At 35.6% G+C, this 72,089-nt stretch overlaps 4 protein-coding genes across 4 annotated transcripts; 2 read left to right on the top strand and 2 right to left on the bottom strand.

Moving 5' to 3' along the window:
- The first annotated feature begins 19,835 nt into the window (after nt 1–19,835).
- Nucleotides 19,836–23,165, top strand: LOC139843682 (uncharacterized). Its single transcript, XM_071833809.1, has 5 exons — nt 19,836–19,998; nt 20,852–21,024; nt 21,680–21,802; nt 21,951–22,169; nt 22,651–23,165. Exons 2-5 carry the CDS (start codon nt 20,866–20,868, stop codon nt 23,059–23,061), a joined length of 912 nt encoding a protein of 303 aa, XP_071689910.1. The 5' UTR covers nt 19,836–19,998; nt 20,852–20,865; the 3' UTR covers nt 23,062–23,165.
- Nucleotides 23,166–23,975: 810 nt separating this feature from the next.
- On the bottom strand, nt 23,976–28,253 carry LOC139843441 (uncharacterized). The gene is made up of 5 exons (XM_071833518.1): nt 28,111–28,253; nt 27,494–27,839; nt 25,472–26,604; nt 24,770–24,888; nt 23,976–24,110 (listed from the first exon to the last, which is right to left on the bottom strand). The coding sequence occupies exons 2-4, from the start codon at nt 27,834–27,836 to the stop codon at nt 24,802–24,804; spliced, it is 1,563 nt and encodes a 520-aa protein (XP_071689619.1). The 5' UTR covers nt 27,837–27,839; nt 28,111–28,253; the 3' UTR covers nt 23,976–24,110; nt 24,770–24,801.
- Nucleotides 28,254–31,386: 3,133 nt separating this feature from the next.
- Nucleotides 31,387–34,174, bottom strand: LOC139842881 (large ribosomal subunit protein uL18-like). Its single transcript, XM_071832981.1, has 9 exons — nt 34,117–34,174; nt 33,319–33,388; nt 33,109–33,200; nt 32,866–32,992; nt 32,706–32,785; nt 32,489–32,605; nt 32,223–32,357; nt 31,818–31,987; nt 31,387–31,726 (listed from the first exon to the last, which is right to left on the bottom strand). Exons 1-9 carry the CDS (start codon nt 34,117–34,119, stop codon nt 31,606–31,608), a joined length of 915 nt encoding a protein of 304 aa, XP_071689082.1. The 5' UTR covers nt 34,120–34,174; the 3' UTR covers nt 31,387–31,605.
- A 3,610-nt stretch (nt 34,175–37,784) lies between these two features.
- On the top strand, nt 37,785–38,660 carry LOC139841309 (uncharacterized). The gene is made up of 2 exons (XM_071831533.1): nt 37,785–37,928; nt 38,040–38,660. The coding sequence occupies exons 1-2, from the start codon at nt 37,785–37,787 to the stop codon at nt 38,658–38,660; spliced, it is 765 nt and encodes a 254-aa protein (XP_071687634.1).
- Nucleotides 38,661–72,089: the final 33,429 nt, after the last annotated feature.

The following is a 72,089-nucleotide window of genomic DNA, read 5'->3' as shown; positions in this document are numbered from 1 at the left end:
AACGTGTTGACTTTGACCGACCAAAGTTTGACTTTTTGTCAAACTTAACCAAATGATTATGCAACCTTCCTAACTTATTTCTATACTTGTATCTTGCATGAAACTTGACAATTTGATTCACATGCTACATAATCGAGTCGTAACGAGCCATAAGACTAATTGAACATCTTTGACCTATCGTGTTTACCGTTATTGATACGACCTATGTGTTTAGGTCAAGACTAGCATTATCCTTCGCACACGTTACTTTGTGAAGTACTTTTCATACGTGCACTCAAGGTGAGATCATAGTCCCATCTTTCAAACAACTTTCATGCTTTAAACTATGGGATGAGAAACATATACGTATCATACTTTTACACTTTGAACACAAGTACGAAAACGAACATTCCATGTACGGGTTTGAACGAAAATCCTCAATTCAATTATCATTAGTTACACTTGCAGGGTGTAAACGTGAACTTATATTATGTGATCACATGGGCTTGACGAGCCTCATTCGGACGGTTCGCTACCGTTAGCGGATGAAATATATTTTCGGGTCTAGTGTATGTTCTAACACTACGCAAAGGGTGCAAAACAGTTAAGTTTGATAATTGGGTGCCCGCGAAACAAATAACAACTTTGGAATGCAAATGATTTAGATAATCATCTTATATTAAATCTTGTGGTCCAAATGCAACGTTTACTAAAACACCTATGATTTCACCAACGTTTTCGTTGACAGTTTTCTATATGTTTTCTCAGGTCCTTGAAAGCTACTTGATACATGCTTTCGCACTCTTTTTGATACTTGCTTGGATGTCGAGTATACATGTATAGTTGGAGCGTCTTTTGACTACTTTAAATTGTGTCGCATAGGTTTCATTCGTACGTTAAACTTTGTAATGTAACTAGTCTTTTGAACTACATTTGTAAACTTGAAACATCCTTTTACTTATGAAATTAATGCGACATATTTTGGTCAAACGTCATGTTAAAGACTTATGACTATGTAACGGGACCTAAGTAGTCGGCGCCGTCAAACATGATTTGGTCGGGTCGCTACAAATGTAAACCAGAACGAAGTATTGGTAGTTTTTCAATCACATGGTTCTTGTCAGTGATACTTAAGTATTTATCATTTTCTGTAGTCACTGACTGATAATCATATCCATTTTGGTATATGTCAGAGAAGCTTAACAAATTTCTCTTTGACATGGGAGAAAATAAGGCATTTTTTATCAGAAAATTTGTACCATTTTGTAACATGAATTTTGCCTTTCTCATTCCTTTTATTAAATCCGCAGGACCTGATATAGTATGTACCGTTCCTTCTGTTGCTTTAAAATCAGTGAAATATTTTTTATATTTGAGTATAGTGTGTGTGGTACCACTGTCTGCAATACAAAGATCCCCACCATTTGACCGATTTTGCACTCCAGTAGTGTACATCATGAACTTCAAAATATAAGAAACAAATAATGAGTACATAATTCATCAATATATTACATTCAAAATATGTTATAAACGAAAGTACATAATAAGGAAAGATATAGTAAAGTAGATATGGTATAGATCGTAAATCTATATCCATTTATTTGATATGGACATATAATAGAAAATTTATTCATTAAAGTAGTCACTTGTTGGCTCAGTGATTTTTGTATCAAGGTCATCCACAAGGTTTGCCTATTTTCCTTTTCTCTTTAGGGATTCTTGATATTGATTAACAGAATATTGATTTGTTAAACAGTTCTTAGACCAATGTCCAATTTTACCACATCGATAACAAGAATCTTCAATATTCTTTGAAGAGTTTCCTTCAACATTATGATTTGTGGGATTGTATGGTAGTTGAAATTTATAATTATGTGGATTATTATTTCTTTATCCACGACCACGACCACCACCACGACCATTACCATAAGGGTGATTTCGAACATAGTTATGATTTTTATTATTGTTATGGTAATTTCCATGATGATGGTTTTGGCTAATATGACCACGACTTCGCCCACGTCCTCGTCCAGGTGCATTTCTTTTTTTATTATTATTATTATTAATAGCATTAGCTTCAGGGAATGCTAGCGCACCCGTAGGACAAGATTCTTGATTCTTCATCAGTAATTCTTTATTCACTTCTGCAACTAAAAGATAAGTTTGAAGTTTGGAAAAAGTTTTGTAATTCTGCAATCTTAAATTTTCTTGTATAGTTATGTTTGCAGAATGCATTGTGAAGAAAGTTTTCTCCATCATATCAGCATCACTTATTTCTTGACCACAGAATTGAAGCTTTGAACAGATCTTGAACATGGCTGAGCTGTATTCACTTACCTTTTTAAAATCTTGGAACCTTAGATTTCTTCATTCTTCCCTCGCAGCTGGGAGTAATATTTCCTTTTGATTATCGAATCTACTCTTGATACTTTCCCATAAACATGTGGATCTTTGATAGTGAGATACATATGTTTTAAGGGGATATCAATATGTTTGCGAATAAAAATAATTGATTTTAATTTATCTTGATCAGAACAAGTATTGTTTTCTTTTAAAGTTTCTAGAATACCCAATGATCCAAGATTTATTTCTACATCCATGACCCATGATGTGTAGTTTGTTCCCGATACGTCTAGGGCATCAAACTCAAGCTTTGATAAGTTTTTCATTTTCTATTTTCAGAAAGATGAACAACATAAATTATAATCATAATCAATTTCTAACAACATGAAATTTGAATCATTTTAAATTCATAAGTAGCAAACAACAAAATAATGGCATGATTACAAATAATAAAACCACAAGGGCAGGATAGAATATAGGAGATCATAATCAATTACAAGTACCTCCCCATTAAAGAAAATTTCGTCCCGAAATAATCAATTACAAGTACCTCCCCGTTAAAGAAAATTTCGTCCCGAAATTTTTGAGTAGTACCTGTTTTATAAGCGATAGCAGTGAACAATTGTGGATACTTTTGCTTCATCTGATCTTCACGTTCCCAAGTAAACTCGGGTCCTCGTCTAGCGTTCCAACGAACCCTGACTATCGGTATTTTGCTTTGTTTTAATTGTTTGACCTCACGGTCCATGATTTCAACAGGTTCTTCGATAAAATGGAGTTTATCATTGATTCGTATTTCGTCAAGAGGAATTACGACATCCTCTTCAGCTAAACATTTCTTTAAATTTGACACGCGAAATGTGTCGTGAACACTACGAAGTTCTTGCGATAGCTTTAATCGATAAGCAACTGCTCCAATTCTTTCGGTGATTTCAAAGGGTCCTACGTACCTAGGACTTAGCTTTCCTCATTTACCGAATCATACAACGCCTTTCCAGGGTGACACTTTCAACATAACTTTGTCGCCCACTTGAAATTCTAGCGGTTTCTTCTTACATCAGCATAATTCTTTTGGCGACTCATGGCCATTTTCAATCGTTGTTGTATTTGAATTATCTTTTCGGTGGTTTCGTGAATAATTTCTGGTCCGGTAAGTTGTCTTTCTCCTACTTCACTCCAACAAATATGAGATCTGCACTTTCTACTGTAAAGTGCTTCAAATGGCACTGCGTTGATGCTCGTATGATAGCTGTTATTGTATGAAAATTCTGCCAACGGTAAGTGTCGATCCCAACTGGTTCCAAAGTCAATCACGCATGCCCGTAACATGTCTTCCAATGTTTGTATTGTTCTTTCACTTTGACCATCTGTCTGTGGATGATAAGCGGTGCTCATATCTAATCAAGTTCCCAATGCTTTTTTGTAATGACTGCCAAAAACGTGATGTGAATCGGGTGTCGCGATCATATATGATGGAGATAGGTACACCATGCCTGGAAACTACTTCCTTCAAATATAGGCGTGCTAATTTCTCCATACTGTATGTCTCCTTTATTGGTAGAAAGTGAGCTGATTTAGTTAGACGATTAACTATCACCCAAATAGTATCATGACTACTTGCAGTCCTTGGAAATTTCGTAATGAAATCCATGGTTATTCTTTCCCATTTCCACTGCGGAATTTCTGGTTGTTGCAGTAATCCTGACGGCTTTTGTTGCTCAGCTTTGACCTTTGCACATGTCAAACATTTGCTTACATAAGTAGCAATTTCTGTCTTCATATTAGGCCACCAACAGAACTTCTTGAGATCGTGGTACATTTTCCCGTTTCCTGGGTGAATTGAGTACCTCGTTTTGTGTGCTTCATCCAGTACTAGTTACCTTAGGTTACCATGTTTTGGTACCCATATTCTACCTGCAAAATATAGGGTTCCATCGGCTTTTACTTCAAGCTGTTTTTCTAACCCTTTGCTCATTTCGCCTTTTTCATTTTCTTCTTTTAAAGATTCTAACTGTGCTGCTTGAATTTGCTTTGTGAGATTAGTACGAATTGTAATGTTCAAAGCTCGGACCCTAAGAGGTTTTACTCTTTCTTTCCGACTTAGGGCATCAGCTACAACATTAGCCTTTCCGGGGTGGTAACGGATTTCATAATCGTAATCGTTTAACAACTCTACTCAGCGACGTTGGCTCATATTGAGTTGTTTTTGATCAAAAATATGCTGAAGACTCTTATGGTCGGTGTACACTGTACACTTGGTGCCATATAGATAGTGCCTCTATATTTTGAGTGCAAAAACTACCGCTCCAAGTTCCAAATCGTGCGTCGTATAGTTCTTTTCATGAATTTTTAGTTGTCGTGAGGCATATGCGATAACTTTTGTGCGTTGCATTAATACACATCCTAAACCTTGGCGCGAAGCATTACAATAGATCACGAATCAACATTTCCTTCTGGTAATGACAAAATGGGTGCAGACGTTAACTTCTTCTTTAATAACTGGAATGAGGATTCCTGTTCCGTGGACCAATCATACTTCTTTCCCTTTTGAGTCAATGTAGTTAAAGGTTTGGCGATTTTAGAGAAATCTTGAATGAATCTTCGGTAGTAACCAGCAAGACCTAAGAATTGGCGGATTTGTGTTGGAGTCTTCGGTGTTTCCCATTTACTAATGGCTTCGATCTTGGAAAGGTCAACTTTAATTCCATGTTTACTGACAACATGGCCCAAAAAATGTACTTCTTGTAACCAGAAATCACATTTTGAAAAATTTGCGTACAATTCTTCTTTCTTGAGTATCTCTAGTACCAGTCTTAAGTGTTGCTCATGTTCTTCCTTGTTCTTCGAGTAAATCAATATGTCGTCGATAAAAACAATGACAAATTTGTCTAAATACGGTCTACAGATGTGATTCATTAGATCCATGAATACTGCTGGAGCATTAGTCAATGCAAAAGGCATGACTAGAAACTTATAGTGACCGTAACGGGTTCTAAACGCGGTTTTAGGAACATCTTCTTCCTTCACTCTCAGCTGATGATATCCGGAGCGTAGATCAATCTTAGAATAAACACTTGATCCTTGCAATTGATCAAATAAATCATCAATCCTCGGTAATGGGTACCGATTCTTGATCGTTAATTTATTTAATTCTCGGTAATCTATGCACATTCTCATAGATCCATCCTTCTTCTTGACGAACAGAATAGGAGCACCCCAAAGTGAAAAACTGGGACGAATAAATTCACGGTTAGATAATTCTTGCAACTGGTTTTGTAATTCTTGCATTTCTGAAGGTGCAAGTCTATATGGGGATCGGGCTACAGGTGCAGCTCCTGGTACGAGTTCAATTTGGAATTATACACATCTTTGTGGAGGTAGCCCCGGTAATTCTTCTGGAAATACTCCGGGATATTCTCTTACAACCGGCATGTCATCAATGCTTCTTTCTTCAGTATCGATCTTCTTTACGTGTGCCAGAATAGCATAACAACCTTTTCTTATAAGTTTCTGGGCCTTCATACAGCTGATAAGGTTCAGCTTCGAGTTGCTTTTCTCCCCATAAATCATTAATGACGTTTCATCCTTACGAGGGATGCGGATTGCTTTCTCAGCGCAAACAAATTCCGCTCTTGTTTTGGACATCCAGTCCATGCCAACGATTAGGTCAAAACTTCCTAATTCTACGGGTATTAAATTGATTTTGAAGGTTTCACCAGCGAGATTTATTTCGCAACCATGGCAAATTTTATCGGCTTTTATCAGTTTACCATTAGCTAATTCAATAGTATATTTATCGTCTAGAGGCAATGATGCACATTTTAGTTTAGAACTAAAGTCTTTACACATATAACTTCTATCAGCACCCGTATCAAACATAATAGAAGCTAGTTGATTATTAACGGTAAACGTACCCATGATAAGATCATGATCCTCACGTGCTTCACTGGCACTAACATTAAATGCCCTCCCACATGTGGGTTCTTTGTTCTTCTCCTTATCAGGGCATTGATTTATAAAGTGACCAGGCTTCCCGCATCGAAAACATTTTTTGACATCGGTCGGTTTTGTCTTTACTTCAGAAACGGTGGCATAACAATCTTTCGCCACATGTCCTTTCTTGTTGCACTTATCACAGACCACTTGGCAATAACCTGCATGATGTGTGTAACATCTTTCGCAGAACAGATGGGGTCCCTTATAGTTTGGACTAGCAGTTGCCCCATCTTGTTTACCTTTAAAAGTTTCTCGCTTCTTCAGGTGAGTACTTTTGCCCTTATAGTCTTCCCATTTCCTCTTTCCTTTAGTTGTCTTGACTTCGGTAATTGGTGCCTTAATCGAACTCTCTGTGATCTGGTCCATGAGTTGGTGTGCCATTGTCATGGCTTCCTGCATCTTATTCGGTTTGGACGATGTAACATTTCCTTTGATATTGATTGATAAACCGTCAATATACATTTCTATCTTTCGTTTCTCGTTTGGCACCAATTCGGGACACAACAAGGCTAGTTCCATGAAACGCTTTTCATAGTTATTGAGATTCGCGCCGAAAACCTTCAGATTATGTAACTCAGATTCCATTTTTCTGATCTCATTTCGAGGACAGTACTCCTCGATTAGCATCTTTTTCAGTTCTTCCCAAGAGATATCATATGCCGTATCTACTCCTTCTGCTTTAGCATAATTGTTCCACCAAGTAAGTGCACCATCATGCAACGTGCACGAAGCATACTTTGACTTGTCTCCGTCCGCACAATTACTGATTTTGAAAACGGACTCCATCTTTCCAAACCATCGGGTTAGACCGACTGGTCCCTTGGTCCCACTAAACGTCTGTGGTTTGCATCCTTGAAAAGTTTTGTATGAGCATCCGTTTTGTGAGTTTGTGTTCACGGTTACTGCTTTGGCTGCTGCTTCAGTTGCTGCTTTTGCTGCCTCGGCTATAGGAATTCTTTCATTCACACGTTTCTTGACTAGTTCCTCAAACTCAGCATCCGACATTTGAGACATGTTTCTTCAATAAACATATAAGATAATTTAATCACGTAGAATATTATAAATGTAGCGAGTAATTAATGGTACATCGTGGCATATTAATAATATGAACCAATTATTATAAAAGCCTTTTCTTCTTATTAGCGTTTTATATACCAGTTAAAGTTCATACTTCATAGCTTAATACAACAATTAACTACTACCGTTCAAAAAAATATTCTATTATGAAAAACTAATGCATTATCATTTCACGCTTTATTCTTCAATGAATTATCGTACAACAATACAATACCACTATTTCACATAAGTTTATTTTACATAAAACATATGTAAGATAAAGTAAAGCACACTAATTAATATTATACACTGCGTGAAGTGATGTCGTAGCAGAAATGGTTTTTAAAAGCGGCGAGGCTTCTTGTTATCAGGTACTGGAATATCGCTTATTCGAGCGGTAGGTTTATATTTTTGTTGGGGTTCTGAGGTACTTGATACCTCAATAGAGTTGGTAAGAGAAGGGTGACTAGGGGTAGCAATATTAGGAGCAACAATTACTTTATTAATTTTTGGATTCGGAAATTCTGGGTTGGTGACTACATGTTCCTTTCCTTTGTTAACTTCTTTTTCAGTAATCTCCTTTACTTCCTCCTCCTCCTCCTCACTGATCTCACCTAATGAACTGTCTGAGTCATGTGTAGGAGAATATGTACCGGTAGTCATGAACCGATATCTGCCAGGCGTAATCGGCACAATCTGCCCGTTGGCAGTGTATCTGGCCCAATGTCCATGTTCGTTTTGAAATGGACGATCCTCGTTTATTTCAGGGATCACGGTACCATCGAAATATACTGTGGCTCGGAAAAACCAGGGATGGGTGGAGCTGGGACCTCCTCTGGGTTTACCTGGAGTTGAGATTCCCCGGCTAACACAATTTCTTCTTTAATAGGTATTGGAATGTCCTTTTTAGTTGTGGAGAGAATAGATTCAGTGTCTGATTCCGAGTCGTACAAAATGATAGGATTAGAAGAAGTCATCTATCACATAATTGAAACAACAATTATGTTAGCATATAAATATATCATATATAGTGTTTTTGACATGATGATAAGCAAAAATCGGTAAAAACATATATGGTCATAGTCCAGACTCACTAATGCATCCTAACAATCACCAGTTAAACACATTAATGTAAATTCTGGTTCCCTATAACCTCAAGCTCGGATACCAACTGTAACGACCCTTCAAAATCGCTATTGACGCGGCACGTTAATCATTGATTCCACAGTAAGGTTTTGACCTCTATATGATATGTTTGGATAAAATATTGCATTCATTAAAATAAGTGACTTTCTAAACATGGAAAGTTATAAGCATATGAGCGAGTGCTTAGGTATAAGCAAATCCCCAAAATACATAAGTCTTTATTTTACAGGTTGACATCACAATCAAATTATTTATTACACAACGTAGTTTTGTTTCGAATGCAATAAACTTTATACAAAGCATGAGAGACTCCATGCAGGCAACAAGCACATCACAGCGGAAGCAGTCTAAGGACCTGAGAATAAAACATGCTAAAAAGTCAACACGAATGTTGGTGAGTTATAGGTTTAATTGCTCGAGTCATAAATATATATATAAAGATGGACCACAAGATTTCATCAAAAGTTTATCAATAGATTCTGCACAACAGAGCACCTTGGTAACTAAACTTAACGCTATAATGATAATTACCCTATTCGTTTTAATACACGCAAACCAACGTGTCATAAACTCAAATAACATACGTCCGTCAAAAGGCGAGCGCTCTAGCTCGGACGGGGATGTCAAGCCCTATGGATCCATATACAATTATTCGCGCCCACCAGTCCATATCCTATGTACTGGTAACTACTAGTTACCAAAGTTAAGGGATTTTCGGTTTAACTCAGTGTAGAATTAAGTATGTACTTGTATCCATTGCGTTAAAAATAAATTGCATGTATTCTCAGCCCAAAAATGTAACAACCCAAACCAACCCTCGACCAAACCACGCGAAAATACAAAATAAAAAAAAAATTCCTGTGCAGCATACCCGCGGCGCGCCAGATAGGGGCGCGGCGCGCCAAAGTGGACTGTCCGGGAAGTCTCATAATGCGAAAAAGATTGACTAGTTCCCGACACTTTTAGACGAAACGCTTTTTACCATACATCCAAATATGTAAAACTAACTTGTTTCAAATATAAAATCAATGTTTTACAGGCGGGGCCCACATCGGCCGTTTTACGAGTTTAATACTATTTACGAGTTTCGACCACCAAAAAGTTTAAGTTCCAAACTACACAATGAGCATGGCGTTTGGGATTAAACTACCCAACTATCGATCAAACTCCAAGAGCTACTAAAGCCAAAAGCGTCCCCTAGCATCAAGCGGGATCTCTAGTCCAAAACGATGCCCTTACCCTTGTCCAAAACCGAACCTATAAAATGATAAACAACGAGAGGGTAAGCAAAGCTTAGTGAATGCAATAATTATACGAATACATATATAATTATACCTACTTGCAAACACTTACACAAACCGCAAACACGCTAGCGAACATAATTAGCTTATCGTCACAATAACAAGCTATAAATCTCCAATACCACAAGCTAGCATAACAACCGCATATAAATATAACTCGAATAATATAATATGCTTACAACACAAATAACCATGGTCGACCAATAGTACAAGGGAACGGCGCTCGCGAAAACGCCATCGGTGTTCATAACATCCGTTAGGGCACTTAACACCTCGCACCACTAACCCCTAGGGTGGCACCTTAACACCTCGGCACTTCACCCCGAGTGGCATCTTAACACCTCGATGCTTCACTCATTATTTTACGGAGTGGTGTCTTAACACCTCGACACTACACTCCTAGGTGGCATCTTAACACCTCGATGCTACACCCGAGTGGCATCTTAACACCTCGATGCTACACTCTTCACGTGAAACGTGGTGTCTTAACACCTCGACACTACACCTTTCACGCTACAACAAATAGATACATTATATACATACGCATATAATTATTCCACTCACCTCAAAGTCTTGTGAAAAGATACCCGAGCTTGCAAAACCTCAAAGTAACGTACCTATCACATTATACATATTATCAAACGCAAACTCAAGTCGGTCAACCAATTCTTTCACCATTCCTAAGTCATTTTGACCCAAAGTGCAATCCCGACCCATTTTGCACCATTAACCCTAATAATGGGTCAACTTCACCAAAAACCCTAACTCTAGTCAAATATGGTCTTATTACATTTTTACATCACCAATTTAACTCATTTTCACACATGCAAGACCACTTAGGTCATTAAAGACCCATTTGACCCATTTCAAGGTCAACACACCCATTTGGGTCATCCATGCCCAATTAACACCCATTTACATATCATTGAAGTGTTCTAGTACTTTAACTAACTAATTAGGTTCATAAACATAAATTAACACTTTGAAAACCCTAATTAGTTACCTTTAAGTCTACATGACCCAAATTCACCCAAAACCCCCAAATTACTAGCAAGTGGGTTTTGTGTGCATCACTAACCCAAACCCTAACCCTTAAACACATTAAACTAAGGTAATCAAGTTTAGGGCTTACCACAACAATCAAAACGTAGCTAAGGAGGAGATGAACAACTTTAACTCCCGAGTTCTAACCCGAAATGAGCTTCTTCTTCCCCGATTTAAGCTTTCTCACACTTAACCACCCCCTCTCTCTCTAGAATGAATGGATGATGTTTGGTGGTTGAGAAATGGAGTAATGAGCTCACCAAACTGATCCTAAGGCATTAAATTCGGACTCCAAGGTGATTTTACCAAAATGCCCTCAAAATATCTAATTAAAAAGAAAAGGGGAATCTGTCGCAGACAGATGGCGCGGCGCGCCACCTAGCCGCGCGGCGCGCGACCCTCCCAGTTCAGCATCTTTTGTCTTTTTAATTATGTGCAACAAAAACCCCAAACTTGAGTAACTCATATACACCTATGTACACTACGAATATTCGGGTCTTACAACTCTCCCCCACTTATTCGGATTGCGTCCTCGCAATCCAATCCGCATGACACGAGGGAAGATAAACCAACACGAACTCTTCGGGTTCCCAAGTGAACTCGGAACCTTTACTTCGTCGCCATTGAACCTTGAAAGTTCTCACCTCTTTATTTCTCAACATTTTCACCTTCTCGTCAAGGATACCAATCGGTTCGTCGACATATTCTAACTTGTTGTTTAGCTCGATCTCGTCTAAAGGCATCCATGAGGAATCATCCGCAAGACACTTACGGAGGTGGGAAACATGAAATGTATTATGGATCCCCGCAAGCTCTTCGGGTAATTCCAATCGATATGCAACTTCACCAACACGAGCTAAAACCTTGAATGGCCCAATAAACCGAGGAGCTAACTTTCCCCGTTTTCGAAATCGGATAATACCCTTCCATGGCGAAACCTTAAGCATCACCATATCGCCTTCTTGGAACTTAATCGATCGCCTACGTCTATCGGCATACGACTTTTGCCTATCTTGAGCCTTCTTCAAATGTTCCCGAATCAAATCGATCTTGCTATTGGTCTCTAAAACCAAATCGGTACTCCCGATCTCTCTTTGACCCACTTCTCCCCAACAAACGGGAGTTCGACACCTACGCCCATAAAGCATTTCGTAAGGTGGCATCCCGATACTAGTATGATAACTATTATTGTACGAGAATTCCACCAAAGGCAAATGCTCATCCCAACTACCACCGAAGTCAATGATGCACGCTCGTAGCATATCTTCCAAAGTTTGATTCGTACGTTCGGTTTGACCGTCCGTTTGAGGATGATACGCCATGCTCAACTTCAATTGCGTACCCATATCTTCATGAAACTTTTCCCAAAACCGAGATGTAAAACGGGTATCTCGATCCGAAATAATAGATATAGGAACCCCATGTCGCGAGACCACTTCCTTGATAAACAACTTAGCCAAGGTCTCCGATGATATCGCTTCTTTAATGGGAAGAAACAAAGCGCTTTTTGTCAATCGGTCAACTATAACCCAAATCGAATCGAATTGGGTTCTCGCCGTTTTAGGTAACTTTGTAATGAAATCCATGGTAATGTGCTCCCATTTCCATTTCGGGATTTCTAATGGTTGCAACTTACCATACGGCTTTTGGTGTTCGGCTTTTACTTGTAAACATGTGACACATTGCTCAACATACTTCACAACATCACGTTTCATGCTCGGCCACCAATAATCTTTCTTCAAGTCAAGATACATTTTCGTCAATGGAGTATTTTGACTTATGTGCTTCATCAAGTAGCACTCGTCGGTAATCACCCATCTTAGGCACCCACACCCTTCCTTGAAAGGACAACATCCCAAGCGGACCCATAGTAATAAACTCCGTTTGGCCCACGATTCGCTCCGTATGCTTGTTGTGAACATAAGCCTCTATTTGAATCTCACCAAGCTTTTCAAGAAAATTGTTGGTAATAATCAAACGTAACGACCCCACTTTTATCGCCGGATGTTGACTCTTTCGACTCAACGCATCCGCGACCACATTCGCCTTACCCGGATGATAAAGTATTTCACAATCGTAGTCTTTCACCACATCCATCCACCTACGTTGGCGATAATTCAAATCTCGTTGATTAAAGAGATGTTTCAAACTCTTATGATCCGAATAAATCGTACACTTGACACCATACAAGTAATGGCGCCAAATTTTAAACGCATGCACTACCGCCGCCAACTCAAGATCATGAGTCGGATACCTCGTTTCATGTTCCTTTAATTGTCGAGAGGCATAAGCGATAACCTTACCTCTTTGCATTAGAACACACCCGAGACCATTTAAGGAAGCATCACAATAAACCACCATGTCTTCAACACCTTCCGGTAACACTAACACCGGAGCTTGACACAACTTCTCTTTTAACAATTGAAAAGCAATTTCTTGCTCGTTCTTCCAACCAAACCTCGCATTCTTCCTTGTCAATTTCGTCAATGGAGAAGCAATCTTAGAAAAGTCTTGGATAAACCGACGATAATAACCGGCCAATCTGAGAAAACTTCGGATTTCCGTAGGCGTAGTCGGTCGTCCCCAACTCTTCACCGTTTCGATCTTCCCCGGATCTACTTGAATACCGTTTTCGTTCACGATATGACCAAGGAATTGAACTTCCCTTAGCCAAAATTCACATTTGGAGAACTTTGCATACAACTTCTCCTTTCGTAGCGTCTTCAATACTTCACGCAAATGACGTTCATGCTCGTTCATACTTTTCGAGTAGACTAGTATGTCGTCAATGAACACTATTACCGACTTGTCCAACATAGGTTGGCACACTCGGTTCATAAGATCCATGAATGCCGCCGGTGCATTCGTAAGACCAAAGGGCATAACTACAAACTCATAATGCCCGTAACGCGTTCGAAAAGCCGTCTTCTCTATGTCTTCCTCACGGACCCGCATTTGGTGATAGCCGGACCGTAGGTCGATCTTAGAGAAATACGTTGCACCTTGAAGTTGATCAAATAAATCGTCAATACTAGGTAATGGATAACGATTCTTGATCGTCACTTTATTCAACTCACGGTAATCAATGCACATACGCATACTACCATCTTTCTTCTTCACAAATAACACCGGAGCGCCCCATGGCGAAGCACTCGGTCGAATAAAACCCTTCTCGAACAACTCTTGGGTTTGATTTAACAACTCTTGCATTTCCGTTGGTGCTAAACGATAAGGAGTTTTAGCAATGGGAGTAGCTCCCGGAACCAACTCAATACGAAACTCAACTCGTCTTTCTGCCGGAACACCCGGTAATTCGTCCGGAAAAACGTCTTCGAATTCACTAACAACCGGAATTTCACGAATAGGTGGTGGCTCATTGCGAGTATCAACAACATGAGCAAGGAAAGCCATGCCACCGGTAACAACAAAACGACGTGCCCGTGCAAAAGTGCATATCGGCACCGGTCTCCTTCGCTTATCACCATGAATAATTAACTCTCCCCCACTTGGGGCCTTCACACGAATAAACTTATCATGGCATGCAATATCGGCTCTATAACGATCGAGCCAATCCATACCAACGACAATATCAAAGTCGCCCAAGGTCATTGGAATAAGATCAATTTTAAAGGTTTCGGAACCAAAAACAACATCACAATTTTCACACACATCAACCACTAGCACCGTCTTGCCGTCCGCTATTTCGACTTCTATCGGACGACTTAACTTAGCTAACGGTCTATTAAGTTTAGGCACAAATTTAGGAGACACAAACGACAAATTTGCAACGCTATCGAAAAGAATCCTTGCCGGATTAGAATTAACCATGTAAGTACCTGAGACAACTTCGTGCGATTGTTTGGCTTCATCATTGGTCATCAAATAGTTGCGACCCCTAGCCGTACCCGCCGCCTTCTCTAACCGCTTCACATTATCATTTCGCAAATCGGGACACTCCGGCTTCTTATGCCCCTCTTTGCCGCAATTAAAACAAGTGACTTTGTTTCCGGAACGTGGTTTCGGACACTCACGAGCCATATGACCCGATTGCCCACAATTGTAGTACGTATAAGAAAACTCACCGGTAGTGCCCTTCTTTGCACTATTGACACTTTCGGCCCCCCTCTTGCTCTTGCTCTTCTTGCTTGAGGCGTTAGAGTAACTAAAACCCTCAAATTTTCTTTTGGAAAACATGAAATCACTCTTTCTTGGAACCTCCGGCTCAAAACCCCGAGCCAACTCGAACAATTCCTCAAAAGACTTAGCCATACCCCGACTAATCTTCCCCTTGTACTCATCATTCAAAGTACGGTAGAAATCCTTCATGAGCTTATGATCATCACCAACATATTCCGGGCAAAAACGAGTCTTTGCCAAGAATGTAGACTTAAGAGTAACTAAGTCCATTGAGCCTTGTTGCAAATGGTGCAACTCGTCCCGGATTCTATCGAGGTCGGAAGAAGTTCGGTATTCCTTGAAAAACTCCTTCTTAAACTCTTCCCACGTCAAGCCCATACATTGTTCCTCACCATACAAGTTGATTTTATCATCCCACCATAACTTAGCCTCTTCTCGTAGCATGCTAGAGCCATACCTCGCCTTCTTCTCGGGAGGACATTCCGAGGTACGGAAAGCTCCCTCGATGTCGGAGATCCAACATGTACTTTTTAAAGGATCTCGTACCCCATTAAACATCGGGGGTTGAGCATCCTTGAAATTCTTGTAGTGGAAGTCCCGCCTTCCTTCACCTCCTTCACCACGAGGATAAATGTTTCTAGCATCAAGGGCCTCTTCGATAGTGGCCTTCATTCGTTCATTTATCAAATCGGTCACTTGCCCATCGACCGAATCTTGGAAGACCTTTCGGACGTCCGTAAGAAAATCCGCTTTTAACTTTTTAAAGACGGCCTCAACCTTGGCCGAAAACTCGGCGTCCTCACTTGTACTTCCGTTATCATGATCGGGTCCGTTTCTCGTCTTCATTCTATAAAACGAAGTAGGTTAAGCGGCGAAACAAAAAGACATAACACGTATGTATATACATATACACCACACTACCCCATCTTGCTCAACAATCATCGTACATTGCTCGTTCGACACGATTTGCGCCCGTAACAATGGTAGCTAATCATTGTTACGCGAGCACGTCGCATTAACTTGCTAGTACAACGTCCATATCGCTCGATGCTCGCTAAACATACATAACCAATAGCACATGATTAGTTTACATAAACCTATGCACAAACCAATCCCGATCCGACCCAAAGTCCTACAAGTCCCGCATAAACGCGCACACAAAAAGTCTAAGTCTAGGCGCCTATCTCAAGTCACCTAAATCCCTTAGACCATGCTCTGATACCACTTGTAACAACCCAAACCAACCCTCGACCAAACCACGCGAAAATACAAAATAAAAAAAAAATCCTGTGCAGCATACCCGCGCGGCGCGCCAGATAGGGGCGCGGCGCGCCAAAGTGGACTGTCCGGGAAGTCTCATAATGCGAAAAAGATTGACTAGTTCCCGACACTTTTAGACGAAACGCTTTTTACCATACATCCAAATATGTAAAACTAACTTGTTTCAAATATAAAATCAATGTTTTACAGGCGGGGCCCACATCGGCCGTTTTACGAGTTTAATACTATTTACGAGTTTCGACCACCAAAAAGTTTAAGTTCCAAACTACACAATGAGCATGGCGTTTGGGATTAAACTACCCAACTATCGGTCAAACTCCAAGAGCTACTAAAGCCAAAAGCGTCCCCTAGCATCAAGCGGGATCTCTAGTCCAAAACGACGCCCTTACCCTTGTCCAAAACCGAACCTATAAAATGATAAACAACGAGAGGGTAAGCAAAGCTTAGTGAATGCAATAATTATACGAATACATATATAATTATACCTACTTGCAAACACTTACACAAACCGCAAACACGCTAGCGAACATAATTAGCTTATCGTCACAATAACAAGCTATAAATCTCCAATACCACAAGCTAGCATAACAACCGCATATAAATATAACTCGAATAATATAATATGCTTACAACACAAATAACCATGGTCGACCAATAGTACAAGGGAACGGCGCTCGCGAAAACGCCATCGGTGTTCATAACATCCGTTAGGGCACTTAACACCTCGCACCACTAACCCCTAGGGTGGCACCTTAACACCTCGGCACTTCACCCCGAGTGGCATCTTAACACCTCGATGCTTCACTCATTATTTTACGGAGTGGTGTCTTAACACCTCGACACTACACTCCTAGGTGGCATCTTAACACCTCGATGCTACACCCGAGTGGCATCTTAACACCTCGATGCTACACTCTTCACGTGAAACGTGGTGTCTTAACACCTCGACACTACACCTTTCACGCTACAACAAATAGATACATTATATACATACGCATATAATTATTCCACTCACCTCAAAGTCTTGTGAAAAGATACCCGAGCTTGCAAAACCTCAAAGTAACGTACCTATCACATTATACATATTATCAAACGCAAACTCAAGTCGGTCAACCAATTCTTTCACCATTCCTAAGTCATTTTGACCCAAAGTGCAATCCCGACCCATTTTGCACCATTAACCCTAATAATGGGTCAACTTCACCAAAAACCCTAACTCTAGTCAAATATGGTCTTATTACATTTTTACATCACCAATTTAACTCATTTTCACACATGCAAGACCACTTAGGTCATTAAAGACCCATTTGACCCATTTCAAGGTCAACACACCCATTTGGGTCATCCATGCCCAATTAACACCCATTTACATATCATTGAAGTGTTCTAGTACTTTAACTAACTAATTAGGTTCATAAACATAAATTAACACTTTGAAAACCCTAATTAGTTACCTTTGAGTCTACATGACCCAAATTCACCCAAAACCCCCAAATTACTAGCAAGTGGGTTTTGTGTGCATCACTAACCCAAACCCTAACCCTTAAACACATTAAACTAAGGTAATCAAGTTTAGGGCTTACCACAACAATCAAAACGTAGCTAAGGAGGAGATGAACAACTTTAACTCCCGAGTTCTAACCCGAAATGAGCTTCTTCTTCCCCGATTTAAGCTTTCTCACACTTAACCACCCCCTCTCTCTCTAGAATGAATGGATGATGTTTGGTGGTTGAGAAATGGAGTAATGAGCTCACCAAACTGATCCTAAGGCATTAAATTCGGACCCCAAGGTGATTTTACCAAAATGCCCTCAAAATATCTAATTAAAAAGAAAAGGGGAATCTGTCGCAGACAGATGGCGCGGCGAGCCACCTAGCCGCGCGGCGCGCGACCCTCCCAGTTCAGCATCTTTTGTCTTTTTAATTATGTGCAACAAAAACCCCAAACTTGAGTAACTCATATACACCTATGTACACTACGAATATTCGGGTCTTACAAAAAATATTTAAAGTATTTAAAAATGGATCTATAAACTCACTGTTCAATATTGAGATTCAATATTGTAGGCAAATTGCGTAGACGTAATGATGGTAGATGACTGTATGGTTGACCTTGGATTCAAGAACAATACCCCGAACAATACCCAATATTTCCTTAGTTTAAAACGGTTTGAAACTCGAATTAAAAACACCCTCGTATATACCTTATTATTATTACACTTAAATTTAAAGTTATAATTATAATTATAATTATAATTATAAATATAGAACACAGAAAAAGAAAAGAAAGTATGTGTATATAAATTCGTCGAGCAAACTGCCTTTTATAGGCATATTTTCTGAATTTGGTCCCCATGCGATCGCATGGGTTTTCAGTGCTTTTGCCATGCGATCGCATGGCTAGGCTGGACAACTCATTTTGTTTTGTTTGCTAGTTCGTCGACATAATATTTACTGTAGCAAATAGTGTTTTTGGTCCCCATGCGATCGCATGGGCTTTTGGTGTATCTGCCATGCGATCGCATGGCTAGTCTGTCGACATATTATTCACTGTAGCAAATAGTTTTTACTGTAGCAAATAGTGTTACTGTAGCAAATAGTGTTTTACTGTAGCAAAGTCGTTTTCACTGTAGCAAATAGTGTTTTACTGTAGGAAAGTCGTTTTCACTGTAGCAAATAGTGTTTTACTTGTACATCTTTGATTTATTTGCGTTTCTTCTTATAAATTTAAAAAAAAACTTACATTATAAAAATAAAGTTTTAAGATTCAGCATAATAGGTTCACTTATCGTGTCGGAAACATTTAATCCTGTAATTAATTTATTAATATGAAATTTTTTGGGTCTTTACAAGTATAAATACGAAGATTAAGAGAATAAACATATTATGCATAAATAATAAATTTAAGAATAAACATTAGTATGCATGAAATAAATAATGATTAATTGCATATAAATGTTAGATAACATGAATATAAATGTTAGTGAAGTTAATAAGAGTTAGATTACAGAAATATAATTCAGGCGGTATAACCGACCATATATAACATAAATATAAATGTTAGTTAAGTTAATAAAAGTTAGATTACAGAAATATAATTCAGGCGGTATAACCGACCATATATAACTTAAATAATATAAATATAAATGTTAGTTATGATGATAATAATATTTACCTTACTAATAAATAATAGAAGATATCGTTAAAGAATTTTTTTTTACCTTGATTATACGGAGCACTTCGTGCTGATAACGTGTTATAATTCAGTAGGCTTATAACTATCTTTAGTGACGTGTTATAATTCAGTAGGCTTATAACTACCTTTAGTGATGTGGTTTTTGACTGTGTACTATTGATAATTATTAGCAGATATAAAGAGAGAGAGTATATATAAAATATATATATCATTCAAGCAAGTTACATGATTACATTTGATGAGGTATTTATAATACATGATATGTATTATTTGACTTATTAGTAGCACTGATATTCATATTTACTTTATCACAAGTATAATTATTTTAGGATTTTCACTAATTTGGACCGGTCTATCTTTGTTACCCGTTTAGTGTTTTAAAGTTTGATCATCGGAGTTTTGTTGGTGCAAACTTTTTACGACAACACCGACTTCCACCGCTGGTCAATACAAATTCCGGCCGCTACTTCTTCAACGAATCTCACATCTTCACCGGCTTATCAGACGAACATAACAACGGTACACCTTCGATTGATCTATTAACCCCCTTACAAACCCTAGCTTTTTATTCGACTCATCAAACCCTAATTTCCTTTCTTAAATATTCCTAATTATATCATTTGTTTATTCATAAATTATCAAACTTTTTCTTCCACGAAATTAGAACCATGTAGATTCTATGATGACTACACGATACACACAACAAAACATCTTTAGGTAAATAAGTAGTACTATAACCACTGTTGCAAAAGACCCTGATGACTAGCACGTCCCGTCTCGAAGAAAACCGTCTAATATGACAGTCAACGGTCGAAATTCGGGTCAAAGTTGAAAAAAGTCAGGTCAAAGTCTGTCAAAATTCAGAAAATCCAGAAAGTCGGTAAAATCGATCAAATTTGTTGTATTTTAGTTTGAATTTTCTGTATTAAATTAACGGTGATAGCGATTATGGTTACAAATTAATCAATTAAAGTTTTTGACTTTAAAATATGTACACATGTATACATTTATATACTTATATATTTGAAAGTCAAACTCTGGTCAACGTCCATCTGGACCCGTCTTGAACGTCTCGACATTTTTAGAACCCAACCGTCTCCACCCCGTCTCACGTCTTTTGCAACCTTGACTATAACTATAATTTATTGGGGTTGACTATGATTATCATATAATTAAAAAAATATAATAAATAATCAATTAGTATTTAACCTGAGCTTTGAGTAAATAAGGTGTGTTAATACTCAATAACATATAAAGTGTTTAGTATTTATTGTGTTGGTGGTGTGATATCATATATGTAGGTTTGTGTGAGATTAGATTATGGTGTTGTATTGACAATGTGGGTTTAATTGTAGTTATTTTTTCGATACAGGATTACGAAAGGAGATGAAATACGGATTAAACCTAAGAGGACCTTCCTCTCAACAAAAGAAGCAACCTGCTAAACTTCCGCGTCCTTCTGCGCTTGGATTTGGTGATGACGATGATGATGATATCGAGATGGAAATTTCTCGACAGGCCAGCAAGAACAAGGCTCTTAAGGATGTAAGTCGTTAATCGAAACTGATTATGGTTCTTTTGTATAGGCGAAAAGTTCTATATGTTAAATTATAAATGGGTTGATCTGAGTTGTGTTATATCTCTATTGGGTCAATTTGAAATATAAAAAGAAACAGGTTGAACGGGTTAAAGATTGTCTAAAGCATATAATTAATACATACATCTTACTAATTTTGTTATATTTGAGAATAGATTAGTTTTGTAAGAATATATTTGTGTAATCGTATCTAACACCGGCAGTGGAAAATCTAGGATCAAAACTCAAAAGGGTTCAGAAGTGGACTAAATTATATTTAGTGGCCCTTTACCTTAAAAAACCATAATTTAAATGAACATGTGGGTCCTATAGTTAAATATAGTGTTGTCCTATACAATTTGAAGGGTAATTGTGAATAAACTTCTGAAGTAGTGGTGTCATGGTACACCCTAGGCTCACATGTAGGTTCGCCATTGAACACTGGTTTGTTATAAAAGGTGGTTTTATCATTGGACAAAGGGAGTTCTAATGTTGACCCAAGTCACCCAACCCACCATCTACCAAAACCTACATGCTTTGACTCATGACCCACTGTTTCCATTACACCACCTTTACTTTTTCGGTTATCTTAACTTACTGTTTGAGTTTTCTTGTGGTGTCTAGGTAGAGGAGCAACATAAGAAAGCCTTAGAGGAGGATCCATCGGTGTTTGATTACGATGGAGTATATGACGAGATGAAGGAGAAAGCAGTACGTCCTGCTGCACAGGATAAGCAAGAAAGAAAGGTATCATTTAATTACATTTTTGAGTGTTTTGGACAACAAAAACAAGAAAGCAGTTCATCCTGCTGCACAGGATAAACATGATTTATTTTACATTAGATATATAAAGCCTTTATCTTTTGTTGCTAATCATACGTATTTCCTGTTACAGCCAAGGTATATTCAAGCATTGATGGATAAAGCAAAAGTGCGTGAGCGGGAACATGAGATCATATATGAGAGAAAGCTTGCGAAAGAGAGAAGTAAAGAAGACCACCTTTTTGCTGACAAAGACAAGTTTGTTACCGGTGCCTACAAAAGAAAACTTGCAGAGCAAGCAAAATGGTTGGAGGAAGAACGTTTGCGTCAACTTCGGGAGGAAAAAGAAGATGTAAGTGCTACTTGTGTTAATTTTTATCAACTTTATGCTTGGATAAATTATAAATAGTTCGATTTGGGTTAGAATTGAAACTCTGATTGGGTTGTAAAGTGTCCAAAGTATGTTTATGTTGCTTACAACCCTTAAAATTGTTACTGTATATTTTAAAAGGGTAAACTTTTTTTACCAATTTATATCGCACTAAATATATATATATATCAACAGAATTCAGACACAAGTGTTTACTGTTAAATGAATCCCGTCCCGTTTTAGGCTTGTACCAAAACATATTGCTTTTTGTGCAAAAAGTTGAATAGAGACGAAAAGCTAGTGTTCAACATAATCTGCATTCGGTTTTGTAAATAAGTTTGTATCGTTTGTGTTTTGTAAGCTATTATCGTGACTTTAAGAATCCAGATTTAAACCCGTTTATGTCGTGTTTATTATGTGACGGGAAATGTACATCTCCTGATTCAAGTTTTGTGTTCAACAGATCACTAGAAAGGGTGGTGATATGACTGAATTCTACTTCAGTTTGTCAAAAAATGTCGCCTTTGGAGCAAGAGATGGTCAGTCAGTTAAGCCCAGCAAGCACAAAGAAGAGTCAACAGGTCAGAGGTCAGAAGAAAGTGAACTACCAAAATTGGATTCAGCGAGTGCTAAAGAAGAAAACAAAGGTGAAACTTCTGCGGCGTCCAAAGAAAGGTCTGAAGTTGTTGAAGAAGAACCTGTTCCTGATTCTCGTAAACAAGAAGGGTCCAATGATTCCTTGAAACAAGAATCGGGAACCAACGGCATTGCAGCAGCTCAACCACCTACGGATCATCATAAAAAAACCCAGGATGCTTTGGCTGCTGCAAAAGAGAGATTTCTTGCACGAAAGAAGACAAAAGTAAATGGTTAAATGATTTTGATGTTTTAATGCAATAGAATTGAAAATGTGATCTCATCTTTTTCAGATTGTTCATCTCTATATATGCTTGAATGGGGTTCATTCATGTTTGTACCTGTTTTTGGCTCTCTTTGACTATTTAGTTTTGTACCTTCTGTTGATGTCAAATTTCAATTTAAACAAACGCACTAGCAAGTCCCAAGTACTAATGTACTACTGAAGCACTTTTCGTGATTCAGGAGAAATGGGTGACGCTTGAAGTCGTTATTCCAAAGTCGTGACAGAACTTGAACTGCTTATATCTATAGTTATCATGGGAAACATAAAAATAACTTGAACATGCATCTGTCATAGGAGTTTATATCTATAGTTTCCGATGCGAAACATCACATGTGCAGTATTGATTTACAATAAGTGAACAGGTCAAATCCACAAGATTTTATTGATTAAAACATCGATCAGTTGTGACACGTCTTAAAAGCAATCAAACTGTACCGAATAAAAATGCCCCAAATCAACTTTGTCATTTGCACATTATCGATCAACAGTCAAAGATGCACATGAGGAGATGTTACTAAAGAACATAAATCAAACAAAATAGAAATAATGACACTAATACAATATTACAGATTCGACAGTAGACATTAATAACAGGTTGATCTGTTCATAATCATTGATAAGTGTACTTGGCATACATACGTCCATACCAACTGTGTGCTAAATCAAACATTCCAAATTGTGTGCTCAATGAAGCATGTGCCTTTGAGCAACGTTTGCAGGAGAAAAAAAACCTTGGTGTGCTAACTGAAACATGTAATTCCTCCATTTCAGGACAATCTTTTGTAAATGTATGGCATCAAATTATATATATCTCTAGTTATGCTCGATGAAGTGATCTTCCCACATAACGTCTAGGCATAGATAGTGTTTATTTCACAAGGTGTATCATCAAACATTCAACGTGTACGCATGATACCCCATGAAAGTAGCAGCTGCAGATTTACTGAACACAGATGCTCCAGCACATTTGTAGCGAGGATCGAGGTTAATAATACAAGATCCTACACAAACGAAACAAATGGCAATTAATACCCAATAATGACAGTCCAGTTGTAACTGCTGATGAAGTTCATATGCAGATTGAGCAGAACGATTTGTATTTATTTTAATGGCAGTTGGGAAAAGTTGTCACAAAAATTGTGTTAACTAGAGGTGACAGAATGGGTGGCAGATTGAGTAAATGATCATGGTCAGTAATTCTACTATTGATCGAGTCAGGTTAAGCCACCCCACAACCACTTATTGTTTATTCCCTTTTTAACTTCCACAAAGAATTAATGTAGATATAATTAAAGAACTAAATTGTGCAATGATTAACTAATCTAAACTAATTTCTAAATATAAGAGAATTTAATTATGGGGTTTATGGATTCTCTTCAGGTGTTCATATGTCGCGAAACAGAAACAGGTCTCAATCTACCTCTAACAAGATTGAGTGGCACAGCCAGAATTAAAATAGAAATTGGTTTCATAATAAGGGACAAGTTTTAGCCTTAGACTCGTATGTAAACAAAGACTAGCAATGTTGTGCACTTAGTGGGTTAAAATGCATGCAGTACACTGTGCACCCATAACAACATAATATTGTATAGAAGAAACATCTTTTTGGGAATCTATAATGAATTATCATATATCTTAGTTTCAACAAAATGTAGTGTACCTTGAACAAGAGAACATGAATCCATCCCATGTTCATCGAGCTATATCTTCCCGTGTAGAAAGGACCCACTTCATCCAAGTATAAAAACAATGCCTTGATAGATGTTCAGGTAAATCAACCTGCAAAATTCAATATGACAAGAAATAATATATAAGGGAAGCAAATATAAGGATGTAACAAACAAACAAACAAACAAGCACGATTAATATCTCTGTAACTCAAAGATATGCACTTGATTTCTGTGTCCATTAACTTCATAATATGACAGTTATTTTTCCTCTGAGAGTCTGAGTACAAACTATTGCTAAACTGCTTTTATAAATATGAGAGACATTCAACTATCAAAAATTGGACATCACAAAAAAATTCTTCACAAGTTTAAAAATAATAACTTAAATCTTATAAAAGATTACTTGCTTATTGGAAACAAAAGCAAATTAAAGATCACATCAAAGCCTGTTTCTAATGTATACAATCTCCAATATCGTTTATAAATAACATTTAGATTGCTAGTGTAATAAAAGGTTTTTTTGTTATCAAGAAATTACTGTGGGTCAACCCCGTGCTTGTTGACCTATACTAAAAGTGACTCGTTTCAAGCCAGCCCCATTTAGACTCCTTGCCCTACCCGTTTTGCCACCTTCAATCATACACACTCATTTGAAAGAATATAATTTGACACATTTGTATCAGTGAACTTACGCTGCTCCATGAAGTAGAATATCCATCAGTAGATAGCAACCAATAACTAGCTTTGGACTGAATATCTGTCCTGTTATATGAGAAATCCATATCCAGAAGATCATCATCGTAGCTGTAATCACGAGAAGATCTTCTTCTTCTTTTCTTTTTATGTTTACCTTTCTTCTTGGGTTTTGATCTTGAAGAAAGGCTTCCATCGGTATCTGAATCACTATCATTTCGTAAACCATTTTGGTGTAACAAATCATGTTTACCCGATTGGCGAAAGTTTACCCCATTTTTTTCAAACAAGGTCTCCCAAGCCTCAGGAGGCCGATATCCGTCTGATAAAAAGTAATGAAGAGCCCATGACTGCAACCCTAATAACTTTATCAAATTCATGTTTTTGTTCTTGGAACATTCTTTAATTAACGGGACTAAACCATTAGGATTTTCAGGTAAAGTGCAGATCTTTTGTACAATATCCTTGATTCGAGACTTTTCCTCCTTGTGTTCGTCTTCTAGCAAAAGTTGCACCAGCTGGCGCCCTCGATTTATAACCGCATTTAATAGAAGTAGCTCGTCAATTGAATCTGAACCATTATGTCTTAAAAGTATGACCTCCATATAATGAGATGCGTCGCGAAGATCTTTAAGTGCAGTGTTCGGGTCCAGAAACTTTTTTAACATATCCAAAAAATGAAGCAGTTCCCTCTCGTTAAGAGTAATTAGAAGGTGACAACATAAGGATGAGAATGGTTGATCAGTCAGAAACTCGTTAACGACTTCCCAAATCTCCTCCATATCTTCTTTGTACATTAATCTTACAAACATATTAATGAAGAATTTCGTATCCAGAAACAAAATGTCACCATCTCTTAACGAATCAGCAAACTCATGAGACGACCAAAATTCAGGCACGTTTTCAAGAAAATTCTCGAGTGTTTGTTCGACATCAAGATCAAGAAAGTAACGAGGTTTTGTTGCAACCATAGCAGGGGACTGCCCATGTTTTCCTTTCCATTCAAGTTCCTCCCAACAAATGTCACGATTCACAAAAGCAAATTGGGATAGTGCCTTGGCCCCCATTTTATGATCCGTATCACTAGTGCCAGAAAAATTTGAAAACCAATGCAAAATACGTCTCGAATTTCCTGTATGATTATCAATTAGAAAAAGCTAAACCAGAAGTTAAATGAAATTCATGTCAGCAACCAATATGAATTTCCAACACGTAATGTCTAGTCTCAACACCAAATTATTAGTAATAATATTTTATTTAGTACCACACCTGAGATTATGGTTGTAAACAAGATTAGGGCTACAAACAAGTCTAGCTTTGGTTGAGTTATTCGAGTTTATTTTTATTTTATTTTTATTTTATTTTTTTTGAAAGGCAAGGCCCCAAAGTGAGGTTGGTGGGGATTGAACCTTGGTCCCATTTGGAGATTCCCAAGCATCCAACCACTTAACCACCCCTTTGGCGTTAATACAAATTTAACAAGTTAAAGCACAAATACAAACAAGCACCGAATTGGTAAGAGCCAAGTTGGACTTTAAGGAAATCAACTCAATTACTGCAAGCTTTTCAAGCCATATTAAAAAAGTTGGACTTTAAGGAAATCAACTCAATTACTGCAAGCTTTTCACTACTGCAAAAAATCCAAGCTTTCACGAAGTTATGCAAGCTCAAAGTCAACTCAGCCTTTTCAAGCCGAACTACATCAAGCTCTTCAAGAGCCATTCATGACTTGAATCGAGCTTTTGCTTAAATGAACATGGCTTCTCATTAGAATTATTTAGCTATTCAGGCTCTAATGTCAAGCTCAAAGCTTGCATCATGAAGGCAACTCAAGCTACCAAATCAAATTCATGACACTAACAAGGTTCACTTGTCCAAACTCAATGTAAGCCCAACTACATAATTCTACTACATGGATCAATATGTATCTCATTAATTAGTGGGCCATAAGCATAATGAATGATGGTTATTCTAATATTACAATTACAAGACAAATTAAAGAGAAAATTCAGCCATATTACCTCTAAAGAAATCCTCAAGCATGTAGCTTTTCTTAGCTAGAATAGACCCCGCTTTTTTCGGCTGTTTTTCGAAAACCATCTGCAAAAGTTGACCTGCTAGACTCTTCTTCTGTGAACTAGTTCTAAGCAAGTTCATAAATAACTCGCGTTTGTGCCGCTGAGATAAAGTATTTATCATCGAAACATCTTTACAAAGCCAAAGCCGTGCCTCTGATCTACTTTGAGTTACAATTAACAAACGCAGTACAGAATCTAGGTCATTCAACAGAGATATTCTCTGTTTAACAGAATCGGAATCTTCATTCGAACTCCAATCAGGTTCGGATAGATACAAGTAAACCATTTCCTATAGCACATGAATGAATCAATAAACAGTGTACTCAAAACGCATTGAATTAGTACTATTTCATTTAGACAAACAGCGAGCTAAAATAAATACATTAATTGAGATAAAAATTACTGCAACAAATAACATAAGTTTGAAACAAATTTAATTACTACAATATTATACATACATCATCTATGGAATCAGCTTGTTGGTTGAAGTACAACTGCGATAAAAAGAGATATACATACAATTAACATACACAAACACGAATTCAATTTTGACTGTGTACCTGATATCGAAGACTGTGTTTCGTCACCGGAGACGATGACAATGAACGATGGTTCAGTTTTGAATTTTGAGCCCTAATTCTGATTTCGGTTTTTGGTAGTTTTGAATTTTGAGCCCTAATTCTGCATTTTAGTTCGAGATGGTGTAATTTTGTAAAATGGCAGGTCTTTGGTCAAACCATTCAAAGTGATAAAACGTTATTAGTATTAGTATTCTATTAAACCAAAAATAAAATTTAAAAAAATCTTATTCAGAATAAAATACAACACGCAACATGCAACGTGCGTCGTGAGTGTTTGAAATATTGGTCTAGACTAGACTAGGCGAACGCAAGCAGTCCGTGCCTTTGTGTGTTGCAACTCGAGTATCGGAAAGATAAATTTGTAACTTTGTTACAAAATGGTATATCATAGTAGGCACCTTCATAAGGGGACAAAACGATTAATATATTCTTGAGAAAGTTAACGTGTATAATGGTATTGATAGTGTTGATGCATTAAAAGTGTAAGTCCCTAATCAACCGGTACGGATGAGAACACATCAATACGAATCAGAAAGACATTATGAAAACACATCTGTACGGATTAGAAGCCCATATGAGTATATAAGTGAATTAGTGAAACCATATTTTCGGTTTTAGGCTAATCACTTAATCACCTCATAAAGTTTCTAGTTGTTTTCTCTAATTTCAGGTTGTCTCAAAACTTGGTCAAATATCATCTGTAGCCATATATCTAATCCGGCTTGTCTAAATCAATACGCGTAAGTTAAAGATTCGCTAAAAAACTTTGATCCAAAGATCCGATTCGCTCCAAGAGATAGTAAGAAATCGAGTGGTAATTATCAGATAGCTCCCAACGGTACCGCCCTGGGGCCGCCCAGCCGACCGCCCTCCTGAGCGCCGATGGCAGCGAGCCGCCCAGGGGTCCGCCCTCCCATGCGTGCTCCATATCGTGCTTTTGAATCACATTTGTGGACGAAGATTTAGCCGTTAGAAAAAAAAAAAAAAAAAACTCCAACGGTCATTAACGGCTATTTTTTATTTCTTTTCTTTTTCACTCTATATATACACAATCAATTTCATTTTTAATACACACATTCACAATCTTTTTCACTCTATCAACATACAATATCGGCAAGAAAATATATTGAACGAGCATTTGGAGTACTACAAGGTTGATGGACCATTGTTCAACATCCCACAAGACCGTATTTTATTTTTTTTGGAAGGCAAACCCCCCAAAGTGTAGCAGGTGGGGATTGAACCCGGGTCCCTTTGGAACTTTCCAAGCATCTTACCACCAAACCACCCCTTGGGGTTTTCCGACAAGACCGTATTACATCCGCAAAATTAGAAGGATTATGTTAACATGTATCATAATAAATAATATGATAACCGAGGACAACGGCCGTGCATTTCGTAGGCTCAAGGAGAATTATCGTCCGATTCGACGTGCACGAGGAACATTCCAAGAAAGAGTTGAGGCACATATGCGGATGAACGCGGTATTAAGAGATGTGGGCATTCATCGACTACTACGAGATATGCTTGTAAAACACGTGTATAGTCTTCCACCTAATTATCGAATTCGACATGATCCGACAATTAATCTAAGCAATCAAGCCGAGGCAGGACCTTCACACATTCCCAATGACGAAGAAGAAGTCTAAGTTCAAGACGAAGGCGAAGAGCAGTTTTTTTAATTTTAATGTAATTTTATTTTTCAATTTTTAATGTAATTTTTTTATTTTTAATAAAAGTTTAGTTTTATTTAAATAAATATTGTTTAGAAAAAAAAATAATTAGAAAATATGGAATAAATGTGTAACTGTTGAGAGTGTTTAGTCATGGGAGAAAGTGCTGATGTGGCGCTGAGGTGGCCTCTAGTCCTGGAGGACTAAGACACAACCATTGGGACTTTTATCATAACCAAACTTATACACATATAAAGCCAACATACACCCAAACAACAAACGTATTCATGCCAATTTTAAACGAAAAAAACTACCAATCACTTTGATTTTGACCAATATAAAAAAAAAAAAAAAAATTCACCCAAAAAAAATAGACCATCTGTTTATCCATCCAATTGTTAAAGATAACAAAGATGATGTTAAGGAGGATGAGGAGAAGGTGGATGAGGTTGATACATAAGTTACATACGATAAGGACATTTTATAGAATTTGTGACAACTATTAGGTGAAAACGTTCGAAGAATTGTAGGGGCTGCTGAATTATGAATTATAATGTTCTTATTTGTTAGGGATAATATAACAACGGATGAAATGGCAAGATTTACACCTTACACTCAAAAATGTGAACCAATTCACTTCGCGTAGATTGACTGAACGCATAAAACCTTCAATTGGCAGGCGATAGTGTTTTTCACAGGATTTATCGTTACTCAAATCAGCATTCTCACTTCTGATATCTCCAGGTCTCGTAACCAAAAGCCTTCCCCGACTGAGAGAATGTTCCATTACTGGCACTTGAAAAAGTTGCTTTTAAGCGCGACTTCTTGCAAACCCGACAAGGTGGTGAATACAAGGCAAGTCTTTTAAGACGCAAACTTCAATTTTTATTTCAAGGAGGATCACGACAACGCCTTCTATAACCAACTCATAAAGATGAGTCTCTTTTTATGAGAAAGTTCCTTTTTGAAACATCCAAAATTAGCCGACCTTTTTCAAGAATCATCCAATAAGGCCTTGGTGTGTGATGGGATTACTTGGTTCGAACTAAATGTGTAGCATGATTAATACTTAAGAGACAAATCTATGAAAATAAGATAATATTACATGGGGAGGTCCATTTTCATGACGCTTCATATTTTTTTAACTCAATTATTGGCCGGAAGTCCATTTGAAAGTCTCTATCCATCGAACATCGAACATTGAGGGGAATAACTTTCTCTACTTTAGGTATTTCTGGTGACTTCTCTTTATTTGTAGGATATGAAAAGGATTGTCTCCATATTAACTCTTCCATACCCCACTTTTATGAGATTGAGCTTCTTGTTGCATTTCATGGGGAGTTATTGTTGTTTGTACTATAATGATTTCCATCAATGTTAGCAAGGAGCTGATGTTGTCATCGTTCCAACTGGTGTACCAAGGAGGCTACGTATGACCCGTTATGGTCTTTTCAACATCAATGCTGATATCACCAAGTATTATCCTCACGTAACATAATGCAGATGAAATTGGTCAAACTATAGCAACACAAAAACACTTAAACGTAAAAGATCTTGATCAATGAAAACAGAAGTGCGAGAATAATAACAGTACAGGACAATTCCGTAGCATAAATAGGTGGTGAAGAGTAACTACCATCATTTCAAAAGAACAAAATCAAGTTCAAACATTACATTTAACATAACATTCCTCAATATGTTGAAGACAATTCTGGTATCAGATTCTTCTAAACAAAATAAAACAAACTTTCAAGACTTGTGAACCCAAAAACATGACAAAAATGAAAACATGCATCGTTGCTCACTCGTCATCTTCGTCTGAATCATCATCATCGTTCGCTCCTGCGGCAGCGTTCAATGCATTTAACCTCTCAATAAGCTTTTGCTTCCTTTCGTCGTAGGTAAGCTTCTTGAGGTTGTATCTAATCGATCACACAACACAAGATAACAATATTATATACATCAACTTCTAAAGGTTAAAATTTGTATTCACAAACAGAACACTAATATTACCTCTTATGTTCCTTGGGTTCCTTCTTCTCTGGCTTCTTAGGGTTAGGATCAGCACGAATAGCAGCATGGACCTTTTTGTAAAGCTCTTCGAGACTATCTGGTTCAACCCCAGCCTTGATGTAGTCCGAGAATTGAGACTGGTACTTCTCTGGTTCATCTTCCATTAACATCTGTATCATTAGAAATATGATTCAATAACTTTCATTCCATACACCAGATTATATATTTATGTTCTAATACAGTAAAACATGAACAAACTGTCATAGAAATGAATCTTGTACAACATGTATTTCATATCACATAAATGACAAAATTAATAAATAAATAAAAACTTGACAAAAAATAAAAACTTTTTTATAAAAATTGAGATAAATAAAAATAAAAACTTGTGTAAAAAGTGCTCACGTTCATGTATGCTGCAACATGGCCACCGTAGATGTACTTGCGGTGAACTTCAGCATCAAGGCTCTTACCATCCTTGTTATAACCAGCAAACCTCTTCTCGCTGTGCGGGATGTCGAGCCCACCATCTAAAGCACCCTGTATCATCAACGTATAAACAGATAACGGTTATTCTTAAGCAAGCCAACCAAAAAAAAAAAACAATATGAACAAAAAAGGGCTTAAATACACCCTCAACCATATTGATGTATTGAAAACCGTAAAACAACCTTAAGTGCACCAAAAACACGGTTTCCAGTGGTAGTTCTGAGTAGACCGACATCAAGAAGAGCACGAAATGGCCTACGGCTTTCTGCTGGCTCAACAGAAAAATCTTCTCCAGTTGCCTGTATATAAAAATCAGTTTGATTAAAAAACAATCACATATCACAAAAAATAAAAAAAATGGATAAAATGTAGACAATATGATCAGTAATTTAACCATACCTCAACATTACCCTGGTACTCCTCATCCATTTCAAGCTTCTTAAGCACTCGGCGAGCCAATAAAAGCCCAGTACAATAAGCTGCAGAGAAAAGGAAAAACGTTACACACAAATAAATTGTAAAACAAATCATTATAAAAAATACTATTTGAAAACCAAACCTGCAGCATAGTTTGTGAGCCCAACTTTGAGACCATACTGAGGAAGCTCATGAGCATAAGCTGAAGCAAGAACCATGTCCCCAGCAATGGTTGCTGATATGACTTGTGCAACTATATCCTTGTTGGTCTAATTAGCATCATTAAGTTAAGGTATTCAAAGTTGTATTATCACATACAAAGTTTTAAAACAAGTAGAGCACTTATCACTTATCATATGAAAAAATGAACGCAAAAAAAGGATACAAATCGCACAACATATCGGTACTTGGGCGTGTTGTACTTGTTTTTATCCTGATTAATCAAACGGACTCTGGCACGGTAATCAGTCTTGCCCTCTGCATAAGAGATCCAAACAAAGATTAAAAAAATCCAAATAACACATTAAACAAGAAAGAACCTATTTCAGATTTGCAACAACTGACAAACGGTATCTAACTAAGATACACCACGCACCTCTCCTTCGCTTGAACTTGACTTGAAACCTCTTGAAGTAAGATCTTGACTTCTGGGCTTTGACAAACACCTACAAAAACAAAACATATTAAAATAAAAATATATATAAAAATATTAATATATAGTAGAACAAAAAGCAAATACAAAACCAAGCAATTACACAATAAACACAATTAGTAAACTCATTTTAGGTGAAAATTCAAACGGATATCAAACAAAGCAATCAATAATCATTCAAAAATAATAATAATAATAATGAGGCCAATAAAACAGAGTATATAACATTAAACAAGTAAGCTTCCAAATGAAAGACATAACTGATTTTATACAAAAGCAATACATCATTATAATCATAATTTCATTAATTAAAGTGATAGTGTTATCAAAATAAACTAAAAATACATAAAAGACAGCAAATGCATACAAATTAAAACAGATTCTACTGCATACCTAACCAGCTCAAACTCATTCAAAACAATTCATCCAATAGATCCAAATAAAAAATAATAATATTTGCATCATATTTACTTTAAACACAAACTGTATTAAACTTATGGATTACAGATTTCATATACAGATAACAACAATAGCTGAAAGCACAGAGTGCAACACTAAAGAATGAAGATTAAAATTAACATTTTTATGAAAGAGCAATAATTAGCTTCAATATCAATTTATACAAACATAGAATTCATATTATACACACAAACGCAATCACCGTAACGCACAAACAATAGAACTAACAATCATTTTTCAGCAATACAATATTACGATTAGAAGGTAACATAATGACGGTACCATCGCTAATCGGCGGCTCTGTGCTGCGGTGTGAGGTGTAGTAGAGGTTATGAGCCGAACAATGAAAGAAGTGTAGTTAAATACCTAAAACCTAGTTTTTTTTTTATTTGGGCTTTAACGGGCTTTAATATGGGCCAGTATTTGTTGAGATTACACGATATATCATTTTCACGATACACTCAGGAAGGCACGTTAGTAGTTCGTTGTCAAATGACAATTAATACTAATCCCTTCCTACTGTAATGAATAAAATAGATAGATTGTTATGCTTTTTTCAGAACTTTTTTGTATCGATAATTTTTATAGTATTATCTTTTTATATGTATTAAAAGAAGATTAAAAGATTTAATGTCTATAATGAGACTCAATTTTATGTCTCGATCAGGGTCCTCAAAATCATTGAGACGGCCTGATGTCAGGTAAATGACACCTACAACACCCTTATAAGGCGTCGTTTTGACGAAATATGAGGCTTGGATATTTGTATAACGGGCAAAATAGAAAAGCAACACCAATTAGATTTTGACACCTCATATATATTATTATTTTATTATTTTAATACTTCATTTTCTTTTCACTTAACTCCTAGTGATATATTCTCATATCACTCAAAATTTTCCAATAACACCTCCCTCAACATTAATAACCCAAAAATAAACATTGTCACGTCATATATCGCTCAAATTATACATATTTTACATCGCGATATTGGGTTTTTAATGTTGTTTATATGAAGAAATGTGAAGACTTTGGTGATTAATTGAGTTATAATGATAAATATAGTTCCTGAGGTCTTCGGGTTAATGTTTTGGTTGTTTCTTGCTAAGTATTGGTGATATTTGAGCTTAAAGTACGTTTGGATGCAAGAAAATGAAGTTTTGCTGAGTCTGAAGTGGATCGCGGTCGTGATAGGTAGTGTCCCAGTCGTGATAAGTTGGCAGGGATTGACATAATTCAAAAAGGAGTGAATCGCGGTCGCGATATAGGCATCGCGGTCGCGATGCTGTTTAGGGATCCTGGTCGCGATAAGGTCATCGTTGTCGCGATATGGGCTCGAACTGGTGACTTTTTGTTTTGTTATAAATACTCGAGGTTTTTAACCCTAAAGGGGTGTGCAGTTTTTCAGCTACGAATTAAGGAGTTCTTTGAAGACCTAAACCCTACCATTGAAGATTTACTCATTCTTTACTTCTATTCAGTTAATCATAACGTTCGGTACTCATTTTCATTATCAGTTTGTCTTTGTAATCATGAATACTATTAGTTTTTATTGTTTAATTGTTCTTTGTTACTCTAATATGCTAGGCTAAATCAGTTTAGTGTTTGCTTGAATGTGATACTACGAATATTGGATTGTTCTATCTTATGGATTTAATGTTTTGATGATTGAAATTGATTGAGTTTGATTAAAGATCCACTCTTATGCATGTTCTATGTTCTTAATTCAATTACATAGGTTGTTAATCATTTAATGTGAGTTAGATTTGAGATGCAATCTATGCTTCAACACTTAGGTGATCTAGACGATAAAGAAGTGATTTCAAGTGATTGTATCATTGATTTAATTGGTAATTGAAAGGCTTGTGAATTGCATTATAGTGAAATTGTTGCAAGTGATTGTGATAATTAGGACTTTATGTGAGTTTAGTCCAAATCAAATCTCATTAGTTTCTATCAAATATAGTTTAATCTCTTCAAGTGAGTTTATGTGAGTTTACCAACTTTGATTGATTAGAACTTTGTGAAAAGTCATACAACTATATTTAGAACATAATAATCGGTAATAATTGCAAGAACAATCCATATTAATAGTGAATCATTCAAGTAGACATTGTTTTATCTTTATTGTTAATTCATTTCGTTATACTTCACGTTGATTGCGTGAATTGAAATACAAACCAAATCTTTAAATTGAATTCTAGGATAATTATTAGTGTTAAGATCTTGATTAAACTGCTCTCTGTGGAACGAACTGGTCAATTACTTATAGATTACTGCATGACCGGGTTATAGTTGCCTGTAATTGTGTGATAATTATTAAGTTTTTAGCTAGTTATTTAAGGTAGATTTCACACATCAACTTTTTGGCGCCGCTGCTGGGGAGCGGTTCTACATTCAGATTTTAAGTTTGCTTTTAATTATTCGATCCTTTTGTGAGAAGCAGTTTTTGCAAAAGTTACTTTTCTGTCAATTTTTATTTGGTTTTACCCGCGGTTTTGTTGTGGTGTGATCGCGGGTTAGGTACAAATAACTCTGGAACCGTCTAGAATTTACCATACACGCAGCAAAGCTAAAGAAGAACAGGAAATCGCCGAAGGTTTCGCTGAGTTACCTTATTATATTCCGGACTTTGAATATATTAAGAAAGAAGAAGTTAACATGGCTGAAGGAGGGGCAGGTCAATCCATGGAAGCTTTAATGAAAGCCACGAGGGCTGGTAATGGACATGCCATTAGACAACCGGCAGTCAACACAGATTTTGAGGTTAAGGGGCAGATTCTTAACATGATAACTCATCAATGCCAGTTCAGGGGTACACCAAAAGAGGATGCATTCGAGCACCTTCGAAATTTTAAGAGTATCTGTAATTTGTTCAAGATCGCAAATGTTGAAGATACTATTATTTATTTAAGGGTTTTCCCTTGGTCATTAAAAGATGATGCAAAGGACTGGTTGGAATCATTGCCCGAAGGTGATATTGATAATTGGACTACAATGGAGGATAAATTTCTGTTGCGTTTCTTCCCGGCTTCTAAGGCTGCTAAATTGCAGAGTGACATCAACCACTTTGTACAGAAACCAAATGAGACACTTTATGATGCATGGACTCAGTTCGGTAAAATGCTACGCAATTATCCTCAACACGGGTTGAACAATTTTAACAAGATCCAGATTTTCTACAAGGGTGTAAATGTGCCAACCAGGAAAGAGATTGATATTGCTGCAGGGGGTTCATTAATGAAAAAGACTCCAAACGAAGCTTATGAAGTCATCTTCGAAACTGCTATGCATTCTTATGATTGGCATCAAGATATGGACGTTTCCCGCTCTTCTCATGTTGCTAGTACCGAAACTAGTGACGAGCTTGCTTCAGTTAAAGCTCAACTTGCGACCTTTAAAAGACAGATGGAGTCAATGACTAAAGAAATGCACGCGATAAAGGTGGGTTGTGAGTTATGTCAAGGACCGCATCTTACGAAGGATTGCGATCAAATGTCAATAGAGGAACATGCTAATTATATGGGTTATGTTAAAAAGGGTGATTTTGCGCTTAATGAATTTCCGGGTGGTAAACAGTTTTTCAACAAGCGGGTAACATGAATGGTAATAATTATCAGAATGGTAATCAGGTTTATCAGGGTAATCAGAAGGTATATCTGTACAGGCCGCCTGGGTTTAATAATAGAAATCAGCAAGCACCACCGAGAAGTTTTCAGCAACCGATGCAACCAGTTCAGCAACCAGAAAATAAGATGCCTCCGTTGGAAGAATTATTGAGGGGTTTTATTATGAAAACTGACGAGAGTATTACTGCTTTGAGACAAGATGGTGAATCTACAAAACAGTAAGTCAGAAGTCAGCAGGCTTCGATTCGGAACTTGGAACATGATGTGGGACGTATTGCTCAGTTCTTATCGGAGAGACCACCGGGTACTCTCCCATCTAACATGCAGTCTAATCCGAACAACAAGGGACCGGTTAGAAATGAGCAAGTGAATGCCATAACCACCCGAAGTGGTTTGGTTATTAATGAGGAGACACCGAAGTCTCCTCTTGTCGTTTCTCCTGTTGTTTCTCCTACTATTTTACAGGTACCTAATGATGAAGAGTCTGAGAAGGATGAATCTAAGGATGACAAGTCAAAGGCTCAAGAGTAAAAGCAAGATGATCCACCGGAGATCATTGCTAAGCCGCCATTGAAGGTGTACAAAGCACCGATTCCATATCATAAAGCTCTAAAGAAAGATAAGCTGGCAAATCAATACAAGAAGTTCTTAGACATGATCAATCAAATCAGCATCAACATGCCATTGGCAAAAGTGATAAAAGGAATGCCCAACTACGGGAAGTTTCTAAAGGACCTGATCTCTTCGAAAGGTAAGTACCAAGAGGTGTCGGCCACGTTCCTCAATGAGGCATGTTCACCTATTTTGCAAAAGCAAAAGATGCCTCCTAAATTGGGAGACCCGGGTAGCTTTATCATCCCCTGTTTTTTGGGAGATTCGGTAGTGTACGATGCACTAGCCGATTTAGGGGAAAATGTTAATTTAATGCCGTATTCATTATACTTGAAACTTGGCCTAGGCGACTTGAAGCCGACTAGGATGGGTATCCATTTGGCCAACCACTCTTTCGACACTCCCATAGGGATAGCCGAAGACTTGATAGTAAGAGTTAGCCACCCTTGTCCAAACAAGGAACCATTAATCTTTCCGACCAATTTTGTATTGCTTGAAATGAAAGAGGACACTAAAATGCCAATCATTCTAGGTCGTCCGTTCCTAAACACCGCTGATGCTATTATCCATGTTCAACAGAACTAACTTAGCATAGGTGTAGGCAATGAGAGAGTAATTTGTCATGTAGACAAGGCCATGAAACAACCCAAGTCCACTGATGATGATACTTGTTTTCAACTTGATGTAATAGATTTGTGTGTTGAGCATGACTTGCAGGAATTATTGGAGGTTGATACCACAGGTTTTGTTCCTACGGATGAAAATAATGACTTTGATTTAGATGCTGAATTTGAATACTTGATGAAAGCAGATACAAATGACGAATCAAGTGATAAAGAAGATCACACAGAGGAGGAACCGGTTGAGGAAATCAATGAGGAGGATAAGTTCCGAATCAAAACCTCCTTGGAAGAACCACCCGAACTTGAACTTAAGAAACTCCCTGAGCATTTAGAGTATGCTTATCTTCAAGGTACGTCACAATTACCAGTAATTATTTCTTCTACCCTTACCAGTGATCAAAAGGGTAGATTAATTAATCTTCTAAAGGCTCATAAAAAGGCAATAGCTTGGAAAACGACCAACATACCGGGAATCAACCCCTCCTTTTGCACTCATAAAATCCTCTTAGAGGATGAGTACAAACCCGTTGTTCAAAGGCAAAGGAGGTTAAACCGAAATATGAAGGATGTGGTGAAAAAGGAGGTAGTCAAGTTACTTGACGCCAGGTTAATTTATCCGATCTCTGACAGCCCGTGGGTGAGCCCTGTTCAAGTTGTGCCGAAAAAAGGGGGTACAACCGTTGTGCTTAACGAAAAGAACAAACTTGTTCCTACGCGAACAGTTACTGGTTAGAGAGCTTGTATAGACTATCATCGCTTAAACGACACCACTAGGAAGGATCAGTTTCCGCTACCATTTATCGATCAAATGCTTGAACGATTAGCGGGAAAGGAGTTCTACTGCTTCCTAGATGGATTCTCCGAATATTTCCAAATTCCCATAGACCCCCAAGATCAGTACAAGACAACTTTCACTTGTCCGTTTAGTACTTTTGCTTATCACCTCATGCCTTTTGGGTTATGCAATGCACCTGGAACTTTTCAAAGGTGCATGATGGCAATTTTTCACTATATGATCGAGGAGTGTATGGAAGTTTTCATGGACGACTTTTCCGTCTTTGGGAACTCCTTTTATTCATGCCTTTCCAATCTTGAACGTATGCTAATTCTATGTGAGAAGGCCAATTTAGTCTTAAATTGGGAAAAATGCCACTTCATGGTAAAGGAAGGCATCGTTATAGGCTATAAAATATCTCGTGCAGGGATTGAGGTAGACCAAACTAGAGGTCATATCTAAATAACCTGAACCATCAAATGTCAAGGCCATTCGTAGTTTCCTTGGTCATGCGGGTTTCTATAGGCGTTTCATAAAATACTTTTCAAAAATCGCTCGCCCCATGACCAAACTTCTTGAGAAGGACACTCCTTTTGATTTTAATGATGATTGTAAGAAAGCCTTCTCCATTCTGAAAACCAAGCTCACACAAGCTCCTATAATTGTATCGCCTGATTTCAGTTTACCTTTTGAGCTTATGTGCGATGCAAGTGATTATGCGTTGGGAGCCGTCTTAGGACAACACCACGATAATCATTTTTGCCCAATTTACTATGCGAGTAGGACACTAATAGGAGCTCAGATTAATTATACCACCAATGAGAAACAGCTCTTCATGGTTGTCTTTGCATTTGATAAATTTCGTCCCTATTTGGTGTTGTCCAAGACTATTGTCTATACCGACCACTCGGCCCTTAAGTATCTTTTTGCTAAGCAAGATGCCAAGCAACGTCTCATTCGTTGGGTTCTTCTTCTACAAGAATTCGATTTTGAAATTCGTGATAAAAGGGGGCCGAGAATCTTGCCGCTAACCATTTGTCTCGGCTTGAGAATCCTAATTTAGAAAAGGTCAATGAGTCAGATATAAAGGACACGTTTCCTGATGAATTCTTAATGCGGGTCGATAGTGACTCGGAAGTTCCTTGGTTTGCTGATTACCTAAATTATCTAGCCTCGGGTGTTCTTCAGAAAGGATTTTCTTATCAGCAAAAGAAGAAATTCTTCACGGATTTGAAATATTACTTTGGGATCACCCTTATCTCTTTCGAGTTTGTGCGGATCAAGTGATTCGTCGGTGTGTATACGGTAAAGAAGCTCAGAAAATTCTTGAGCACTGTCATCAAGGTCCCACCGGTGGTTACTATGGACCAAACCATACCGCGAGGAAAGTTTTTGATTCGGGTTTTTATTGGCCCTCGATCTTTAAAGATGCTCATGCATTTATCCGCACCTATGATGCATGTCAACGGACGGTAACTATCATAAAACGTGATGAGATGCCTCAAAGTGGCATCCAAGTCTGTGAAGTTTTTGATGTGTGGGGAATTGATTTTATGGGTCCCTTCGCGAGTTCCCACAACTGCAAATATATCTTAGTAGCCGTTGATTATGTGTCTAAGTGGGTGGAGGCCAAAGCTCTACCCACTAATGATGCACAGGTCGTGGTAAACTTCTTAAAAGGTCTCTTCGCGCATTTTGGAATCCCAAAGGTGCTTGATGTGTCAAAACGTAACCTTTAAAATGAAGACAATATGCTTAATAATTAACACATAATATAGGCAACTAAAACCCGATCATGCAGTAACTAGCAAGTAAATTGACCAGTTCGATCCACAGGGAGAAGTTTGTTTTTAAGATTTTACCACGATTAATTATTCTAAAAGGGGGGTTTTGTGTTTGAAGTTGTATTTTCGTTTAACGAAACAGTAAATAAATATAGTAATTAACAAGAATGAGAATGCGATGTTTACTTCTATGCTTGATAAATGACAGGGATTGTTCTTCTATAATTAAAACCATTATGTAATAGTTACAATAGAGCAGTTTATATCAATTTCACAATTTCTATAAACTTAAGAGCTATGTTTAATCAACAAGATTCTTTCGTGGTTGAATTCACATAAAACCTAGTTTACTAAAATCACTCTAAGTAAACTACATGATTGTATATCCTAAATATCGTTCAATTAACATCCTATACTCACATATAGGTGGCTAGATCACTATGTGTTGAAGTATAAGCTATGGTCTTTGATAAATTCACATAAACCAAGTCATAACTTACATAATTGAACTAGGATACAAGGATGATTACAACTATGGATCTTTTGAAAGAACATGGTGATTTAGATTGATTAACTAACTAGATTCAACCCGGTTAAACTCATGTGAAACCTAAATTACAACAATCACTTGAGGTAATTTCATAACTATGTTGCTTTGGAATTTATTCAATTACCGAATTAAACACATAACAAAATCACTTAAGTTATGCATCTAATCATCTAGATTACTAGGTGTATTGAAGTATAGATTGTTTTCCTAGTTAACTCACATTAATAGGTTTGCAATCCATATAATTGAAGTAATGAACTAAGCAAGCATAACAATGGTTCTTATGGTTGAACTAGATAATTTAATCAATCAAACATATATATAACTAGCATAACATCAAAGTATAGAACAATCCCAAGCCATAAATCTTACATTGAAGCAAACACACAAGGCTTTTAGCCAAACATAATCATAGTAGAACTAATGGAACAGTAAATACAATTCGAATTCATGTTTAAAAGATATAGAACAAAAGTACCAATAGTGATGAATGATCATAGCTTAATCTTGATGTTGAAAGAGTGGAGATTGACTTGCAGCCTTCCTTGAACCTTGAAAATTGTATTAGAAGTGAGGGAGAACGTAGTAGTGAAGGTATATGAAGTATGTAACCAAAGGCTCTCTTAAATAGGCTAAAAAGTTAGGTAAAATGGCCAGAAATTGACCAGATGCGCCGCATCTCTTTGGGATGCGCCGCATCTCTTTATGTTCAGTAGATTCCAGCTCGATTCTGCACTCAGGACTGTCGGCAGGGGAGCAGATGCACCGCATCTGGGACAGATGCGCCGCATCTGGCTTGGATGCTCCGCATCCATCTCAGATGCGCCGCATCTGAGGCTGTTTTGGTCCAGAATTCTTTATGCTCCGCATCTGAAACTGTCGGGAGTTATTTGGTACAGAGATGCGCCGTATCTAAGAGAGATACGCCACATTTGGACCTGTTACAGTGGTTTCGGGCTGTTTTACGCGTTCAATCTTAGTTTTGACTCTGTTTTCGCTGTTGGTCTTCATTTATTCATTCACAATGGACTTTTACAAATATACACGAATTACAATACATACGTACAACAATTACATACAAATTGAACAACTTTGGATCGAAATAACGGCAATAAACATGTGTAATTTTGGCGTTATCAAAATTCCCACACTTAAACCTTGCTTGTCCTCAAGCAAGACTTACAAGAAATCGAAATTTACAATAGTGAACACACTTATTTAATTGAGAACACAAAAATGGGAATCACACTCACTCGATATAGTACACAAGATACACAAGTTATTTAGTAACACAATAACTCACGCTATATGGAACACACACTCGGGTCACAATATATATACTTACACTTTTTATTTCACACACGAATCAAACTCACGCATTTTGAGTATACACAACCCTTAGGAGTACACACGCTTTTATTTATTTCACAATGTAATACACACACTTTTAGTAAATACACGAAATGAAATCACACCAAAGTCGAAAGGTGGGTTTTAAAGTCCACGTTTCTTAAAAATTTGGATCCTTAGGGAAATTGGGACCTTTGCGAAAAACCTTTTATATTTTGAAAATTAGACATGTTAGTTTTTTTTTTTACACTAACAAGTTTTTCGGTTTTAACCTCAAAGTCCGGTTGAGGGTAACTGAAAACCGAAGCCTCAGTCGGCGCTTAGCAAGCTACTCGCCCCCATGATTGAAGTATCATGGAACTTGAAACCGGATGTCCTAAAATGGTTTTACACAATATAGTTCATAAAATAGCATAAGTTTTTGGAAGAAACTATATCATGTCCAAATATCATCGGTGAACCATGAGTTTGCACACCTCAATTTGTTATGGCATATGTATGTTGGCCGCAGTCAACATAGATGCGGTTGATCTTTCTGGAGATCATCCATCTGGGGATTAGATTCATTAGTCTTAAAAGCTAATTTGCAATGTGCCCCCCCATTGTACGAGATAGATCCATCTCATGGTTAGGATAAGTCTGACCACCAAAAACCTTGTTTAATGCTGAGGTGAGGTGGATTTCCAGCCGATGATAGAGATGACTTTTCAAGATTTTTCGTCAACCTACAGCTGTTCTGGACTACATCTTCTAACATAAGTTAGCAAGTGTGTCATATTGGAAGACTTGACTTCCTTTACAATCCTTACATAGATGAGCATTGGATTAGATTGTTAGAACAACAAATTACTTGATGATTCTTTTTTATTCAGAATGTGGTATAGCATGATGATTATATCTTTTATATGACTACTAGTTTTATGATTTTTAATAAAATAAACTCAATCATTTGGTTGTTTCTTAATTTGTTTTGTGATAATAATTTCGGTGTATACACCTAGTTTTAAAATCTACAAATTTTAAACAAAATTTGAATTTATGAAGATAAAAGTTTAAAAATTTTCACCATTTTAAGCCTTTTTAACCAAAATCAAAAACCCGAAAGAATTTATAACTTCCTCCCCACATTTGAGTTCATGTATCGCCCTCGTTACATGAAATCAGAAAAATTTAAATTCAAGAGGGTTAAAGAGTGTAAGAGAGTTTATTACTTTCAAGGTCTAAAACCGAAGTTCACGGGATGATGGCGCTGAACTGAATGCCAGCATAAGAACATCATCCGCTTCTTGCAACTACAAAACAATCATCAATCAAGTATGTGCTGAACTTACTGCCAGTCTTTGTAAAAATGCAGCATATAGCACAATTCTCACCTGTATCAATTCAAACAAAGCAAACATACGATTCACACAAATAAATGGGGGTGTACTCCATGTACTAAAAACCCCACTTATAATTATCTAAATTATTCAAATTACAATCATCCAAAATACTATCAAGTTATTACACACCAAACATAAAGATAAATTGTTTTTGAAACAAACCAACATCAATCAAACCGTTCACACACTTTACCAATAATCATGTCAACTTCAGAAGAATCCCCAAAAAGAGTTACTTGGGCTAGCTCGGCCTTCATTTTGGTTTCCCGCGTCGTCGGCCTGAAATATTGAGGGGTTGTACCCCTGATAAGTTGCTTGAGCAGGGACAGCGGTGTCTTCAGTAGGCGGGTTAGGAGGAGGAGGATAAGGCGCAGGATATGGATCACCCATTCGAACCCATAGTTCGTATGCAGGCCAAGGAGAGGGGGTATAGTTAGCGGGATCTGCAGCATATGACACAGTCTGTTCATGTATCCAGTTAAGCTGATTTTGCTGCCCCGCTTGAGTGTACCACATTCGATCATTCCCTACATCAATGTAATGTTGCATCTCCCTATTACCTGTATCGTAGTGATCAATTACCTTTTGGGTGTTTCGATCATTATGGAGTCGTAAATCCGAAAACTGTCGCGCCATGTAAGCCTCCCAATCATTTCCCGGACCCGAACTACTTCCAACATTCGGCTGTGGATCTGGCTGCAGTTGTGGTTGTTCTGGTTGCCTGTTCACGGGATCCACATACCTAGTTAGAAGGCTGTTCGACCCCCTCATCAAAATGTTTGCCCTTGTATAGCTTACTCTATCAAAGGCAATCATATGTTTCTCCTCTAACCCACTTGTATTGATACGAAAATGTTGGGCAATCCTGGTTACAAAATGGCCGCCCATGATTGGTGTAATCTTTTTCCTTTCTTCGAGAAGGAAAGTGAGAATCATTCGTGGAATGTAAACATGGGAGTGATCCATTATCGCGTGAATGTACCAGATATCCAAGTTGGTAACTTTTTCGCTACTGTCTTTTCGACAGTTTATGGTACTTGAAATGAATCTTTGGACGCATCGATGCTCATAGGTACGTAGCTTGCTACAAGTCTGCTTGCTTGCACTATATGCGCTATTGCTCATATCCACCCATGCTTCCGAATGATTAAAAGAAGAAACATAGTATATACATTGATTAAAGTAATTTTGCATTAATTGATGTGGCAACCCTTCATAGATATCCAACGCCTTTACAAATTATAGCAGTGTTAATGTTCGGTCTTGTCCTCCAAGACGAAATCTCATAAAGGTACCGGATGTTGGTGACGTGTAATCAACCCTAAGTGAACCAACGAATTCTTTGACTAAAAGTGGGTACACTCTTTCTTGCATTCTGAACAGGTTTTCCCATGCATATATTCGATGGCCTTGATACGTTACTCGGAAAAGTTTGCAAAAATTTTGATATTCACCGGCTTCTTCTAATGGTATCCAATCGATATATTTCCCCGGATATACGTCTTTGTGTAGAAGTGCCTTCATTCGTTCATAATATTCCGGATGCCTCAAAACTGCATTGATCCATGGATCCGGAATGGTTAATCCACGGACATTTAACTGCCGGTTGTCAATATCCATTTCTTCCTCTTCAACAACATTTTCTTCTTCACTTGTTTCCTCATCTACAATTGCCGGGGCTTTTTGCTTCTTTGATTTTAGGTTTGATGATGATGCTCTAGTCTACAAAAACACAACAAAACCAAACAAACAAAACAACAAACCTAGTTGATTAGCGTTAAAGAAATTCAAAACATCTTTCATATTGCACAAGCCAAAACCATGTAGAACACGTTATATCGTACGCATTACACAAACTCTCATGTCTATTATGGATGTACTTATCTCATTTTCAACAAACATGTACTAGTATGACTCATATTTTTTATCACTTCATAAGTTTAATCATATCTAGCATAATTAGTTTCACCAAAACAAGTGTATGAAACCATTAGCATTCATCAATAAGCATGTCAAACAATATGCAATCAATGGTTATCATACATTTAGACACTAAATTCGACTCAAGTTAACAATTTCATCAAAAAGCCTAAGCATACAATCCTTAACTTTCACAAGTAAAACTTTTCAATTCGAACAAACACTAAGTTAAGGCATATATGAGTTTAGCATAATCAATGCATTGCTTTAATTCCACTTAGAACACTTACTAGTCAACAAAAGTCAAAATCTCCATTTTAAGAACCCTAAAATTCAATAATTTGTGCAATCGTGTAATTCAACTAAGGTTCATGCAGATTTGCTATTGTATACTAGTAATTGAACTCTAAAACATCCCAATTTAAACAAGTAATGGTCATTTTTTCGAAATCCCCAAATTCATGAAGAATCCTAATTTCTTAAGTAAATTTTTGAGCAATTAGGCATGAAATTCGAGCATGAATAAGGATTAGTGACAACAATACAAGCATATAATGACCAAAACATGAAGATTTAAACATCCCCACACTTAGAACAAGCTAAATCCGAATTTGAGAATGAAGAACACAAGAACCATGAAGAAATGAAGATTAATCTTACCTTTCTTATGTTGATATACGGATTAGATGCTCAAAGATGGGTTTAATCGGTTGATTTAGTGTTTGGAGATGGAATCCTTGAGAGAAAATGAGATGAAAGTCGGAGTTGTAGGTGAAAAAATGAATAAAAATGATAAACTCCCGTATTTGTGCAAAAAAAATGGGCAGTCTCCAACATTCAGATACAAATGCGGCGCATCTGTAGTAGATGTGGCGCATCTGGCTCAGATGCGGCGCATCTGAGGCAGATGTGGCGCATCTGGTGGCCCCAAAGCGGCGCATGACCTAATCTCAGCGCATCTGAAACTGTCGGCTTTTTTCTTGTCCTTAGATGCGGCGCATCCACTACAGATGCGGCGCATCTGGCCCTGTTGCACCAGCTTTTGATGTTTTTTCGCGTTTTAAACATTGCGGAAGGTCCCTAAACAACTTGGTTCGTACTAAAATTCGAAAAATCACTCAAAACACTAAAAAACAATCAATCCTAAGAAACGAGACGCATGAATGAGACTATGTACATGTTGTGAGGTTTATTAGTGAGTCGTTCACGTGACTCCTTCCCAAGCTAATTAGCGTTGGGGGAGAAAGTGATGTCATCTTGAACCGTGGTATTAACTCCATCAAAATAGAGTTTTAATCGATGACTATTCACTTTAAAAGTATTTCTGTTTCCAAACAACTCAACATATCCCGATGGATATGCTTGTTTCACCAAATAAGGTCCCGTCCATCGGGACTTCAACTTTCCGGGAGAAAATTTAAACCGTGAGTTAAAAACCAAAACCTTATCACTGGTTTTAAATTCTTTCACTTCTTTCAATCGGGCATCATGCCACCTTTTCGTTTTCTCCTTATACGAGCTCGAATTCTCGTACGCCTCTAATCTCAACTCTTCCAATTCATGCATTTGTATGAATCGGTTTTCACCAGCCTTTTCCATGTCTAAATTACAAAGTTTCAATGCCCAGTATGCTCTATGTTCCACTTCAACCGGAAGATGACACGCTTTACCATATACAAGTCTAAATGGTGTGGTACCGATTGGTGTTTTAAAATCAGTCCTAAAGGCCCACAACGCATCATCTAACTTGCGTTGCCAAATCTTAGGGTTGTTATCAACCGTCTTCTCAAGTATGCGTTTTAAGGCACGATTCGTGTTCTCCACTTGACCACTAGTTTGCGGGTGGTATGGAGTAGAGAAACGATGAGTTACGCCATACTTTTCAACACTATTTCAAGAAGGTTGTTGGCAAAATGTGTTCCTCGATCGGATATGAGTGCCTTCGGGATTCCAAAGCGCGAGAAGAGATTTTTCAAGAAGTTTACCACCACCCTAGCATCATTCGTAGGTAAAGCTTTCGCTTCAGCCCACTTAGATACATAGTCAACTGCTACTAGGATGTACTTGCACTTATGGGAACTTGGAAATGGTCCCATGAAATCCATTCCCCAAATATCAAAGATTTCACAAACTTGGATGCCGGTTTGAGGTATCTCATCCTTTTTCGTGATGTTACCCGTTCGTTGGCATGCATTACAAGTCCGAACGAAATTATCGGCATCTTTAAAGATCGTGGGCCAATAAAAGCCCGAGTCAAGGATTTTTCTTGCGGTGTGGTTTGGTCCGAAATGACCGCCGGTGGGCCCTTAATGACATTGCTCAAGAATTTGTTGAGCCTCTTTTCCGTACACACAACGGCGAATCATTTGATCCGCACCAACACGAAATAGGTCGGGATGTTCCCAGAAATAGGACTTCAAATCCGCAAAGAATTTCTTCTTTTGTTGATAAGAAAGTCCTTTTTGAAGAATGCCTTGTGACAACCCGGAAATTTCCAACCAAATTTAAACTTTAATCTTTATATGTTTCCGACACGATAAGCAATATTTGTTAAGTTAAATTTTAAGAATTTTAAACTATGTTCATACATTCATTCAACCTCGACCAAGTTCCAACGATTCACGAACCATTAAACGAATATGATTATATATGTATATGTATATGTGTATAAATATTATAACTTGAAACATAAACAAAATATTAGATTAAATACTTTATATGATTGTATCTGTTTCAAAATGTTTATCAATGGAATTAGAAGATAAGATCAAATGATTGAATTATCAGATATATTGAATTATGATTACACGTCTCTGTTGAAAGGCCCACGTTGATTTGAGAAATCTTTCCATTTTAACAATATTCGGAAAATGGTAAAGTGATTTATAAATAAGAACAAATTGTCAATCATTGAGAATTAGACAAAGGATAGTGGAAGATTGAATCTCATAAAGACTCGATTGATCTATTTAGTTTCAAACGTACAAAAACGTTTTCAGTTTAAAAAGAACTTTATTATTAAAACGTATATAACTTTTATAAATATCTAGAACCACTTTTGACAACTCATTACTTAACTAGTATGATAAAGATAACGATATTTATATTTTATTTTATTAAATATATATAACGATTTAAATTAATATTATATATATTTATACGCGTATTATACGTACATAGTTTTATACTTTTACTATACTTAAACTTTACCTTTACTTTATTTTTACTTTACTTTAACTTTAATAATTCACTTTAATAATTCATACTTTAATAATTCACTTTAATAATTCATACTTTAATAATTCACTTTAATAATTCATACTTTAATAATTCACTTTAATAATTTAAAAATTTATTATAAATAGAATTCAATAGGTTTCATTATTTCATAGAAACTTGAAAATATTTTTCTCTAAACTCTCTCAATCGATTTATATATATATATTTACTCCGTATTATTTCAAGATATTATTAGTATACATAAAATATTACTACGGAGTGCTGTCCGAGTGATTTCGAAATTGTTTTTCGAGTAGGATAGGATTAAGGAAATTATGGGTTATAGCTATGGAGGTGATTGAGTATGGTTCATGGGTATGCTTGTGAGGTCAATATAGTGTTTATCATTTCTGTTGCGTCTACGTACCTTTCCTGCAATATTGAATCTCAATATTGATACGTGAGTACTCATAATTTAACTTTTACATACTAATAGCGTATCCCTGACTAGTGCTCGAGTATTTAGGATTATGCATGCTTGTACTTTTGATATTGCCCTTAGACAGGTTAGGTTGAATCTTGAATTAGTTACACTTGCGATTGAGATAAGGTATAAGATATGCATGTCCTTGGAAAGCTAGCGAAAAATTAAGAACTTTTCCTTTAGATATCGAATGGTTTCGATGAACGGATTAGAAGTTATAATCAATTGAATTTTCTATATTTTTATTAAAAATGATTATTATTATTATCGTCGTTTTTATCGTCGTTCTAGTTTTATCTTATTATTATCATTATTATTATCTTTATCAATAAAAGGGATTTATCATTAATTTTTTTTTATTATTACTATCGTTATTATCGTTAAAGTTATAATTAGTATTATTATTATTCTCCAATTATTATTATTATTATTATTATTATTACTATTATTACTATCATTATTAATATATATATATATCATTATTTAAAAATGGTTATTGTTATTGTTATTATTATTATTACTATATTATCATTAAGATAATTATTAGTATTATCGTTAATAATGTTATAGTAACTATCATTATTAATATTAGTGTAATTAAAACAAAATATTTGTAACACCTAATTATTTTGATTACTATTATTATCATTATTATGAACACGATATAAAAGACGATTAAAAGCTATTAAACGAAACGATTAGGAAATAACGAGTAAGAGTATCATGATGAAATTAAAATATTATAAGATATTGATTTAGATAAAATTATCGTTCTTATTATTTTTATCATTACTATTATTATTAAAAGTATCGTTAGTATTAAAACTATCATTTTAACAAAAATTATCATTTTAATAGAAATGTCATTGTTACTATAAAATATCATTACTATTATTATTTTAAATAGAATTATTATTTTAAAGATAATATTAAAAATTATCGTAAATATTAAAGTTATCATAATTAGAATTATCGTTTTATCATAATGTCATCTTAGTAATTATAAATATTGATATTTTTATAATAATAATTATTATTACAAAATAATACAACTTTTACTTACTATCATTATAAATATTATTTTATCAAATAAATATGTGATACAAACATATTTTACTACGTGTAATAACTTACTTTAATAATACCTATCATATTATCTTTATGATATTAAATTAACCCTATAAATTTTATTACTTAATATATATAAAAGTATATTTTATTATATAAATTTAATATAAAATTTTATTTATTAATAAATAAATTATATTATTTACTCTAATAAATCTTTTAAAAATATTTAAAAATATAAAACGACGATATTTAAACTATATATTAATCATGTATAGATTTTTGGAAATTATTTAGAGTCAAATTTACTTTTGTTGACTTTTGCATATTAGTCTCGAGTATTAGGATTGTGGTACACTATGACTTGACCTAATTTGTTAGACAAATATTGACCAACACATAAATATATATAATTAATTTAGGTTCGTGAATCCAAGGCCAACCTTGCGCTTGTTCAATGACGTTATATGTATTTTTACTACGAAATACAGTATGGTGAGTTTCATTTGCCTTTTTACCCTTTATATTTTTGGGACTGAGAATACATGCGCTTTTATAAATGTTTGACGAAATAGACACAAGTAATTGAAACTACATTCTATGGTTGAATTATCGAAATCGAATATGCCCCTTTTTATTAAAGTCTGGTAATCTAAGAATTAGGGAACAGACACCCTAATTGACGCGAATCCTAAAGATAGATCTATTGGGCCTAACAAACCCCATCCAAAGTACCGGATGCTTTAGTACTTCGAAATTTATATCATGTCCGAAGGAGGATCCCGGAATGATAGGGGATATTCTTATATGTATCTAGTTAATGTCGGTTACCAGATGTTCACCATATGAATGATTATTTTTGTCTCTATGCATGGGACGTATATTTATGAGAACTGGAAATGAAATTCTTGTGGTCTATTAAAATGATGGAAATAAATGATTATGATAAACTAATGAACTCACCAACCTTTTGGTTGACACTTTAAAGTATGTTTATTCTCAGGTGTTAAAGAAATCTTCCGCTGTGCATTTGCTCATTTTAAAGATATTACTTGGAGTCTTTCATAGCATATTTCGAAGAACGTTGCATTCGAGTCATTGAGTTCATCAAAGATTATTATTAAATCAATTTATAGTTGGATAGTGGATATTATGAAATGGTATGCATGCCTGTCACTTTTCGATGTAAAGAAAGTTTGTCTTTTAAAAACGAATGCAATGTTTGTAAAATGTATCATATAGAGGTCAAATACCTCGCAATGTAATCAACTATTGTGAATCGTTTATAATGTATATGAACGGGTCCTTTCATGCCTGACGCAAGATAGTTTGCAAAATGGGCAAACCATGGGATTTCAGATTCCTTGTCAACCCTCATTAGAGATTCATCAGGAAATGTGTCCTTGATGATTGTATCATCGAGTTTTTCTAATTCGGGGTTTTCAAGTCGGGATAAATGGTCGGCGGCTAGATTCTCGGCTCCTTTCTTATCACGTATCTCAATGTCAAACTCTTGAAGTAAAAGAACCCAACGTATGAGACGATGTTTTGCATCTAGTTTCGAGAATAAGTATCTAAGGGCCGAATGGTCCGTGTAAACAATGGTTTTGGACAACACCAAATATGACCAAAATTTATCAAACGCATAAACAACCGCCAAGAGCTCCTTTTCTGTGGTGGTATAATTAATTTGAGCTCCCGTTAGCGTTTTGCTCGCATAATAAATTGGATGAAAATGATTATCGGGTCGTTGTTCCAAGACAGCACCTAAGGCATAGTCACTCGCGTCACACATTAAATCAAAAGGCATACTCCAATCTGGAGATACGATAATGGGAGCTTGTGTGAGTTTTGACTTTAGAATGGAGAATGCATTCTCGTAATTGGAATCGAAGTCAAATGGAGCATCCTTTTCAAGAAGTTTGGTCATTGGGCAGGCGATTTTAGAAAAATCTTTGATAAATCATCTGTAGAATCCCGCGTGACCAAGAAAGCTTCTAATGGCCTTGACATTTGTTGGTATAGGTAGCTTAGAGATAACTTCAATTTTAGCTTTATCTACCTCTATTCCCGCACGAGATATCTTGTGACCAAGTACAATGCCCTCCTTCACCATGAAGTGACATTTTTTCCAATTTAGGACCAAGTTTGCTTTCTCACATCGGATAAGCATACGTTCAAGGTTAAAAAGACACGATTCAAAGGAATCTCCAAATGCAGAAAAGTCATCCATGAAGACTTCCATACAATCCTCTACCATATCATCAAAAATTGCCATCATGCACCTTTGAAAGGTTCCGGGTGCATTGCATAAACCAAATGGCATGCGGCGATAGGCAAAGGTACCGAAAGGACAAATGAATGTGGTCTTTTCTTGGTCATTGGGATCAATTGGAATTTGGAAGTAACTGGAGAAACCATATAGAAAGCAATAGTATTCTTTCCCCGCTAATCGTTCAATTATTTGATCAATAAAAGGTAACGGTAAATGATCCTTTCTAGTGGCATCATTGAGACGTCTGTAATCAATACATACTCTCCAGCCGGTAACCGTTCTAGTTGGAACAAGTTCGTCCTTTTCATTTACAATAACGGTTGTACCCCCTTTTTGGGCACTACTTGTACTGGACTAACCCAAGGACTATCGGAGATGGGGTAGATTAACTCGGCGTCAAGAAGCTTGACTACCTCCTTTTTAACAACCTCTTTCATGTTGGGATTTAGCCTACGTTGTCTTTGTACTACTGGTTTAAAGTCATTCTCAAGGAGAATTTTATGTGTACAATAAGACGGGTTTATCCCTGGAATTTCGGTCGTTTTTCAGGCTATAGGCTTTTTATGGGTTTTCAAAACAGAGATTAACCTATCCTTCTCGTTACCGGAAAGATGTGAAGCAATAATTACCGGTAATTGAGATGTACCTTCGAGATAAGCATACTCCAAGTGTTTGGGTAGCTCCTTAAGCTCTAGCACGGGTAGTTCTTCCAAGGAATTCTTTATTTGGAATCTATCTTTATTTCCGATATCTTCAAATGATTCCTCTTCCTTGGGAATTTCTTCTTCCATGGTCTCATCATCCGTGAACACTTTCATCAATTCATCAAAAGCTTCATCAATACTGAAATACTCATTTTCACTTACCGGGGCAAACCCTGATGTATCAATTTCAAGTAGCTCCTGCAATTCATCCTCAACACAAAGATTTATAACATCAATTTGAAAACAAGAGTCATCGATGGAAGTGGGTCTTTTCATGGCTTTGTCAATATGACAAATTATTCTCTCGTTTCCCACACCTAGACTTAATTGTTCTTTTTAGACATTAATGATAGCATCTGCGGTGTTAAGGAAAGGACGTCCTAAAATGATAGGAACTTTTGTGTCCTCTTGCATTTCTAGAATAACAAAGTCGACGGGAAAGATAAGTGAGCCAACTTTTACAAGAATATCATCGGCTATACCTATGGGAGTATCAAATGATTGATTTGCTAATCGAATACCCATCCGGGTTGGTTTCAAGTCTCCTAAGTCAAGTTTCAAATATAACGAATAAGGCATTAGGTTAACACTTGCACCTAGGTCGGCTAGTGCATCGTACACTACCGAATCACCCATCATACATGGGATGATAAAACTACCCGGATCTCCCAATTTTAGAGGTACATTTTGCTTTTTCAAGATGGTCGAACACTCCTCATGGAGGAATGTGGCAGAAACATCGTGGTATTTACCCTTCGAGGATATGAGATCTTTCAAAAACTTTCCGTAATGGGGCATACCCTTAAGAACCTCCGCGAGTGGCATGTTAATGCTGATTTGCTTGATCATATCCGCAAATTTCTGATATTGGCTCGCGAGTCTGTCTTTCTTCAATTCTTTTGGGTATGGAATAGGTGCCTTGTACACCTTCATTGGTGGTTCTTCACTTTTCTTCGATATGACCTCTGGTGGATCATCTTTCTCTTGTTCTTTTTCAACATGTTTGTGATGACCCGGGAATTTCAGACCAAATTTAAACTTAATCTTATATGATTTCGACACGATAATCAAAGTCTATTAAACTGAGTCTCAAAAATTTTGAACTATTATATGGAATCATTTAACCCTTGACTATTTCCTACGATTCATGAACAATTATGTGTAAATAAATATGTGATTATATATATACTTACATATATAAATATAAGTGTACATATTAAATTGAATTAATAAAATACAAAATAATCATTTGGGATTAAAAAAAAAATAAAAAAAAAATAAAAAATGTAAAGTAGTATACAGAATAAATAAGTTATTAATTAAGTAAATATATATATATATATATATATATATATATATATATATATATATTATATAACTATTAAATAATACATGATTAATAAATTGTAACATTAATATTTAAGTACAAATTAAAATATAAATGTAACATTAATATTATTATATTTATCTCCATTATTAATAACTAGTATAATATTATTATTATTATTAACATTAGTATAATGTTGATACATCTAATTCATTATATCATTATAATTTGTAGTAAAATTATAGATTTAAGTTAGTATGATTATTCATCAATCTCTTTATTAATATTATTAATATCATTAGAATTATTATAGATATAATTATATGAAAATAACACAATTTATTATTAATATCATTAATATCATTTTTATGAGTTATAGTAACATTAATGTTATTATTAATACAATTATTATTATTATTACTCTCATTATTATCATTAAAATTATTATGATATATATATATGGATATAAAAATTGAAAACATGTGACATTGTTATTACTTGTATTATTATTAAGTTTTATCATTAAGAATCAATATTATTATTATTATCATTTTATTATTATTATAAAAATAATAAAATTTATTAATATTATCATTAACAATATCATTATAAACATTAATGTAACTATTGGTATCATCATTCTAAATATTATTATTATGATAATTATTAATAACAGTATTATTAGGTTATAATTAATAATAATATTTCAGTATTATTATTATTGATTAATAATAAAATTATAAGTATTAATATATTTATTTATTATTAAAATTAATATATCAACGAAACTTATCAATAGAATCGGTTCCAATCACTGTCAATCTGTTTTAAATTATTGTTTCTGTCTCTGATCTTGAATTATTCAACTAATAAATCCAAAATTTTGTTAACCATCACAATTAAACTTTATTTTTTTTATTTTATCTATCTCTGAACGAATATATTCATGTCGACCGAATCTTAACTATAAAACAAATACAAATGAATCCAAATGTTATAGTGATCGTTAACTATCACTTTTTATATATAAACATTACTGCATTTGTGAAGGAAAAACATAAGAACATAAGTTACAGCTCGACTGCCCTGTCTTGCTCGTTTTTTTTCAAAAAAACTCGAATTCAAATCATTGTCAAAATCTAAAATTGCAGAGTTGATTGTAATCCTTTATTCAACCTATCTACAAAGTCTTAGTTATTAATTTACAAAATCAAGCTCGAATTTTGAAGTTAATGTTAATTTTTTTAAAAGTCAAACGATTGGTTTTTCATAAAATTCGAATTCGTTTTGAACTTTCTGGATCAATTGATGATTCAGAAAGTTTCTAAGAATGATTTGGGACGTAGTTCATGTAGAAATCTTAATCTAAAAATGTCTAGATATTTGAATCAATGTTTGAGTTCATCGTGGTATTCTTATTAAAACGTTCTTTCTCTTTCTATTTGATAAATAAATTCAAATACACCCTATTTGGTTATGTTCGATTCTTATCTTAATTAAAACTGATTAATAACTAGTATTAGTTATTAACTGTTCTGGTTAATTTTAATGGTGAAGAAGAAGTAGAATAGGAGCAGAAACGAAAACGGGGTAAATAAAATTAGGTTAGAGTTTTGATCAGAAAAATATAAGCAGCGTGATGGTTTGGTTTGTTAGCGGGTGAGCGAGAGGTCTCGGGTTCGAGCCAGACTTGGGCAATTTTTTTAGAACGGCTTCTTAAAGGGTATACTTTGCTATTTTTCACTTTTATTATTATTATTATTATTATTATTATTATTATTATTATTATTATTATTATTATTATTATTATTATTATTATTATTATTATTATTATTAATGTTATTATTATTATAATTATTATTGTTACCATTATTGATTATTGATATTATTATTATGCTTATGAATAAAATTATAATTAGGATATAAAAGATAATAGAAAGATAACAAAATAAGATAATTACGAAATTATTAGTTTTATGATTTAAAGAAAAATGATATAAATAAAGATGAAATCGTTAGTAATGACAATAAATAATATTATGAATGCGTAGGAAATCTAAATAAATTTATGGATTGTATAATTATGTATAACACATCTTTTATTATTAAAACTTTATTATAATTAATATCAAATTTATTATTTTTAACATTACCATAAATATATTAATATTATTACTATTATTAATATTATAATTATTATCATTTTTACCGCTATTAATATTATTTTGGTATTATTATAACTACTATTATTAATATACAAATGATATATATATGTATATATTAAAAATATATCTAATACATATAACTTAATGAAAATTAATATTTTTATACAACAAAATGAATAAATGACACACACACACACACACACACACACACACACACACACACACACACACACACATATATATATATATATATATATATATATATATATATATATATATATATATATATATACATTCAATATAAGAATAATATAACTAATAAAGTTATATATATATAAACTTGTTCGATTACGATTATATGTTTTAATATATATACAAATGATATAGGTTCGTGAATCCGAGGTCAACCCTGCATTGTTCAGTTGTTCAATATAGTCATATGTATTTTTACTACAAAATACATTAGGTGAGTTTCATTAATCCCTTTTTAAATGCTTTCGCAATATATATTTTGGGACTGAGAATACATGCGCTGCTTTTATAACTGTTTTACGAAATAGACACAAGTACTTAAAACTACATTCTATGGCTGGATTATTAAACCGAATATGCCCCTTTTTATTAAGTCTGGTAATCTAAGAATTAGGGAACAGACACCCTAATTGACGCGAACTCTAAAGATAGATCTATCGGGCCCAACAAGCCCCATCCAAAGTACCGGATGCATTAGTACTTCGAAATATATATCATGTCCGAAGGAGGATCCCAGAATGATGGGGATATTCTTATATGCATATTGTGAATGTCGGTTACCAGGTGTTCAATCCATATGAATGATATTTTTGTCTCTATGCATATGACATATGTTTATGAGAAATGGAAATATGAAATCTTGTGGTCTATTAAAGTTATGAAATAATTATTTATGATAAACTAATGAACTCACCAACCTTTTGGTTGATACTTGAAAGCATGTTTATTCTCAGGTACGAAAGAAATCTTCCGCTGTGCATTTGCTCATTTTAGAGATATTACTTGGAGTCATTCATGTCATATTTCAAAAGATGTTGCATTCGAGTTATCAAGTTCACCAGAATTATTATTAAGTCAATTATAGTTAGATATATTATGAAATGGTATTCATGCCGTCAACTTTCGATGTAACGAAAGATTGTATTTTCAAAAATGAATGCAATGTTTGTAAAATGTATCATATAGAGGTCAATTACCTCGCGATGTAATCAACTGTTGTGAATCGTTTATAATCGATATGGACTTTGTTCGGATGGATTAGGACGGGTCTTCACAGTTGGTATCAGAGCGGAGGTCTTAGCGAACCAGGTCTGCATTAGTGTGTCTAACTGATAAGTCGATAGGATGCATTAGTGAGTCTGGACTTCGACCGTGTCAGCATGTCAAAAGTTTTGTTTATCATTTGTGTCAAAAATCATCTGCTTATCATCCTAAGGAAATTACCTGCTCATTATTTGTAGTGACCCGAATTTTTCCATGTTTATATATATTAATTGAGATTGATATTTACATGATTAAATGTTTCCAACATGTTAAGCAATCAAACTTGTTAAGAATTGATTAATTGAAATATGTTTCATATAGACAATTGACCACCCAAGTTGACCGGTGATTCACGAACGTTAAAACTTGTAAAAACTATATGATGACATATATATGGATATATATATAGTTAACATGATACTATGATAAGTAAACATATCATTAAGTATATTAACAATGAACTACATATGTAAAAACAAGACTACTAACTTAATGATTTTTAAACGAGACATATATGTAACGATTATCGTTGTAAAGACATTTAATGTATATATATCATATTAAGAGATATTCATACATGATAATATAATAATTTAAAATCTCATTTGATATTATAAACATTGGGTTAACAACATTTAACAAGATCGTTAACCTAAAGGTTTCAAAACAACACTTACATGTAACGACTAACGATGACTTAACGACTCAGTTAAAATGTATATACATGTAGTGTTTTAATATGTATTTATACACTTTTGAAAGACTTCAATACACTTATCAAAATACTTCTACTTAACAAAAATGCTTACAATTACATCCTCGTTCAGTTTCATCAACAATTCTACTCGTATGCACCTGTATTCGTACTCGTACAATACACAGCTTTTAGATGTATGTACTATTGGTATATACACTCCAATGATCAGCTCTTAGCAGCCCATGTGAGTCACCTAACACATGTGGGAACCATCATTTGGCAACTAGCATGAAATATCTCATAAAATTACAAAAATATGAGTAATCATTCATGACTTATTTACATGAAAACAAAATTACATATCCTTTATATCTAATCCATACACCAATGACCAAAAACACCTACAAACACTTTCATTCTTCAATTTTCTTCATCTAATTGATCTCTCTCAAGTTCTATCTTCAAGTTCTAAGTGTTCTTCATATATTCTACAAGTTCTAGTTACATAAAATCAAGAATACTTTCTAGTTTGCTAGCTCACTTCCAATCTTGTAAGGTGATCATCCAACCTCAAGAAATCTTTGTTTCTTACAGTAGGTTATCATTCTAATACAAGGTAATAATCATATTCAAACTTTGGTTCAATTTCTATAACTATAACAATCTTATTTCAAGTGATGATCTTACTTGAACTTGTTTTCGTGTCATGATTCTGCTTCAAGAACTTCGAGCCATCCAAGGATCCGTTGAAGCTAGATCCATTTTTCTCTTTTCCAGTAGGTTTATCCAAGGAACTTAAGGTAGTAATGATGTTCATAACATCATTCGATTCATACATATAAAGCTATCTTATTCGAAGGTTTAAACTTGTAATCACTAGAACATAGTTTAGTTAATTCTAAACTTGTTCGCAAACAAAAGTTAATCCTTATAACTTGACTTTTAAAATCAACTAAACACATGTTCTATATCTATATGATATGCTAACTTAATGATTTAAAACCTGGAAACACGAAAAACACCGTAAAACCGAATTTACGCCGTCGTAGTAACACCGCGGGCTGTTTTGGGTTAGTTAATTAAAAACTATGATAAACTTGATTTAAAAGTTGTTATTCTGAGAAAATGATTTTTATTATGAACATGAAACTATATACAAAAATTATGGTTAAACTCAAAGTGGAAGTATGTTTTCTAAAATGGTCATCTAGACGTCGTTCTTTCGAATGAAATGACTACCTTTACAAAAACGACTTGTAACTTATTTTTTCGACTATAAACCTATACTTTTTCTGTTTAGATTCATAAAATAGAGTTCAATATGAAACCATAGCAATTTGATTCACTCAAAACGGATTTAAAATGAAGAAGTTATGGGTAAAACAAGATTGGATAATTTTTCTCATTTTAGCTACGTGAAAATTGGTAACAAATCTATTCCAACCATAACTTAATCAACTTGTATTGTATATTATGTAATCTTGAGATACCATAGACACGTATATAATGTTTCGACCTATCATGTCGACACATCTATATATATTTCGGAACAACCATAGACACTCTATATGTGAATGTTGGAGTTAGCTATACAGGGTTGAGGTTGATTCCAAAATATATATAGTTTGAGTTGTGATCAATACTGAGATACGTATACACTGGGTCGTGGATTGATTCAAGATAATATTTATCGATTTATTTCTGTACATCTACATGTGGACAACTAGTTGTAGGTTACTAACGAGGACAGCTGACTTAATAAACTTAAAACATCAAAATATATTAAAAGTGTTGTAAATATATTTTGAACATACTTTGATATATATGTATATATTGTTATAGGTTCGTGAATCAACAGCAGGTTCCCGACGAAGTAAAAATCTGTGAAAGTGAGTTATAGTCCCACTTTTAAAATCTAATATTTTTGGGATGAGAATACATGCAGGTTTTATAAATGATTTACAAAATAGACACAAGTACGTGAAACTACATTCTATGGTTGAATTATCGAAATCGAATATGCCCCTTTTTATTAAGTCTGGTAATCTAAGAATTAGGGAACAGACACCCTAATTGACGCGAATCCTAAAGATAGATCTATTGGGCCTAACAAACCCCATCCAAAGTACCGGATGCTTTAGTACTTCGAAATTTATATCATATCCGAAGGGTGTCCCGGAATGATGGGGATATTCTTATATATGCATCTTGTTAATGTCGGTTACCAGGTGTTCACCATATGAATGATTTTTATCTCTATGTACGGGATGTGTATTGAAATATGAAATCTTGTGATCTATTATTATGATTTGATATATATAGGTTAAACCTATAACTCACCAACATTTTTGTTGACGTTTTAAGCATGTTTATTCTCAGGTGATTATTAAGAGCTTCCGCTATCGCATAATTAAATAAGGACGAGATTTGGAGTCCATGCTTGTATGATATTGTGTAAAAACTGCATTCAAGAAACTTATTTTGTTGTAACATATTTGTATTGTAAACCATTATGTAATGGTCGTGTGTAAACAGGATATTTTAGATTATCATTATTTGATAATCTACGTAAAGCTTTTTAAACCTTTATTGATGAAATAAAGGTTATGGTTTGTTTTAAAAATGAATGCAGTCTTTAAAAAACGTCTCATATAGAGGTCAAAACCTTGCAACGAAATCAATTAATATGGAACGTTTTTAATCAATAAGAACGGGACATTTCAGTTGGTATCCGAGCGTTGGTCTTAGAGAACTAGAATTTTGCATTAGTGTGTCTTATCAAGTTTGTTAGGATGCATTAGTGAGTCTGGACTTCGACCGTGTTTACTTGAAAAATGATTGCTTAACAAATTTTGTTGGAAACTATATATTTTTAACATGTGAATATTATGTGATATATTAATCTCTTAACGCGTTTGATATTATGTGATAGATGTCTACCTCTAGAACAAGTCCCATTAACTCACCTAATAATAATGAAGAGTCAAATATAAATTGGAATGATTCGTGGACTGATTCACAAGTTCCCGAAGAGGAACCGGAAGAAGAGTCGGAACCGGAAGAAGAATCGGAACCGGAAGAGGAATCGGAACCGGATGAAGAAATAGAACCGGTGGGGGAAATAACAAAGCGGTTAAGTAAAAGAAAATCCTCAACCAACCGACCAAGGTTAATTATGGTCAATGGTGTTTCCGCCAAGGAAGCAAAATATTGGGAGGATTACCAATTCTCCGATGAATCGGATTCCGACGAGAATTCCGATGATGTTATAGAAATTACCCCAACTGAATTTAAAAAGGCAAAAGAAAATAATAAGGGAAAGGGCATAAAAATAGAGAAATCTAATTCCAACCCCGATGAACTTTATATGTATCGTCAACCCCCGAAGTCCTTAAGTTGTAACAATGACCCGGGAACCTCTAAACCACCAGGTTTTTCTAAACCAATGTGTAAAACGACGGCTCGTATTAGGGGAACATCATATATCCCTAGAAACTTGGCAAAACGAACCAAAACCGAAGAAGAAGAAACAAACGAGTCAGAATAAGATAGTTGTATTCGTGTGGTGTAATATATGTAATATAGTGTGCTTATGCTTTATGATATATGTAAAAATTGCTTGTATTAATAAGTATTTTTTTTATGAATCTAACTCTTGTCTATTTTACAGTATAAAAACACAAAATGGATAGACAACCCAATATTTTAAGAGACCTACCCGGAGACATGATTGATGAAATCTTGTCTAGAGTCGGTCAGAATTCTTCGGCACAACTATTTAAGGCAAGATCAGTTTGTAAGACATTCGAAGAACGTTCCAAGAATGCCTTAGTTTATAAAAGGCTTTCGTTCGAAAGATGGGGGATATCACATTGGGAAATCCATAAGTTACGATGTGTTTACTTTGACGCATATATTGCGGGGAACCCAAATGCTATTTTACGCAATGGGTTAAGAAATTATTTTGACTCAATATATCCGAATATTGGACTTCGTGATTTAGAAAAAGCGGCTAACATGCAACCTAAAGAAGCATGTTATGCTTACGGATTAGTAATGTTCACTTCTCACCAAAGTGAGAACAAGAACATCGGGCTACAACTATTAAACAAAACGTTCCCACTAGTGACGGAGTCAGTAACTGGGGTAAGAAATGAGGTTTTTAGATTGTTAGGGGACTGTTGGACATTACGTAACCCTCGTCCCTTTGACGACGTTACAACACGCTGTCTTATCAACGGCCATAACGGTTATGTTCCACAAGACTAAGGATGGGAAGTAATCCTAGTAAAACCAGAATGCATGACTTGTTTCTGGACGTATGAATTACGTGTCTTTATTGCCTTTGCTGAACGACTTGTGTACTAGCTAGAATTATCTTCACAACCATCTTGTATCAAATTTATTGTGTCCTATATTTCATGCTATATGTAAAATAAGCGGTATTGTAAGTTTGTAAAATATTGTGTAAAAGTTTGAACGCGAAATATTATTATAATTAGTTTTTCATATAGAATTGTAGTAGTTGAATTGTATAGTAGCTACTAATTATGAACTTAACGGGTAGGTAATACCCGAATTTAAACTTATAAAACGCTAATATGAAGAAAAAGCTTTTATAAATGAGTTCATATTATGCTACGAAATACTATTAACTACTCTTAATATTCTGTATGATTAACTTGTTCCATTTGACTATTTTGAAGGAAATGGCACCGACTACTCGACACACCGTGAATATGAATGAAGAGGAATTCCGTACTTTTCTAGCTTCAAACATAGCCGCAGTACAGGTTGCGCTACATACCAACAATAACCTTGGATCTAGCAGTACAGGAAATCGTGTAGGATGCACCTACAAAGAATTCACTGCCTGCAAACCTTTGGAATTTGATGGAACTGAAGGACCGATCGGATTGAAACGGTGGACCGAGAAGGTCGAATCGGTGTTTGCCATAAGTAAGTGTACTGAAGAGGACAAAGTGAAGTACGCTACGCATACCTTCACAGGTTCTGCATTAACATGGTGGAATACCTATCTAGAGCAAGTGGGACAAGACGATGCGTACGCACTACCATGGTCAGCATTCAAGCACTTGATGAACGAGAAGTACCGTCCCAGAACGAGGTCAATAAGCTCAAGACAGAACTTAGAGGGTTACGAACCCAAGGATTTGATATTACCACGTACGAAAGACGATTCACAGAATTGTGCCTATTGTGTCCGGGAGCATTCGAAGATGAGGAAGAGAAGATCGACGCGTTTATGAAAGGATTACCGGAAAGAATCCAAGAAGATATAAGTTCACACGAGCCCGCCTCCATACAACAGGCATGTAGAATGGCTCACAAACTAGTGAACCAGATTGAAGAAAGAATTAAAGAACAGACTACTGAAGAGGCCAATGTGAAGCAAGTCAAAAGAAAGTGGGAGGAAAACGGTGATAAGAATCACCAATACAACAACAACAGCAATTACAACAATAATCGCAACAATTATCCCAACAATCACAACATCAATCGCAACTACAACAAACGGCCCAACAACAACAACAACAACAACAAAAGCAACTACAACAATCATCCCAACAACAATAATAACCGCAACAACAACAACAATCAGAAGCAGCTATGCCAAAGGTGTGAAAAGTATCACTCGGGGTTCTGCACCAAATTTTGCAACAAGTGTAAAAGAAATGGTCATAGCGCGGCGAAGTGTGAGGTCTACGGACCAGGGGTTAATAGAACGAAAGGAACAAATGGTGTCGGAACGAGTAATGGCGGAGCAAGTAGTGTCGGAGCAAGTTATGCCAATGTAGTTTGTTATAAATGTGGAAAACCGGGCCACATTATTAGAAATTGCCCGAACCAGGAGAACATGAATGGACAAGGCCGCGGAAGAGTTTTCAATATTAATGCGGCAGAGGCACAGGAAGACCCGGAGCTTGTTACGGGTACGTTTCTTATTGACAATAAATCTGCTTACGTTTTATTTGATTCGGGTGCGGATAGAAGCTATGTGAGTAGAGATTTTTGTGCTAAATTAAGTTGTCCATTGACGCCTTTGGATAGTAAATTTTTACTCGAATTAGCAAATGGTAAATTAATTTCAGCAGATAATATATGTCGGAATCGAGAAATTAAACTGGTTAGCGAAACATTTAAGATTGATTTGATACCAGTAGAGTTAGGGAGTTTTGATGTGATAATCGGTATGGACTGGTTGAAAGAAGTGAAAGCAGAGATCGTTTGTTACAAAAATGCAATTCGCATTATACGAGAAAAAGGAAAACCCTTAATGGTGTACGAAGAAAAGGGCAACACGAAGCTACATCTTATTAGTAATTTGAAGGCACAAAAACTAATAAGAAAAGGTTGCTATGCTGTTCTAGCACACGTCGAGAAAGTACAAACTGTAGAAAAGAGCATCAATGATGTTCCCATTGCAAAAGAATTTCCCGATGTATTTCCGAAAGAATTACCGGGATTACCCCCACATCGATCCGTTGAATTTCAAATAGATCTTGTACCAGGAGCTGCACCAATAGCTCGTGCTCCTTACAGACTCGCACCCAGCGAGATGAAAGAACTACAAAGCCAATTACAAGAACTTTTAGAGCGTGGTTTCATTTGACCAAGCACATCACCGTGGGGAGCTCCTGTTTTGTTTGTCAAGAAGAAAGATGGTACATTCAGGTTGTGTATCGACTACCGAGAGTTGAACAAACTTACCATCAAGAACCGCTACCCACTATCGAGAATCGACGACTTATTTGATCAACTACAAGGCTCGTCTGTTTATTCAAAGATTGACTTACGTTCCGGGTATCATCAAATGCGGGTGAAAGAAGATGATATTCCAAAGACTACTTTTAGAACACGTTACGGTCATTACGAATTTATGGTCATGCCATTTGGTTTAACTAATGCACCAGCTATGTTCATGGACCTTATGAACCGAGTGTGTGGACCATACCTTGACAAGTTTGTCATTGTTTTCATTGATGACATACTTATTTACTCAAAGAATGACCAAGAACACGGTGAACATTTGAGAAAGGTGTTAGAAGTATTGAGGAAGGAAGAATTGTACGCTAAGTTTTCAAAGTGTGCATTTTGGTTGGAAGAAGTTCAATTCCTCGGTCACATAGTGAACAAAGAAGGTATTAAGGTGGATTCGGCAAAGATAGAAACTGTTGAAAAGTGGGAAACTCCGAAAACTCCGAAACACATACGCCAGTTTTTAGGACTAGCTGGTTACTACAGAAGGTTCATCCAAGACTTTTCCAGAATAGCAAAACCCTTGACTGCATTAACGCATAAAGGGAAGAAATTTGAATGGAATGATGAACAAGAGAAAGCATTTCAGTTATTGAAGAAAAAGCTAACTACGGCACCTATATTGTCATTGCCTGAAGGGAATGATGATTTTGTGATTTATTGTGATGCATCAAAGCAAGGTCTCGGTTGTGTATTAATGCAACGAACGAAGGTGATTGCTTATGCGTCTAGACAATTGAAGATTCACGAACAAAATTATACGACGCATGACTTGGAATTAGGCGCGGTTGTTTTTGCATTAAAGACTTGGAGGCACTACTTATATGGGGTCAAAAGTATTATATATACCGACCACAAAAGTCTTCAACACATATTTAATCAGAAACAACTGAATATGAGGCAGCGTAGGTGGATTGAATTATTGAATGATTACGACTTTGAGATTCGTTACCACCCGGGAAAGGCAAATGTGGTAGCCGATGCCTTGAGCAGGAAGGACAGAGAACCCATTCGAGTAAAATCTATGAATATAATGATTCATAATAACCTAACTACTCAAATAAAGGAGGCGCAACAAGGATTTTTAAAAGAGGGAAATTTAAAGGATGAAATACCCAAAGGATCGGAGAAGCATCTTAATATTCGGGAAGACGGAACCCGGTATAGGGCTGAAAGGATTTGGGTACCAAAATTTGGAGATATGAGAGAAATGGTACTTAGAGAAGCTCATAAAACCAGATACTCAATACATCCTGGAACGGGGAAGATGTACAAGGATCTCAAGAAACATTTTTGGTGGCCGGGTAAGAAAGCCGATGTTGCTAAATACGTAGGAGAATGTTTGACGTGTTCTAAGGTCAAAGCTGAGCATCAGAAACCATCAGGTCTACTTCAACAACCCGAAATCCCGGAATGGAAATGGGAAAACATTACCATGGATTTCATCACTAAATTGCCAAGGACTGCAAGTGGTTTTGATACTATTTGGGTAATAGTTGATCGTCTCACCAAATCAGCACATTTCTTGCCAATAAGAGAAGATGACAAGATGGAGAAGTTAGCACGACTGTATTTGAAGGAAGTCATCTCCAGACATGGAATATCAATCTCTATTATCTCTGATAGGGATGGCAGATTTATTTCAAGATTCTGGCAGACATTACAGCAAGCATTAGGAACTCGTCTAGACATGAGTACTGCTATCATCCAGAAACGGATGGGCAGAGCAAAAGGACGATACAAACGCTTGAATACATGCTACGAGCATGTGTTATTGATTTCGGAAACAGTTGGGATCGACATCTACCGTTAGCAGAATTTTCCTACAACAACAGCTACCATTCAAGCATTGAGATGGCGCCGTTTGAAGCACTTTATGGTAAAAAGTGCAGGTCTCTGATTTGTTGGAGTGAAGTGGGGGATAGACAGATTACGGGTCCGGAGATTATACAAGAAACTACCGAGAAGATCATCCAAATTCAACAACGGTTGAAAACCGCCCAAAGTTGACAAAAGAGCTACACTGACATTAAAAGAAAAGATATAGAATTTGAAATTGGAGAGATGGTCATGCTTAAAGTTGCACCTTGGAAAGGCGTTGTTCAATTTGGTAAACGAGGGAAATTAAATCCAAGGTATATTGGACCATTTAAGATTATTGATCGTGTCGGACCAGTAGCTTACCGACTTGAGTTACCTCAACAACTCGCGGCTGTACATAACACTTTCCACGTCTCGAATTTGAAGAAATGTTTTGCTAAAGAAGATCTCACTATTCTGTTAGATGAAATCCAAATCAACGAAAAACTTCAATTCATCGAAGAACCCGTCGAAATAATGGATCGTGAGGTTAAAAGACTTAAGCAAAACAAGATACCAATTGTTAAGGTTCGATGGAATGCTCGTAGAGGACCCGAGTTCACATGGGAGCATGAAGATCAGATGAAGAAGAAATACCCGCATCTATTTCCAGAAGATTCGTCAACACCTTCAACAGCTTAAAATTTCGGGACGAAATTTATTTAACGGGTAGGTACTGTAGTGACCCGAATTTTTCCATGTTTATATATATTAATTGAGATTGATATTTACATGATTAAATGTTTCCAACATGTTAAGCAATCAAACTTGTTAAGAATTGATTAATTGAAATATGTTTCATATAGACAATTGACCACCCAAGTTGACCGGTGATTCACGAACGTTAAAACTTGTAAAAACTATATGATGACATATAGATAGATATATATATATATATATAGTTAACATGATACTATGATAAGTAAACATATCATTAAGTATATTAACAATGAACTACATATGTAAAAACAAGACTATTAACTTAATGATTTTTAAACGAGACATATATGTAACGATTATCGTTGTAAAGACATTTAATGTATATATATCATATTAAGAGATATTCATACATGATAATATAATAATTTAAAATCTCATTTGATATTATAAACATTGGGTTAACAATATTTAACAAGATCGTTAACCTAAAGGTTTCAAAACAACACTTACATGTAACGACTAACGATGACTTAACGACTCAGTTAAAATGTATATACATGTAGTGTTTTAATATGTATTTATACACTTTTGAAAGACTTCAATACACTTATCAAAATACTTCTACTTAACAAAAATGCTTACAATTACATCCTCGTTCAGTTTCATCAACAATTCTACTCGTATGCACCTGTATTCGTACTCGTACAATACACAGCTTTTAGATGTATGTACTATTGGTATATACACTCCAATGATCAGCTCTTAGCAGCCCATGTGAGTCACCTAACCCATGTGGGAACCATCATTTGGCAACTAGCATGAAATATCTCATAAAATTACAAAAATATGAGTAATCATTCATGACTTATTTACATGAAAACAAAATTACATATCCTTTATATCTAATCCATACACCAACGACCAAAAACACCTACAAACACTTTCATTCTTCAATTTTATTCATCTAATTGATCTCTCTCAAGTTCTATCTTCAAGTTCTAAGTGTTCTTCATATATTCTGCAAGTTCTAGTTACATAAAATCAAGAATACTTTCTAGTTTGCTAGCTCACTTCCAATCTTGTAAGGTGATCATCCAACCTCAAGAAATCTTTGTTTCTTACAGTAGGTTATCATTCAAATACAAGGTAATAATCATATTCAAACTTTGGTTCAATTTCTATAACTATAACAATCTTATTTCAAGTGATGATCTTACTTGAACTTGTTTTCGTGTCATGATTCTGCTTCAAGAACTTCGAGCCATCCAAGGATCCGTTGAAGCTAGATCCATTTTTCTCTTTTCCAGTAGGTTTATCCAAGGAACTTAAGGTAGTAATGATGTTCATAACATCATTCGATTCATACATATAAAGCTATCTTATTCGAAGGTTTAAACTTGTAATCACTAGAACATAGTTTAGTTAATTCTAAACTTGTTCGCAAACAAAAGTTAATCCTTCTAACTTGACTTTTAAAATCAACTAAACACATGTTCTATATCTATATGATATGCTAACTTAATGATTTAAAACCTGGAAACACGAAAAACACCGTAAAATCGAATTTACGCCGTCGTAGTAACACCGCGGGCTGTTTTGGGTTAGTTAATTAAAAACTATGATAAACTTTGATTTAAAAGTTGTTATTCTGAGAAAATGATTTTTATTATGAACATGAAACTATATCCAAAAATTATGGTTAAACTCAAAGTGGAAGTATGTTTTCTAAAATGGTCATCTAGACGTCGTTCTTTCGACTGAAATGACTACCTTTACAAAAATGACTTGTAACTTATTTTTCGGACTATAAACCTATACTTTTTTCTGTTTAGATTCATAAAATAGAGTTCAATATGAAACCATAGCAATTTGATTCACTCAAAACGGATTTAAAATGAAGAAGTTATGGGTAAAACAAGATTGGATAATTTTTCTCATTTTAGCTACGTGAAAATTGGTAACAAATCTATTCCAACCATAACTTAATCAACTTGTATTGTATATTATGTAATCTTGAGATACCATAGACACGTATACAATGTTTCGACCTATCATGTCGACACATCTATATATATTTCGAAACAACCATAGACACTCTATATGTGAATGTTGGAGTTAGCTATACAGGGTTGAGGTTGATTCCAAAATATATATAGTTTGAGTTGTGATCAATACTGAGATACGTATACACTGGGTCGTGGATTGATTCAAGATAATATTTATCGATTTATTTCTGTACATCTAACTGTGGACAACTAGTTGTAGGTTACTAACGAGGACATCTGACTTAATAAACTTAAAATATCAAAATATATTAAAAGTGTTGTAAATATATTTTGAACATACTTTGATATATATGTATATATTGTTATAGGTTCGTGAATCAACAGTGGCCAAGTCTTACTTCCCGACGAAGTAAAAATCTGTGAAAGTGAGTTATAGTCCCACTTTTAAAATCTAATATTTTTGGGATGAGAATACATGCAGGTTTTATAAATGATTTACAAAATAGACACAAGTATGTGAAACTACATTCTATGGTTGAATTATCGAAATCGAATATGCCCCTTTTTATTAAGTCTGGTAATCTAAGAATTAGGGAACAGACACCCTAATTGACGCGAATCCTAAAGATAGATCTATTGGGCCTAACAAACCCCATCCAAAGTATCGGATGCTTTAGTACTTCGAAATTTATATCATATCCGAAGGGTGTCCCAGAATGATGGGGATATTCTTATATATGCATCTTGTTAATGTCGGTTACCAGGTGTTCACCATATGAATGATTTTTATCTCTATGTACGGGATGTGTATTGAAATATGAAATCTTGTGGTCTATTATTATGATTTGATATATATAGGTTAAACCTATAACTCACCAACATTTTTGTTGACGTTTTAAGCATGTTTATTCTCAGGTGATTATTAAGAGCTTCCGCTATCGCATATTTAAATAAGGACGAGATTTGGAGTCCATGCTTGTATGATATTGTGTAAAAACTGCATTCAAGAAACTTATTTTGTTGTAACATATTTGTATTGTAAACCATTATGTAATGGTCGTGTGTAAACAGGATATTTTAGATTATCAT

The sequence above is a fragment of the Rutidosis leptorrhynchoides genome, chromosome 4 (assembly GCF_046630445.1).
Source record: "Rutidosis leptorrhynchoides isolate AG116_Rl617_1_P2 chromosome 4, CSIRO_AGI_Rlap_v1, whole genome shotgun sequence".
Lineage (NCBI taxonomy): Eukaryota > Viridiplantae > Streptophyta > Magnoliopsida > Asterales > Asteraceae > Rutidosis > Rutidosis leptorrhynchoides.
The sequence above is the reverse complement of the archived record's forward strand: the minus strand, read 5'-3'. Positions and strand labels throughout refer to the sequence as shown.

Excerpts from the sequence above, each read along its gene's own strand:
- LOC139843441 (XM_071833518.1), bottom strand. The coding sequence starts at position 27,836 with ATGGTTTACTTGTATCTATCCGAACCTGATTGGAGTTCGAATGAAGAT. Across the intron at positions 26,605-27,493 it reads GCTTGAGGATTTCTTTAGAG|GAAATTCGAGACGTATTTTG; the intron begins GTAATATGGCTG and ends ATAATCATACAG. Across the intron at positions 24,889-25,471 it reads ATTCTACTTCATGGAGCAGC|GTTGATTTACCTGAACATCT; the intron begins GTAAGTTCACTG and ends TGAATTTTGCAG.
- LOC139842881 (XM_071832981.1), bottom strand. Across the intron at positions 32,358-32,488 it reads GTGTTTTTGGTGCACTTAAG|GGTGCTTTAGATGGTGGGCT; the intron begins GTTGTTTTACGG and ends TTGATGATACAG. Across the intron at positions 31,988-32,222 it reads ATGTTGCAGCATACATGAAC|ATGTTAATGGAAGATGAACC; the intron begins GTGAGCACTTTT and ends CTAATGATACAG.
- LOC139841309 (XM_071831533.1), top strand. The coding sequence starts at position 37,785 with ATGCAGTCTAATCCGAACAACAAGGGACCGGTTAGAAATGAGCAAGTG. Across the intron at positions 37,929-38,039 it reads TTTCTCCTACTATTTTACAG|GTGTACAAAGCACCGATTCC; the intron begins GTACCTAATGAT and ends CCGCCATTGAAG.
- LOC139843682 (XM_071833809.1), top strand. The coding sequence starts at position 20,866 with ATGAAATACGGATTAAACCTAAGAGGACCTTCCTCTCAACAAAAGAAG. Across the intron at positions 21,025-21,679 it reads AGAACAAGGCTCTTAAGGAT|GTAGAGGAGCAACATAAGAA; the intron begins GTAAGTCGTTAA and ends TGTGGTGTCTAG. Across the intron at positions 22,170-22,650 it reads TTCGGGAGGAAAAAGAAGAT|ATCACTAGAAAGGGTGGTGA; the intron begins GTAAGTGCTACT and ends TGTGTTCAACAG.